This window comes from Zea mays, chromosome 9 (assembly GCF_902167145.1).
Source record: "Zea mays cultivar B73 chromosome 9, Zm-B73-REFERENCE-NAM-5.0, whole genome shotgun sequence".
Lineage (NCBI taxonomy): Eukaryota > Viridiplantae > Streptophyta > Magnoliopsida > Poales > Poaceae > Zea > Zea mays.
In genome coordinates, this window is record NC_050104.1 from 88,862,940 (window position 1) to 88,935,028 (window position 72,089).

General features: G+C 43.3%; 1 protein-coding gene, 3 long non-coding RNA genes and 1 pseudogene across 5 annotated transcripts; 2 read left to right on the forward strand and 3 right to left on the reverse strand.

The window, feature by feature from the left end:
* Positions 1–17,793: 17,793 nt before the first annotated feature.
* On the forward strand, positions 17,794–20,771 carry LOC103638637 (uncharacterized). The gene is made up of 7 exons (XR_002265250.1): positions 17,794–18,148; positions 18,231–18,347; positions 18,673–18,754; positions 18,867–18,977; positions 19,280–19,405; positions 19,919–20,031; positions 20,683–20,771. It is a non-coding gene; the product is annotated as an uncharacterized lncRNA (long non-coding RNA).
* LOC103638638 (uncharacterized) lies at positions 20,678–26,203 on the reverse strand. 2 transcript variants are annotated; one of them, XR_558948.3, is made up of 5 exons: positions 25,706–26,203; positions 24,882–24,940; positions 23,176–23,342; positions 22,982–23,093; positions 21,922–22,887 (listed from the first exon to the last, which is right to left on the reverse strand). It is a non-coding gene; the product is annotated as an uncharacterized lncRNA (long non-coding RNA). The 2 variants fall into 2 exon arrangements; XR_558943.3 differs by having other exon boundaries at positions 20,678–22,887; positions 23,176–26,197.
* A 22,589-nt stretch (positions 26,204–48,792) lies between these two features.
* On the forward strand, positions 48,793–57,464 carry LOC118473456 (uncharacterized). Its single transcript, XM_035962836.1, has 2 exons — positions 48,793–48,831; positions 56,874–57,464. Exons 1-2 carry the CDS (start codon positions 48,793–48,795, stop codon positions 57,357–57,359), a joined length of 525 nt encoding a protein of 174 aa, XP_035818729.1. The 3' UTR covers positions 57,360–57,464.
* A 4,587-nt stretch (positions 57,465–62,051) lies between these two features.
* Positions 62,052–65,342, reverse strand: LOC109942301 (uncharacterized). The gene is made up of 5 exons (XR_002265025.3): positions 64,381–65,342; positions 63,516–64,257; positions 63,172–63,419; positions 62,859–63,077; positions 62,052–62,755 (listed from the first exon to the last, which is right to left on the reverse strand). It is a non-coding gene; the product is annotated as an uncharacterized lncRNA (long non-coding RNA).
* A 5,469-nt stretch (positions 65,343–70,811) lies between these two features.
* On the reverse strand, positions 70,812–71,447 carry LOC103640059 (uncharacterized; annotated as a pseudogene).
* Positions 71,448–72,089: the final 642 nt, after the last annotated feature.

Genomic DNA, 72,089 nt, shown 5'->3' on the forward strand with positions numbered 1-72,089 from the left:
TCCTCAAGGGTCCCTAGTGTACGGAGGTGATGAAGAACATGATTTCCTATACTGTCTACCTGATAGCAAGAAAATTGATGTCTGCCGAGAGATGATCGATAACATGGGCTATCTAAACCTTGAGCTCGGGTTGTCCTTAATGCCGAATGACCATCTCGCAGACTGCTTGGCTTATACTAGCTTGAAGGTTGTTCTTACTGTGCTAATTAAAGTATTTACTTGTGTTAACACTTGACAAATGTTTTAATTAAAGTACTTACTTGTTTTATTTTTTTGTCATTATTAGGGTCTTATTTTGAGCAAAGCTTTAAAAGCTCAAAAATATTGCGAAGATGAGAGCACAAAAATAGCCTTTGGGAATGTAACACCTCTGGTGTTACGAGAACTAAAACTTTGGCATGACATCGTATGCATTGGCATTTCATTATGTATGATACACCTAGGATGCATCCACTAGGCTAAAATTTCAACACAAACATGTGATGTGATGCTCTGACTTGGTCAAAGAAGCCCTTGACCCTAGGTGGGAGTGTCTCTCCCCAAGGATTAGAAGCATGTGGACTTGTGAGGTGAGCACTAAAGGATGATCTCAACAAGTTAGTAGAAATGTTCAAGAAAGGTTAAACTTAGAGAGCTCAAGTGCCACTTGTCCCCCTAGAACACTCAAAACCCTAATTTGGAACCCTAAAACCCTAAATAGTATCCTATAGGGTGATTTCAAGTTCTATGCACTTTTAGTCAAAAGTGTATGCATGAAAGTGATAGAATAAACAAAGTTAAGCAACTTTCATGTGTGGGGATTTCCATGTTTTGTGGTGAAAATTGGTGTAAATTGAAAAAGATCCAAGAGTACCCATATTCTTAACTCTGAAAACAGTGTTAACAGGACAACTTTAAGCTTCTGTATCTCTTGATCCATGAAGGGTTTGCTATAAGACATTATAGCAAAGTTGTAGAACTACTATACTAGTCCAAGTTTGATTAAGTGACTGAGCCCTAGGACTGTATAGAAATTGGAGTAAAATGCCCTAGAAGTCGGTTTGTCAGTCGGGCCTTACACTCAACACAAACTATCAGTGGTTTCTGATCAACTTTGGAGCCGGATTATGCTTGATCTAGTGAGTAACTTCTCAAGACCCTTATGACAAAGTTGAAGCTGGTTTATAGGAGAATAGCTTTGATGTAGTCGGATTAGTGGCTCGTCACATAGAAATCGAAGAAAAAGACCCCTCAAGTTGCTTTGTCAGGCGCACCGAATGAGCTCTGTAAGGTACAGTAAACTAAAGAAGATCGCAGGTGTAGGGAACCTGGCCGCCAGCGATCTCCGCGCGATGATTCGAGCTGGCCACCGAGATTCATGCTCAGTTCAAGTGGGATATTACCGCGGGGGTGAAAAGATCAGGGGGGATTGGATTGAGTCCGCCCCACCATACCCACTTGCCCGGCGACGTGGTCGTGCGGCCGTCGCCATGGTGGCCATTATTTATCTCGGTTACACCACACCATAGACCATGTTACCACATCACAGTTGGTCGTGAGAGACAGCCAATTACCACCCCGAGACTTTACTCCATTGAGCGCCACGGTAGATGAGTTTCGATGACTCATCTATTCACCACCGTGTGCACTTCCGTCCCAAATTCGCAAAGCACGTGGACGATCGCTATAAATTGAGTGTTTCCCTTGCTTCGTCTCTCTGTACGAACCCAGTCCACCCTCAGCCGACCCTTCTTGTTCACCAGAGCGCAAGTTCACCAAATTTCCCCCAAAACTGGTCACCGTCGCCGCCGTGAGACACCCCGTCGTGGTCAGCCCTTCTCAGGTTATCTCGTGCCCCTCTGAGCCATGTTTTAGCATCCTCTAGTGCGAGTGAAGCTCACCAGCTTAACTGATTGAACGCTACTACAGCTAGACATCGAGAATATTGCGTCACCACCACAGAGCCCTCCCGAGAGCGCCCTCACATCGACTGGACCTCCTGTGCTCCCTTTGGTGAGTCAGTGATACTCGACCTATCTTCAATTTAAACGGTACCGCATTTTGTTGCTCAGAATGAGCTTACCGGAGCTCTAGCACCGCCGTGGTCATGAACAAACATGAATTAGGATCGGAGCAGTCCAATTTGGTGAGGGCATATGCTCGGGTAGTCTTGAGCATGAAGTCCGAGTGCTTGTTACCTCATGAGGGGGTCGCCGGCGACGGGAACCCACGACTCCGACCAGGTGTTCGAACCAAGCGCCGTCAGGGACCTAGAACCGTGAAGGAATAGAAGTAGGAGGACCTATGTGAATTTGTCAGTGATACAAGTAAACAGTGTCGTGGGCTCTGTATTAGATATTTGAATGGCCAGGGACCTTTGCACAAAACCACATGCGCGAGCGCTGACGCGGGCGCATTCCGCCTGTCCTTGGGCCGGTCGGGCTAAATTGAGCTCGTTACTATTCATGTTTTATTCTTTTCTTTTTACAATCAGCTTGGGAAATCTGTAGAAAACTGTAGAAAATTGGTAAATTTATGAGACCAATTTTGTTAGATTCCTAAAATCATTTAGTATTTAATAAAAATAATCCCAAGATTTTTAGTTCAAACCTGGAATTATGTAACATTTAAAGGTGCTTGAATAAAATCCTTTAGAATTTTAGAAATAGTTTACTAATATAAAAAATCATAGAACTTTTTGGGTAGACTTAATATGATGGTCAGAGACCCTGAGTGAAGTTTGAAATGGGTTGGATACTATTTGACTAGAAAACCCAATAACTAGCTTTATAGGAATAATTACTTAATACTAATCCTAAAGGAACACCTGACTAGGAAATCTTAGTGATTAATTCGCACCGTAAAGGAAAGTTGTACTCAAGACGTAACTTACTATATTTCTATCATATGATTGCATATTCATGGCATAGTATAAGCATTCATGTACATGTATTATCATGTATAGAGAATGAAGAATAATCCGTAGTAGAGGAAGAAGTTGTCTCGTAGACTGAGAATCCTCCAGTGGAGAAAACTTTTATTTCGATATCTACGGTGTGGAAACAGAAACTCCTGCAACACAAGGCAAGCCCCTGTGCATTATCCCTTTTTCCTTGATGTTTTAAAATCTTTATCACCTTATATGATGCATTAGGTGATAGGAATTGTGTGATAAACAATTGATGCATTTCCTTCCTTGGAAAATTTGGTTACCATTCCTTATTTACCTGTTTGATTCAAACAAGTTTTCTAATGCTTAGTCTTGCGATAGAAAACAAAAGGTTTTGTTTTGAAAAAGGTGAGGCTTCACACGGGATGGGGATTTTACAAAGAAAAGACTGATGAGGGTGGATCCGTCATGACCGTGATGGGTTCAACATATGAAAAGAAGTACCTCTTCTAGGTACCAAACTTTGGGGTTTTAAGTAATAATGATGAGACCGGGCGAGTGACTTGCATGAGAGGGGAGTCTCGGTGTAGTGTCTCCGTCTGAGTCGGTTAGGGACCGAGCCGATGTAGGCTTGATGATCGAGGACCTTTTAACTGGACACATGCCTCGTCATGGGTATGCTTTGCCTCGGTCGGGCCAATACCAGAAAGGCTACCACGCAATGGGAGTGGAGAGATGGCGAGAGTAGCGTGTACCCTCCGTGGCAAGAGGCTGGATGGGGGAGTATCTATGCTCTCTGTTGGCATGAACCCATTCTAGTCTTGAGAAACCAAGGTGTGAGTTGACATATGCAAGGGTTAAGTGCTACATATGTCATATGGTTGGAGATCCCCAGATGGGTATTAATCGATTCAGATTGCCGTTACTTCTCAGACATGAAGACTTGGTCACTGCTCTACACATAGCAACAAGTGAACTGAAGGGGTGATAAAAGATGGCTAGTATAGGTCAAGTGCTTGATCTAAGAATAGAAGGGAATCTAGATGTAGGTAATGACTTAACATCATAAGTAAAATGAATTTTTAAGGATCCACTCATAGTAAGCTTTTCTGCAAAAAGAGTCTTTGAATCTTGATAAGCTTTACCTTGATTCCCAAAGGCAGCATATCCTTGAGAGTCTTTTTTCTTTGACGGGTAAGACTTGCGAAAGTACACTCCGTACTCAGGGTTTTCAAACCCATGTTGTAGGTGATGAAACTGTTGAGTTCTGCTATTTCTGTTCCAAGGTGGTTCCAAAGCAGGAGGAAGAAAACTAAGACCAACCTGGGGAAGGTGTTTTGCCTTCCTATGATGTAATAATAAGTTTAAGCACTTTGTACCCGTTATGTAATAATCAACTATTTCTATATTCTACTTATGAATGTAAATTATGTTATTGTAATCCTTTCTGCTTACTCCGATGGCGTGTAATGTCTGCGTTATGGGATAAACGCTCTTGGGCGATATGATGGAGATACAGGTAATCGAACCTACCAAGCCATTGAGCGCACCTGCATGACTGTCTAAGGTCCTTAGGACAAGGACATATGTAGGTGGGCCTAATACCTTGGGAGGTTCCGTGACAGCTAGTATCGGAGCGAAGCCCATTTCTTCGGACATTACTTAGTGTTTCAAAGAATTTTAAAATACTTACCTTAGAATATTCTTTCATTCTTCCCTTTATCCTTTCTTATAGCAATTTATGTTTTGAAGTTGGGTAAAAGAGTGCTAAATAATAGGTGTACATAGGAGGTATGGGATCAACAAGTGGTTGATTCCATAATCGTAGGTCATGCATGCATCATATTTAAACAATACTAAATAATCTTCCCCTCTTATAGAGACATGGCACGCACCAAGACTACCCAACGGAAGGCGATTGGACCTTAGGGTGTACTTCGGCACCAGTTGGCTCCTTGACATGAAGGGAGCAGTAACGGGAGCAATGATCCCATAGGGGATCTGGAGGTCAGAGTTGAACGTCTAACGATGGAACTGTGCCATGGAAGCAGGGAGCGTGCGCGTGATAGCCGCCGCATCGCTGAGTTGTAAGCAGAGGTTGACCGTTTGCAGTGAGAGATTGTGGAGCAGGATAGGTCTATTGACTGGGCTGTAAATTCACAATCTATAGCCTGGGATTGCGAGGAGACTGCCTGAGCCCGGTTAGAAGAGCTAAGCTTAGCCCTGGAAAATCTGCAAGCGTATAATAATACTCTGCACGAGGAAGTGCACGTGCTATATGACTAACTACATCCGAACGTGCCACCGGAGGTTGCGGCAATGGGAGCTGGTGCATCAGGAGTAGCTGCGCGGAGGACCTTATGGGGAGTTGGATCTCTTTGGAGCCCCTCCTTCCATGAACCTCACAGATGATCGTTCTCTCGAAGCTAGCTGTGGAGTGGGAGCAGCCAAGGACGCGGATAACTAGATTAATGTAGTAGTATGTGGTTTCCTTATGTAATCTAAATAAGGAAAATTGAGTTGTATAAGCTGAGTATGTATAATTAGAACAAGTTTGGAATAATGTAACAGAGGTTGTGTAATAGTGGAATGTAATAATCAAGTATGTTTTCTTCTTCAGATGCCATCCAGAACTCGTGCTCAGAATGGGGTTGGAACTTCCTGTGGTGGGGAGGAAACTCCGAACCCGCCGCCTGTACCTCCCACGCTGGCAGAGGCTATCGCTGCCTTAATTAATGCCACTGCCGATAACACTCATTTTCTTCGAGAAATGGCTGGGAATCAAATTCATCAACAGGGAGGAAGAGGTCAACACCAAGCCCCCAGAGACACTACGTACATGGAGTTTTCAGAAACTCGTCCACCTATTTTCGATAAGGCAGAAGAAACTTTGGAGGCAGACGAATGGATTCGGGTTATGAAGCAAAAATTTGGACTGATTTGGTGCACAAAGACCCAGAAGCCCCTGTTTGCTACCCAACAACTGAGAGGTCCCGCCAGTACCTGGTGGGCAAACTTTGTAGCTGTTGAACCTGAAGGACATCTTGTCACGTGGGCAGAGTTCAAGCAAGCGTTCAGGGAACATTACATTCCTGATGGTGTTCTACAGATGAAACTGGAAGAGTTTGTTCGCTTAAAGCAAGGAGGAGACTAAGTGATGCAATACCTTACCAAATTCAACCATCTCTCCCAGTATGCTATAGAGCAAGTTGACACAGACCTAAAAAAGAAGAATTGTTTCATTAGAGGTCTGAATGATCGACTACAGCGAAAGATATCCACTTGTCTAGATCTCACTTACAGCAGGGCCGTGCACAAAACACTTTCGGTGGAGGCCAAGAATTCGGGGTAGGGAAAGACAAAAATATTTGGGCATGAAGGGGGTAAAGGATCCTCTCTAGGATCCGAGAAGCGGTCAAGGTTGGTGATCCATCCCTTTAACCCAAATCGCTCTTTTCCTCGTCCACCCGTCTATCCTTTCAAGCAACTAGTTTTCATGTGTCCCACTACTACCCCTACTCAAAACAATCAGCTAAGTTCCCCTGGTACTCGTTTCCTCGTCGTACCCAGTTCATCTAACAGTTGCTTCAACTGTGGGAAGTCTAGACATTTCATCAAGGATTGTCTCTATCCAAAGCAAAATAAATCAAACTTCCAAAAGGCTTCTAGAAGCACATCTCAAGGCAAGGGAAATGTGGCAAGCACTCAGGCAAGCAAAGATCAAAGAAAAAATGGACGGGTCTACTTTACTCAAGTGGCTATCACCCCGAAAGGAGAGCCTGTGATGATGGGTACGTTTTCCGTTGCCAATCATCCTGTCGTCATTTTTTTTATTCTGGTGCATCACATACTTTCATGAGCAAGGCTTTTGTTGAGAAGCATTGCATACCTAGTGTTGAATCAAAGAAGGGTCTTGTTATTCAATCACCTAGGGGTCAAATTTTTACTAAGGAAGTAGTCTTCCACGTACCCATGAATTTAGTCGGATATGATTTCCCCACCAATATGATAGTTATAAAGGGGCAAGACGTAGATGTGATTCTGGGCATGAATTGGTTAGCCCAGAATAAGGCTATTATCAATGTCGATCAGAGGACTATTCAACTAAGTCATGGACAAGAAGAAGTCAGGTTATCTATCCCTATATCTGTTCCAGTCAAAGCATTTGAACAAGCTTTTGAAGTTGTAGTGCAAGAAATACAAGACATTCCACTTTTCCGGATTACCTCCAGAAAGGGATGTAGAGTTTGTGATTGAGTTGAAACCGGGTACGGCTCCTATTTCTAGAAGATCGTATCGTATGCCTCCCGTTGAATTGGCAGAACTAAAGACACAATTACAAGACTTGTTGGGGAAGGGATTTATGAGACCGAGTTCATCGCCATGGGGATGTATAGCTATCTTCATCAAGAAGAAGGATCAAACCCTACGAATGTGTGTGGACTATCGACCCCTTAATGAAGTCACCATTAAAAACAAGTATCTCCTTCCCTAGATCGATCTTTTATTCGATCAACTTAAAGGAGCCCGAGTATTTTCTAAGACTGACCTCAGATCGGGCTATCATCAGATAAGAATTCGACCCAAGGATATACCGAAGACAGCTTTCACAACTCGATATGGATTATTCGAGTATTTGGTTGTCCTTTGGATTTACAAATGCTCCAGCCCATTTCACATATTTAATGAATTCGGTGTTCATGCCCGAATTAGACAAATTTGTGGTGGTCTTTATCGATGATATTCTGATCTATTCCAAGAATAAGGAGGAGCATGCAGAACATTTGCGGATTGTTTGAGATAGTATGGATACGTTGGAATCTTTTGAGATATTCTGATCTATTAGGATACGTTAGAATCTTTTGAGATACTATGGATCATATGGTGTAGGTAGATCAGAATCTCTGTTAGGTTAAAACATAGGGGTTATGCAACTATCGGATGGTTAAGGTAGTTGCATATGGCCGAGTTGGTCTGTCGTTCTTAATTTAGTGCAGAGTGACTAAGTTAAAACATGTTTAATAGTAGAGTCTAATCTATTTCATCAGTATTAACTAACCTATTTAAGTTAATCACATTTGATTAGATCATATTAGGTTAGATGGGCTTTATATTAGATTGGTATGGCCAGTTTAGATTAGATAAGATCTAATTAATTTGGACTAGATTGTGATTGTTGTGCTAGGGTGAGGTAGACAAAGTTGTTAGTATAAGATGAATCTTTAAGAATAAGATAGAATCTTTGAAGATGAGATGGATCTGTTAGGCTATATATATTTTAATGAGGGACAATCTAGGTTGTCTAGTTACCCTATAAAAATAATTATTTTTTTGCCTATAATTATGCAGATGCAATTGTGGACATTACTCCACAACTCATCACACTCAATCAAAGAATTGAATCAAGCAGTTATCATAAGGACAAACACTCAAGCATATAAATATTTACAAAAATAGTTTTGATTTGGCTCCTAGGATTAGGTCTCCTGTTCCTAAAGGTCACTTTAGGTACATGATTTCAAAGTGTGAAATCCACTTTTGTCTTTAGAGTGAAAAGGTAAGAGTAATTAGAGTAAAGCAAAAGTGGATGAAAAAGATTAAGAAAAGATTAGAAAGAATCAGAGTAGCAAAGGTAAGTAGGTAAGGGTCAGGGGCGGGCCCAATTGAATTCAAAGGTATTCAAATGAATACCCATTATTTTTGGCAAAAGAACTTCAATATATATACATGTATATAGTGTATATGTATGGAAAATAAAAAATGAATCAAATAAATAAAGGAATTTTGTTAATTTGGACTAAAATATCTCCTTCATACCTTTCATATCTAACTAATCCAATAGTTTGTCGTGTACCATGAAGCCCAACGAAGCGACAAAGCCCACTTCAGTACCTCACGACAAAAAAAATCCCCAAACTCTATTGTAGTCGCACCATGGCAGAGCCACCAGATGCGCCAGCCACCAAGTCGTGGTTACATCTTGCAGCCCCATGTGCCATGGAGACACCAGCACCTCCGTTGAGACATCGTGGCTCCACGGCGCAGCTAGGTGCCCACACTTGACTGACTAACTATCATTTAGATTTAAAACTTTTAAAATAGTTGTATGAAATTTGAGTTTAGTAGACTAGTTATTGAATCAGTTATGACCATAGTGTTTGTGCTTAATTATAGGTTATATATATAATTAACTATATATGTCGATAGACATGTTTTAATCTTCCAAAAAATCATGTTTGGAAACCTCATTTTTCTAAGGAATTTTTATTTTTCCAAGGAAAATTATTTATTTTGCCTTAAAAAATAGAAATCCCTTGGTGTCCCCATTTTCCTTAAGAAAATGGTGTCCCCACCATTTTCTTTGGGAAAATAAAAATCCCTTACAAAAATAGGGTTTCCAAACTAGCCCTAAAAAATTTCGATTACCCACCCTCTAAATCCTGGGCCCGCCACTGGTAAGGGTTATCCAGTTCTATCTAGGTTTCGTCCTACAGTCAACATTCCTCTGATACCACTTCTATCACACCCGGGTTTTAGGGACCCGAACATGGAACATAATCACCAAGTGTGCTAGGACCAAGTCTCACACATATGATGACTCATGGTACAGAAACGAATGTCACATCTTTACTATATAATAGGAGTTCTGTATAAAATAAATAAATAATTACATCATATGGAGACAACGATCTAGCAACCCAAAGTTGACTAGGAGACGACGGCCTAGACCTCTCACAAACTCATCACAACATCCTCCATGCGCCTCATCCTGCGGTACCTGTTCTTGGCCTCTGGGGGGTGCGAGACAGCAAGAGTGAGCTCACATACGTTCATCGCTCAACAAGTTGTGGGGAATAATGTGCATGAACTCGCCAAAGGTGGGAGCTCATGTGAAGTGTAAGGCTTACTAAAGAGGATGATTGAAGCCGAGCATTGCTTTTAAAGTTGGTCAAAATTTTATTAGCAATTACTAAGTATAATAAGATACCAACCCAAATAAGTAGTAGATCAAAATTGGTAACAACACCCGCGATGCAATGCATATAACAAATTGAATTTAGTTCCATAAATTAATCATGCGAGAGTCCTAAGCTGCTCATGACCGTGAGCACGACTAGTATACCAGTTTTACACTCTACAGAGGTTGTACCCTGTACCCACAAGTCGTGTATCCCATGTCGCCAGGGTTTGCAAGGCCCTTGACACTTCTGAGGTGAATGGCTAGGGATCCACTACGAGGCCTTTACAAAGTTCCACTAGCTTCCGAAAACCCGCTACAGTTTCTAGGAAGAGCAATGTAAGAATCCCTCGTCTGATCACCATCGCAGCAAAATCAACCCGAGAACCTCCCTACACAAATACTCCCCTACTGCCCTTGCCCCTTTCGGGTAAGGTAGTCTTCCACTAGCTTTCCTAATTAGTCAGCCAAGGGCGTCCCATTCCACCCTTGTGGTGGCATGTGTTTCTCAAGTTAAGCTCCATGTTCCAATTAATATAATGATCTTGTCATGAACAATATGTAAAACAACAGTATAATTGGAACATAATCATAATGTAATATTAATCCAAAAACCATATAGAGCAATAGCAAAAACTACCCAAATAGTTCAGGGGTAAACAAGGTGTAAAAATGACCAAACTAGGGTGACCTATTGGGTCCCATAAAAATTAAGCCTATGCTTGCCAAAATGATTATAGAGAACATTATTGGGTAAATAAAAGTGATCAAGGGCACAACTTGCTTGGGACTTGAGATTCCAGGTACCAATTTGGTCTTCAAGTGACTCGTAACCTCGCTGGTATTCATAGCAATACATACAATCAAACAAATAATGGATATGGTAACAATACACCAAAGCATATGAACAAACAGCGTAAGAGTATCCTACGCGCTGCTACGAGATCGTACATTCAAGGACCACAAAAATCGGAGTTATGGTTAAAAGGTATAGTTTTCTTAGAAGTTTTATGTGATTAAATATGAAAACTATGTCCATGTTGATTAATAAATCATGTGAGTAAGATATTCCAAAGAAAACACTAATTCAACTTATCTAGATTATAACTTGATTAGATAACGTATTTTAGTCAAATTATAACTAGGGACTGAAAGCATTACTTTAACTTTAATTAGAAAAGTTAATCCAATGAACACAGGGTAAACAAATTGATTATTCATTTTTAGAACATGTTACATGTTAAAAATAAGGTTACTAACGTGTAGATAGTTTTATTACAAAGCTTACGTAACTTGAACGGATCAAAACAGAGTTAAAACACAAAAGTTATGGGCTAAAACAATATTTTTAGGCGCAATAAATCTAATAGATATTGCATTTAAACTAAGCAGGTATTAAATTAAAATATTTGAGTTGATAATAATCACTTTAACAATTATTTATAATAAGCGTAGGTTACATATATAAATTAGATTAACTAGATTACCTAGCTAATTGATATTAAATAAACAAACAAACAATTAATTATTCAAAACATGTGGTATGATTAAAACAATATTATTACCACGTATGCAAAATTAATATGAACCTAACATAATTTGAACAAATTAAAATATATTATTTCACCTAGAAGATATCGTATCTTTAATAAATTAGTGGGGCTGCACAGAAATAGGTGACATAACATCATCTGATTGGTTGGCTGGATCGAGACCACCGAGAGAGTCGTGATGTTCATAGGTATAAAGATATCTTCGCTGACAAACTCTCATCCCATGTCCCCGCGCTAATCTGAACACTACGACGCGAAACAGGTAGTGGAGCCTACGACTAATAGGATCAAGAGGATAGAGGATGCTTATTAGTGTCCAGGACATGGATAAGCGGACCACGACGTGGCTAGCACGGCTAGAGATGGCAATAGGCCCCGATCCCCGAATCCCCACGGGGAATTCCTCCATTTAGGGGATGGGGATGGTTATCTCCCCGCGGGGATGTAAACGGGAAAAAATCCTCACCCGATAGGTAAACGGGGACGGGATGGGGAAACATTCCCCATTCCCGTTCCCCGCGGGGACCCGTTAAACTTATATATGGTGATGTTTTCATGTAATATATAATGATAAAAATAAATAATTACATTGTTAAGAGATAACTCGTTGTACAAATATGTTTATTTTGATGTACATTTAATGAGTTCTAGCATCTGACAATGTATATAAGTGACAATGTTTTGTATTAATAACAAAGAAAGTATGTCATAATCTACTAACTATTAAGGGGGCAGTGTAGACTGCCCCCGCTCCCGCACGCCCGCCAAACCGCCGCTCCCGCATCGCCTGCGCGCCAGCAACCCCCGCTCCCGTGCAACTGCCTCCCGCACGTGCCGCCGACCTCGCTCCCGCAACTGCCTCCCGAACGCCCCGCCGTCCTCCACTACCTAAACGCCGCATCAGCCGCGAAATCCGTGCTGTCGCACTACGCCGCCAAGTGGCTCCCGGATGTGGCGCCTCCCACGTTGTCGTCCGCATCGGGGCGCTTCCTGCCGTCGGAGAGCCCCACGGTCACGTGGCTGAAGAAGCGGCTGAGTATGTCCGGCAGCGAGGGCACAACGGGCACGGTGGAGGTGGACGCGCCGACTTTTGTGGATCTACTCGTCGTGCTCATCTCGCTCAGATCTGCTCGCCGTGTGAACCACCGCCTCGCCAAGAAGGAGATCGTCGTCGTCCTCTCCTCTGCCTCCACGGCCTCCATCGAGAGCAGTGTTGCCGTCGTTGACCACCTCACCTCCCTTGTCTCTCACCTCCATGACCTCAAGAGCAAGGTAATCCCCTTCCTGCCCTCCAAAATCTCACTCTTGTTTCCTCCTCTTACTTGCAGAATCAAATCGTACATGGCCTAGAGAAGATCTTAGGGATTTGATTTACTATTTTGTATTTCTGATTTTCGCTGAAGAAAATTCGTGTCTTTGTGGTGTTCCCTGAGCGATGAATGCCTCTCACCTCCATGACCTCAAGAGCAAGGTAATCCCCTTCCTGCCCTCCAAAATCTCACTCTTGTTTCCTCCTCTTACTTGCAGAATCAAATCGTACATGGCCTAGAGAAGATCTTAGGGATTTGATTTACCGTTTTGTATTTCTGATTTTCGCTGAATAAAATTCGTGTCTTTGTGGTGTTCCCTGAGCGATGAATGCCTTCTAGATGGAGGATGGCGCATGGGCAGAGGAACTGCCGGTGCAACGGTGTGCATTACCAAATGCAGCAGATACTGCATTTATTTCACTAAATGGTAACTCCACACTACAGACATGCCAAGCATTTAAGAAATAAAACATCATTTCTCATAATAAAAATATCCTAAATAGGTGTAGTTGTCAAACCTTCAGTAGCACCTGTTGTTTAGTATGCTTGCTTGCCTCGAGTCTAATTAGATAGCTTGCTAGGTGATCTATTTTGAATTGCATCCTTTGCATGGCATTCCTTTCTGTTGGTCTACTGCACCACGAGTGTGCTGTTGACAATGACCCATTGTAAAAAGAACTTGTGGAATTATGCACTTGCTTTTGGACTTAGCAGACTCGATTGTTGCACCGTTATTTTGGAGAGGTTAGATTTTTCATTCATCAAGCTGCAGATTTTGAGAGGCTTTGAAATGTCAATTCTTATTCACCAACATTTGTAATGGTTTGATCTGTAGTTTGTTTGTCGTTTAAGTTCCACTTCTTTCACTGCAAGAAGATCGCCTGTTGCTTTTTTGGAGTAGCACTAAGACTGAAATTTTCACCCTCAGTTGACTTGTTCATTAGTTGTACCGTGCTACTGTCTGCAGTTCACCCATGTACTTCTATGAATATTGTTTGATTTTGTTTAGAGTATATTACTTATGATCCCATTATTGTATTGCAGTGACCTGAAAATTAAATGAGTGAGGGGGATGCTACTCAGCTTGCCCTTGAGAAAGGATCACCGCAAGTGTCTAATGATGATGGTTCGAGTAGTCTTGCAACTGTGCACAAGTTGAAAGTTGACACAGAAGATGCTGGAAGCAAAATTGAATCACCCACTCCAAAGAAGCTTGAATCTAGAAGCAAATGGGTTGTTGTGAGTTCGTTGGCAAGGAATTTACTTGAAGAGAGGTACAAAGATAGATTTGCAAATCAGTTCCTGGAAGATGAGGGTGACATAGATGATGAAGACTATAATGACAGTATTTCGCCAGGCATGAACTGATCTCAGAGATCAAGAAGCATTGAACTTCTGGAGAAGTGATCCATTTTTATTTTCATCTCAATATCTCATGTATTTGTGTGCTTCCTACAGATCATTCACCTTGTCTTTCCTGTTCACAATGTCAGGCACAAGGATTTACTGAATCTTTTTAATAGAATGGAGAGTTCTATAAGGTTGCTACGCCTACGGAAGAGGATGGCTACATTTAATAATATTGCCACCCAAGTGGAAATACTCGCAAAAAGGTAATAACTACGAGAGAAATATTTGTGTTTGACAAAAGTTTCTGTGTGGAATATTTTTTATCTGTTTGTTACAGTTGGGTGATAATATTTCTGCATTGCAGGAAGTTATCGTACTGTCATTTGGCCCAAATGAAGTATTTGTTTCGAGAAGCAATCCCGATTAAGAGGGTACTTCTACATGACGAGAAAAGCCTATGCATGTATGCTGATATGGAAATCATACTTGTAATGGATGTTGTGGAATACACAAGTCCTGATCACTCTCCATCCATGGCAATCTGCGATGCTTTTTACTCGAAGCTTTTGACATTTTTGGATGCTCATCATAAGGTACTAAATTTAATTGGTCTTTATTGGGTAGTTGTTCATTAGTAGTTCTTCACTATTTATTCACTCAGTATTCTCATCCTATTTCTATAAGGTTTGTGCATGTGACTTTTTCCCTTGTTTCAGGTCCCAACCAAAGAGCAAGTTGATGCACTATCAAAGGAATTGTTTGCGCTTTCAACTGTCACAGGTATTTTGAGCACACTGCTGGCTACTTGTGTTATTGTTTTGACCAATAAAATCTATAATTTATCTGAACAAATTGATGCAATTGTCTCCCTGTTCTAAAATTCAAAGGTAGTCACAGATCTTAGAGAGCTCTATATGTTTCTGTTAGTATGATTGTGTTAAGTTTATATGTTCTATCTTGCCACTTTGCTCTCTAGCAGCTGATAATTAATATGGTTGCAGTTGCAGCTCATGTTTATAGACAATAGATGCTATCCCAGTAGATGCACATCCTATGACACAGTTTATCACATTTTCAACCCACATTTTCAATCCGCTCTCTATCTTATGAACTGGTACTGCCTTCTTCAATATCGACCACCGGCCGATCCACCTCTTCAATAATCGTCCTTCATCGCCCTTGAGTTGTGAGTTATGACATACTATTTATATTCGGAACTGATCTATTACAAGTATACATGGATATTATAGGGTGTGCATCTGTATACCCATGTTCTTTACAAGGTCCGTCCCTAGGTGATATGAGTAGTAAGTCTAAACTTGCTTCTTACCAAGAGTTAGGCTGTATGTGTGTATGTATTTTTTTAGTACAATAGTATTCAAAATTTATAAGGACCCTTTCTTTTTGATTGTTTTGAACAATGGGCGTATGAACCCAGTGTTATCTGCCACCTATCTTTATTATGCTTATAGGGTGGGAGATAACATCCCATATGACATTGCACCTAATCCTCAGCTATTTGATAGTTGTTTGTGTTTTTAAGGCTGCATGGGTGTATGACAGTTTTGGCGGTATCCATTGTTTGAACGATGGGAGTATAGAGGACTTCTCTGCATAAATAGGTAGGTTTTCCACTAATTTAGTAATTTTGTCTGCCACATATAAATTGCAGGATAGCAGTTGACGTGCCTTTGCAGCTCATATTCACTCCTATATGTTTGTTGTCTGGGTTCCTTAGGTGTTTCTAGGTAGGGATGCAAGTTGGCTAGCCCTCAAACCCGCATCACCATCCTAATTGTTCTGTCTTGAATGTCGTTAGATGGGGCTACTAGGATGGGATTTTGGTGCTCGGTGCTGCTGGAGCTAAGCTTATTGTCCAAATCCAGAATTATAGGAAGATGAAACTTTGTTGTCAATTTCAAATTTATTTTTTCTATGGATGTGTCTGTCTGGAATTACCTAATTTTGCAACCTGCAATTGATAGGTATCGACAATAAGACGGAGCGTCGGGACCAGCGAAGCCCCGCGACGACGTAGCAACCAGAGCCCTCCCGCGTGACGATTCCCAAAGTTAGGTGGTAGCTCATGGCATCCGCGTACCCCTTCTCGCCGTTGCCCAAGGGAGGCGTCAGCCTCAGCTTCCTGATCCAGCAGCACCAGCAGCAGCAGAGCGAGACCCAAAGGTGCCATTTTTACCCAGCGGCTGCCTCGCCACCAAATTAAAGGTAGCATTTTATCTCCGGTCTCACCATTCCCATTTTATTCTCCGCGTGTTGCTGCCTGCTCCAGGGCGACGGCGGCGGGCATGCTGCTCGGCGGCGAGGACATGCACAGGTTCCCGGTGCGCTTAGCTTCAGTTGCCACCTAAAAAAACGCTTCTTTTTCGGTTTTATCGTTTTGTCTGGTTGCAGGAAGCTGCAGCACGCGCACCATGGCGGAGCCGAGTTCGCCGGGTTCATTGCTTTTTGAGAAGTTGTGGGAGAACTTTTTACAGGTGTGGTTCTTAATATACCCATCATCTAATATTGGAGTTAATAAACATGAAGTTTGTATTATGTCTGTTGTACCATCACCATTTTGTAACAGTTTATTTAGTTTGCTTGAAATTCTTTGCACAGGGTCATGATGGCCGATATTATATCTATATCCATGGATCTCTCTCACACCCCCTTACCTGTACATTCTAGCTCTCTTTTTGTTGGGCATAAAATTCACAGTGAAAAGGTACTCCCTCGCACCCCCTTACAAGTGCTTTAGTTTGTTTTATCTGTAAACATGTAATCATGCCTTGACAATTCTTGTGATTGTTGAAAATGGAGCATTTCCTGCTCTTTTGGCCTGCAAATCTTGTAAGCTGGTAACCCCGTCCGTAGTTTTTGTGTGAGTTTAAACATTGTTTGTACTCTTATACGCTTTCTATAAAGCAGCAGGGTTTAACACTAATAGATCGACCATTTTGTCACCGGAAACTTTAATAGAGCCTATCTGTCTAAGGCTGCCATTGTGTATATCATGGACAAGACTAAGCAGGAGGACATGATGATCTATATATTCAATTCCATGTGATTCAACAGTGTCTATTTAAAGTAGAGCAAATAATGCTGAGTTGCTAATTATATAACAGAAATCAACCAGACAGTTTGCTGATCTTGAATCAGGACAGTTTTCAAGGGCAATTTGGATTCTTCATAGGTTTTATGATGCCCATCTTAGTGACCAAAATTGTCAGCCTGACATGTATAGAGTACTTTATTTTAAATCTCTACTAACTATTAAGAGAGCACTGTAGATTGCCCCCGCCTCCCTACCCCACCCGCCCGCCAGACGCGACAGCCACGATCCGCCCGCCCGCCGCTAACACCGCGATCCTCGCCCGCCGCAATCCCCGCCGCTAACGCCGCGATCCTCGCCCACCCTCCGCAATCCCCGCCCGCCATGTGAGGCATGCTGGAAGTCCATCAACCACCGGATCCTCTCCAGCCGCCTCGCCCCCGCGGTCCTCCCCGATGAGCACGCGCTCGCGGAGTCCATCAAGCGCCGCCTCGCCGCCTCGGGCTGCCCCGATGATGCGCTCTCATCCGCTAACCTCCACTCCAAGCTCTCCGTTCGTGCCTGCCGAGCATCGTTGTGGCCGCTCCTCTACCTGCTCGACTCGCTCTCCTCGTAGTACCACGCCGCCGCGGCTTCGTGCCTCCCAACTCTTCCCATCGCCGCCCCACCGCGGAATGCCACCTCGGGGAGAGCGAGTCGAGCAGGACAACTCTTCCCATCGTCGTCTGCCCGCTCACCGCTGACCGCCCGCTCTGGCGCTCGGCCTTGGCCCCGTTTCTGCCCTCGCCCCTCAGCCGCCTCGGCGCCTGTCCGAGACCGACGTCCTCGCTCCATCCAGTCAGTTGACCAGCTCGACTGCTCTAGCTCGTGCTCTCTGTCCCCGATTTGATTTCTTCCTTTCAGCCCAACCCAGCCCAAAGCCGTCAGATCGTGACACTCCGTCCAACCCTCGGCGCCACTGATCCCCTTCTCCGCCCTCTCTCCTCCTCGTCGTCGTTGAAGATGATTCCCCAGAGCCAGAGTAGCTCCCTGCAGCGCCTTCAACACGTGGAGAAGGTAACCTTCCTGCCGCGCCCCGATCTCAATGGTTGTCAGTTCGGTTCCTTACGCTGGCTGGATGTTTGTCATGCGTGTGCAGCGGATAGTGCGGGTGCTGGAGCTTGCGGGAGCTGTGATGGAGGAGCTGGGATACTCTCAGGGCCCTCGCACCGATACAGTCGGCGTGCACTGCCGCGAGTTCATGATGGCTATGAAGGTACTAGCCCACTACTTGCCCTCATATCGTTAGGCTGTGAGTTCCTGTTATTATCCGTTATGCGCTGCAATCCTCTCTAAGTCTCTATTCTCATGCTAGAGAGACTATTGGAAAATCAACAGTCGTTTTGAAGTGTTGTTTGCAAAATTTTGCTCTAGCCAATGTTACTTTGTTTCCATCAAATTGACTATGTAAATATATGCATCTTCTCATAAGTTTGTTTTTATTTAACACAGAATACGTGCCACAGATTGTTCATGGTAACTCACTGCTTAATTATGTTTCCATCAAATTTGAATTTCACTAGAGTTAACATGTTCTGCAGATGTGTTGATGAACTTGAGAGCCAACTCTCCAAACATGGAAGCCTTAAAAAACTCTACTTTTATCATCAGCATCTTACCACGGTAAGTTTACATTTTGTTTATATTGATGTATGATTCGCATGGTCCTTTAAATATTTTCTAAGTAACTAGACTTTTATGCTGATAATAAGTCCTTTTTTGCTGGGACCTACAGGTCTTCAGAAATACAACGTTTGGCCCAGAAGGTCGTCCACAGCATTGTTGTGCTTGGCTTGGAGCCGCTTGCAGTTTTCCAGAATGTGCTTCTGCAATTATTCCTGAAGAGGTGTATATTTGAACTCACTATATGATTTAGTTTGGCAACATGACTAGCTTTGAGGGTTAGTTTTTGCTTGGCAAGATGGACATTTGCTATGCTTGATCTATTGAGCAAGAAGCCAACCAACTATGCCCTGGGATTTGAAGGCTTTGAACTGCCATTGACATAATAATCCTATATGCTCCAACTCTTACTATGACATAACAATATGTCCCCAATCTGTTACTAAGATTCCTCTTCTACAGGGCTGCATTTCTCTTCTGTGTTTGGCATATTTATTATTGAATCTTTCTTTGTTTGAAATGTAGGTTAACAAAATTGGCAGAGATTCTATCTCTTATGTGGAGTCCCTTATCAAGTCTATCTTGGGTGGGTTGGAAGGTTTGATAAATATTCTAGATTCAGAAGGTGGATTTGGCTCATTAGAGATGCAGGTAGATAATTTCTTTGTTTATCTTTACGATTTTTGGCTTATAGCTTTAAGTCTCACTTCTAAAATCTTGCCAGCTTTCCCTAGAGCAAGTAGCTCTTCGCTTAAATAACACAAGAGCAAAGGGTGTTTCAAGCTTGTTAACTCCAGGATATGAGAGCTATCCTGATAATAGTTCATCAATTAAGATGTCAGTCAAGTTGTTACTTGTTACTTCACACCACTGTTTAAATATTGCCATCATTCTATTGACTTGAGTATAATTATTTATGCCTCAAAAACAGGCTGGAATCCTCTCTAAGTCTCTATTCTCATGCTAGAGAGACTATTGGAAAATCGACAGTCGTTTTGAAGTGTTGTTTGCAAAATTTTGCTCTAGCCAATGTTACTTTGTTTCCATCAAATTGACTATGTAAATATATGCATCTTCTCATAAATTTGTTTTTCTTTAACACAGAATACGTGCCACAGATTGTTCATGGTAACTCACTGCTTAATTATGTTTTGATTGGAGTAGGAAATTCAAACGATACTGCGTGAGGAAATCAAAAGTGCTTGCAAATACCGTCCATTTGAAAAGTGTGATTACAGCACAAGGATTGCTAATGAGATATGTTGCAAGAAGCTAGAGTATGTACTCGAGAAGTTGGATACAATGCAACAATTGCTTTTCCCCCCTGCTGTTCCGTTATTTTCTCAGTTCCCTTATTTGGAACTTGATATGATCAACATGGATCTGCTACTACTGTATGTTTCAATGGATCACAAAGCACATGATTGGTTTCCTGCTTCAGCATAGTTTAACTCGTATCAGTGAACCAGGCCCAAATAGCCAGCATATGTACATGTAATAGCAGTTTGATTGGTTGCTTGTTTTCATTCAGCCATGATACAGAGTGACATGTCAACGCTGACCTGTTTAAGTTCTGTCAAACTACTCAGCAATCTGCATATTGTGTTATTGAGGACCATTCTTGTGTGAATCTTTCTTGAAGAGTTCCTTTTTCCTTGCAAGCAATTGCCTTGGCCATACATGAACTGACTTTTTCAATATTGAACTCTAGCTTGTTTTGAGATTTTTACTATCATGACAGTGCTACTCTTCTTATAGTTTTGCTCCTTTAGTGGCACAAATAGATTGCCTGCCTCTTCAATTTCCACACCAGCCGTAGCAAGAATTGAAATGCATATAACAAATTTTCTTAGACTGTGACATTTCAGCTATGCATCTATCATCGTCTTTGTTGATGTGTATTAATTATATTTTTATCTTACTTTCAGATGAAAAACCATAATCCATTACATTCTCAGATTGCTGAAGTGAAAATAGACATCTCAGCATCAGCTTCTGTTGCAGCAGGGAACAAATTGTGCAAGGGTGCTGCCTGTTATTTCTCTGATTCCAGTAACTCCTCGAAAGATGCCAAGGAGAGATCCACGTCCATGAGGAAGCTTATAATCGCAGTTATCCTTTGCATCATATTCATGACGGTGGAAGTGGTCGGGGGCATCAAAGCAAACAATCTTGCCATCTTAACTGATGCGGCACACCTTTCTGATGTGGCAGCATTTGCCATTATCGTTATTCTCTCTCTGGGCTGCTGGATGGGAAGCAACACCACAACAATCATATGGGTTCTTCTAGATTGAGATTATTGGTGCCTTGGTCTCCATTCAGCTCATATGGCTACTTGCTGGCATACTGTTATATGAGGCTATTGTAAGGCTCATTAATGAGAGTGGCGATGATTCCTGGGATTGCACGAGGGGGAGGACGGGCAGAACCACGGTGCACTTGTGAACGCCTACAATAGGGTGTTATAGAGTAGTAATAGATTTGTGAGTCGTCGCAACGCACAGACACCTAACTATCATATATATAGGTCTGCATGATATTGATGGTTGCAATGTAGTGGTGAAACAAGTAGATTAAAATAACAAAATTTATATGTATAGCCAGGATCACCAATGGATTACAAAATCTTCTCATAACAATGTAACACATTTATATATAAGTTATCATGATATTATATGTTCCCGTTGCAACGCACGGGCACACACCTAGTTATAATTTAAGCGGGGACGGGGATCCCCGATGAGGATTTATCCCTGCGGGGAACGGGGATGGGGAAGAAATGCCCCCCGCAAGAATTCGTGGGGATCCCCGCGGGGAATTTTTTTGTCGCGGGGACAGGTATGGGAAGCCAAAACCTGACGGGGATTTCCCGGTTGCCATCCCTAAGCATGGCGGTGATTTTCAAATACCTCGTTGTACTCTCTCCATCTCTCTGGCTTAATCACGACTAGTGTCTAACGCGTGCCTCACGCGCGTTGTTTCTATATGATCAAACAGATTTATATATATGCAAAGGAGAATCGTTACACATGAAGGTACATATATAATATAACATTATAATCATTCGTTTTGGCGCAAACAAACCAAAGATAAAAATCAACAATTCCTTTAGAATATTTCTAAGCTTTGAGAAAGACGAAGGAAAGACACACAATTTCAGGAATATTACATAAAGGGCAATAATGTTATTTTAGGACATTAAAATACACATCTACTTTATTGCAAAAAGTATTTTTTTTCTTTGGAGTGAATATGGCGACGAAGCATCAGGGAGGTTCAGGTGGATGAAGATTTAGAAACTTTCTTGCCCCTTGAAAGCATAAGGTAGTTTGTTTGGTGCCTGGTGCACTATTGGCTTGAGTTCGGTATTAACCCGTGGTGCACACCTTGTTCAGTTTATGATTTAATCTAGACCTCTTTATTGCTATATTAATATAGCGATGATTGTGTGATGTAGTTTTCAACACTGGACAACATCTAGCAGCTAAATGTAGGAATTTGAGAGCCTAAAATAATTTAACGTTACAATGCAAAAGGTAGAAGGTAAGCAATAGTATCAGAAAGACATGTGGAACTGATGGAGAATCCGAACATGAAATTGTCAGATCTAGTAGCACGAAGCAATGGACTGGGTAGCCCCTTCTCAATTCATAAGGTCATATATGAGAAATCATAATAACCTATTAACTATTTATTTGTTGTGTTATTGATGTGTTGAAAGTAGATGGATAATGTTCGGTCAAACAGCAATGTTAAATCTTGTGTGCATTTCTATGTACAGAACTGGCCAAGAAGTGCCATCTGCCGGGATGTGTACTCTTTAGGAGTTTGCAATCTATAAAAGACAACCAATACCTGCAAGGTTGTCCCTTTGAAAGCTAAAATACATGACAACTACATTTAAACTACATGGACCAATTTGTGAAGATACTTACATATCACATTGGCGATCAAGCACATCAAGTTGTTCTTGCAACTTCTCTTTTGAGCAGACTAAGATCAAGTTGTCCTAGTCAAGTTTGGATACAACAGGGACTTGTGAAGCAGCGTACAAACTTGACACTCTACAGGTATGAATCCAACTGAAGACAATGCATCATGGTAGTAGGCACTTGCTTCAGCAGGACACCCTGCAGGCATCAATCGAACTGAAGAAAATGCAGCATGGTAGTGGGCACTTGCTTCAACAGAATAATAAAATGCATGACAAAAATGGGAGCATACCTCATTAGGGTTTTCTTTCCTGTCCAAAACTAAAGGTCTGGTGCAGGCTCCTTGAGGATGGATCGATCAACTCTGATTTCAGCAGTATGTCCCCATCCGTATGCATATCTGCCTAAAAATGTCCAAAAATTCAAAAGCAGTTTACATAACCTACCACAAGAATAGGAGAATCTGAGACAGTCATGGTACATAACCTGCAGGCGTAATGATTTTGTTCGAAATGTGAATACTTGAGGCCTATAGCAAAGAAGCCCAATTCTCCAACAACAATATCTCCTGCTCTAGTCATTCCAACCATTTGCAGGTTAAAAGGATAGTCCCATCAATAAATCCATTGCCACTTGAACGCCATAAGACTTGCCTGTTCTCCACATGAACATTATGTTGCAGTTAAACCGGTCAAGAAGAAGGGGGAGACATCTCGCATGACATGCCACACTCATCGATGGAAAACATCACGAAGAGGCACTTGGAGACGCCGACACCGCCGTGCGCAGAGGGGGCGACGAATGACGCTAGGAGAGTGGCATGCGGGGCCACTTGAGCGCCGCGAGGGACAAGAATCATAGCCGGATCCGAAGGGGACAGAGCATCATATCCCGAGGATGTGGCGGAGGCGACGGAGTGAGTGGAGGAGCCTGCAACCAGCGACGAGGCAGGGGCCATTGGCGAGCAGCAGGCGAGATGGTGGTGGTGGTGGCAGGCCGAGGCAGAGCACGAGAGCGAGTGAGTGTGCGAGGATGCTGCGGCGATGGCAGCGGCGAGGGACGCGAGGAGCACAAGGATGCATTGTAACGCATCATCGGGGATCTGAGCGCGTGAAAAGGCGAGGATGAAGGGTCTGAAGGTTTGTTTCGTGGAGCTTGTGGAAGTCTCTAGACTGATGGTCAACACTTGGTTTTTTGGCTGCTGCGCTTTGCCGTTGATGTAGTATCCAACAGATGATAAATTAGAAGCTGACGTGGATAGTCTTTGAAGCGCCGTTTCCTACCGCGATTGTAATATAGAAATTCTTATAATATTCATGGATAGGGTGGAGTCATGACTCCTTATGCTTATATTCCTCGAATTCTTCCTTTTCTATCAGCATAAAAAATAGATCAACAAAATTTTCATGTGGTACATTTTGAGAACATTGAATTTGAAAAGTTTAATAATGAAAATGAAATAGTTGTAACTCTAAAGATAATACATAACCAAAACGATTGTAATGTAAGAACGTTAAAGCATTAGAACTATATAATTGCTTATGTCATGGCTAGGTATGTACCATATATATATACAAAGAAACAAATATATAATGAGATAAATATAAATCTACATATAAGACCGAGGTACATACTTGTTTTGAAGCCTTTTTTGTCGGCGTTAGCAGCATATTTAGCATAACACTAACTTGCTGTTTGGTTGTGTTTTGGGAGCGGCAACATAAATGGAATCAAATGACGGCGCTAGTTGTTACGAGATGCAATGAAAAGCGTCAATTGTTTGGTTTGCTCAAGCGGAGAGGAGGGACATGGTCGTAATGGGATAGTGCCGCAAGACTGGCGGGATCGCCAATCTGAAGCGTCGTAACTGATGCTGCATGAATCGATTACATCACGGCCAAAACAAATAGCAACAAACGTAACCGGATCACGCTGTAAATCATTAACAGACCAAAACAATCCAACCAAACACCTCCTAAGATTTCCATGGTAAAGAGAGGTGAGGGATAGTATTAGTTCTCAGGTGAATGCAATCAACTAAATATCACCAGCATATCAACATTAATAATAAAACAATAAAATTTTCATGTGACAAAGAGGCTGGTAAACTTTATTTTTTTCATTTGATTCCAGCAAAGAAAATAGTAATATAAGCAGCAAACCTTTTCTCAAAAAAGGAGTGGGAAATTCACCTTTTTATATAAATTAGTTATTCTTCAAAGCGTCACATGGTCCTAAAGTTGTTCTTCAACTACAACACAAGCATTCTGAAAAGGTTAGTACCAATCAGATTTAATGTTGTAAAAATGTGTGATAGAAAAAGTAAAGAACGTTAAGTACAATACATTGGTAAGAAATCAAAGGCACATATTAACCAACTATTAGAAACATATACATGTGTGTGCATGCATGATCGTTAAAATTTTCTGCTAACATAAACCTATTTATTTTAGGTTGGAGCTTAATTAGGTCGACCAAGGCAATGTTCTTCAAGTCTAGTATCACCTTACATGGTAGGGGCACCAAAAATAGCTTCCTATATTGTTGTGTATATGCTTTCGAAGACTTCTTTTGATAACTAAATCCTAACCTTCCTGTGAACAATCAACACCTAAATTGCCTCTTTTTTATGCGTCACAAGACCACATTCAGCTAGGGCATAACATCGAACAGCTACAACGCATGAACCAATTTACTGCTACCACTTGGCAGCATCCTATTCTAGACGTTGCCCTGGTCAGAGAAAGGGGGAGGACCATCAGCGCAAAGCACGAGCAGTTAACACAGTCGCGTACACTATACCAGCTTACGTCTCTGCATCTCATCATGAACACTAGACTAGAGAATTGCAGCGATTCACCGGATGAGCCATCCTCGGCGTCAAGGAGTGAAGAACGAAGAGAATACAAAAAAACACAGAACCCTAGCATCAAGGGCTATGCAAAATCCAACGCCGAATGGTGGGGAGGGGGCCGAAATGCAGCGGTAGACATCGCCGAAGGGAAGGAGAACATACCTCTTTTTGTGTTTTCACTTTGTCTCCGTCGCCTCACCTCCTCAACGCGACCTCATCTCCATCGCAGCGTCGCCTCACCTCATCCAGGCGACGAAAACAGAACTCGTAAACTCCAGCGACAACAACGTTTTTTTTTCTTTTGAAAGATTTGTGTCTCGCACTCTCGCGATGCTTCTAGGAGGAATGCGTGGGAGCGGTGCTTCGCAGGCCAAAGAAAATCATCGCGATGAAGAGGCTGTGAGAGCGAGGAGGAAGAACTGTAGCGCGAAGGTGAAAAGAGTCACTGAGAGAGAAGGCGTCGGCGAGAAGAATCGAGAGGCGTAGAGAACAAGAGAGAGAGAGTGGAGCGAGTGATTCCAGAAACATAAAACGAGGCTGCGGGCGGTGTTGTTGGACGCGCTCATCCGTTGGATGCAAATCAGACGCGTAGTGTTATTTTGGGCGACGTGGACACCGTGATTGTGTTCGTTTTGAACCTTCTTTCATATATAGTAAAGTAATAGTAATGGCTCGGGCTCTCAGCGTGCGTAGGACTTCTAGGCTGTGGCTTGGAGATTTGAGGGGTCACGGTGGCGTATTTATACCCAAGCAGGATCAACTCAAGTTGCAACAACTTCGATGACGCTTAGGAACGCTGGAGTTTAGAGCGCTACAAAGCCGGCGGAGTCTGCGAGGTTCGTTGCGGTTTGTTACAAACGAAAGAAGCATATGGTTCGTGGGCCCGCATGTCAGAGTGAGTTTCGGCGAGAAAGCATGCACGGATGGTTGACCACTTAAACGCAAATGTGCATGAAGATCATGCATGCAAAGTCTGGCGAGGAGGATAAAGAAAGATTAAAAAACACATATAGAAAGTGCATGTCGGTTTGCTAGGGAAAATGGATCCATCCGAAAGTTTTTTCTATTTTCTCTTTTCTCTTGTCTATTTTAAATCTCCACTTATTTAGGGGAGAGTAGAATATAATCTTTACTAGGAATCATTTTACTTAAAAATATTTTTTTTAAAAAAAAGTGCTATAGTTTACAAAGGGAATAATGAATAAATAAAATAAAAAATAATCTTTCTTCTAATTATTAATTTCAACTTACTCTTTAGTTTCAAAATTTAAATCTAAGTTTTGAACTACACAACTTTTAATACTACTATTCATTTGATTTAGAGGAATATACTCTATAAAGAATTAAAAATCACTTATTAGAAGACATTTTATCTCAAATCTTTTGGAAAATTCTTTAAATCATCAAAATGTGATTTTTGAGTGTTACAATTATCTGCTGGGAAATGTATGTCATATGTATACTAATCATAAGAGTTTAAACTACATTTTCACGCAGTCAGAGTTAAATATGAGATAGAGAAGAAGGCTCGAGCTGATCAAGGACTATGACCTAGAAATTCACTATCATCCAGGAAAGGCTAATGTGGTGGCTGATGCTCTAAGTCGTAAAACCTTTTGTCATTGCCTCACTGTGGGATTGCCTGATCTTACCTTATGTCAGAAAATGGAAAGACTAAATATAGGAATAGTGCAACAAGGAGCCTTGATGCACTTGAAGCTTGAGTCGGTTATTCAACAAAGGATTATTGATGCTCAAAGGTTTGATAAGGGTATGAAGCATATCCACGAGAAAATGGAAGTCGGCAAAGCTACTTGTTTTAAGAAGGATGACCAAGGAGTGTTATGGTTTAACGACCGCATAGTGGTGCCTAAGGATGCTGAACTCCGTCAACAAATCTTGGATGAAGCTCATCTTTGTCGGTATTCTATTCATCCTATAAGTACTAAGATGTACGAAGATTTGAAACAACATTATTGGTGGACTAAGATGAAAATAGAAATCGCTCGCTATGTGGCAAAATGTGAAACTTGTAAACGAGTCAAGGAGGTGCATATGAACACTGCTGGACCTCTGCAATCATTGCCTATCGCAACATGGAAATGGAAAGACATAAGTATGGATTTTGTTGTTGGATTACCCAAGACATCTAAGGGATATGACTCTATTTGGGTTATAGTGGACCGGCTCACAAAAACTGCTCATTTTCTCCCCGTTAAGGTGAAGTATCCAGTGATTACGTATGCAGAACTCTATATTGCGTGTATCCTGAGTTTGCACGGGGTGCCAAAAACGATAGTGTCAGACCAAGGACCGCAATTTGTATCCAAGTTTTGGGAAGAGTTGCACAAATCTTTGGACACTAAATTGCTCCATAGTTCGGCCTATCATCCTCAGACGAGCAGACAAACGGAAAGAGTAAATCAAATACTAGAAGTTATGCTACGAGCCTGCGTCTTGGAGTTTCCACAAAAGTGGGATGATTGTCTACCGTTGGTAGAATTTTCTTATAATAATAGTTACCAAGAGAGTTAAAATGGCACCATTTGAAGCTCTGTACGGACGGCGATGTGGAACATCCTTGAATTGGTCAGAACCCGGGAAATGGTGGTTTTTCAGCACTGATTTAGTTAAAGAAACGAAAGAAAAGGTCCACCGCATAAGACATAACTTGAGAGAAGCTCAAGCACGACAGAAGAATTATGTGGATAAACGACGTCGACCATTAATTTTTAAAATCGGAGATCATGTGTACTTGAAAGTTTCACCGATGAAGGGTGTTAGTCGATTTGGGGTTAAAGGAAAGTTAGCACCCCGATACATTGGCCTGTTCCTTATTCTAGAACGATGTGGGCAGGTTGCGTACATAATTCGGCTACCAGAATCACTGTCTGTTGTACATAATGTGTTCCACGTATCCCAATTGAAGAAGTGTCTTCGAATCCCTGATCAAACTATGGATGTGTCTAATGTTAATTTGGAACCAGACTTACCTATTCAGAATATCTCATCTGAGTTTTGGATCAGAAATACCGAGTTACTCAAAAAAGGACTCTCAAGTTCTACAAAGTACAGTGGAACCAACACACATAAGAAGAAGCTACATGGGAGTCTAAAGATTTCTTAGAAAAACATTTTCCTAAGTTCTTAGCTTCTTGTAACCTTTAAAGTTTATGCACTTTATTGTAAAGTTAGAACAAACCCACACATCCACCCCGTGCTCTGTAAGAGAAAATAGGTAATAAGGTTGTGACACATTTCCTTTTCCATTACTTACCCTAGAGCCTTAAATCTCAGGACGGGATTCTTTTATGGGGGAAGGATGTAACAGCTCTGGTGTTACGAGAACTAAAACTTTGGCATGACATCATATGCATTGGCATTTCATTATATATGATACACCTAGGATGCATCCACTAGGCTAAAATTTCAACACAAACATGTGATGTGATGCTCTGACTTGGTCAAAGAAGCCCTTGACCCTAGGTGGGAGTGTCTCTCCCCAAGGATTAGAAGCATGTGGACTTGTGAGATGAGCACTAAAGGATGATCTCAACAAGTTAGTAGAAATGTTCAAGAAAGGTTAAAATTAGAGAGCTCAAGTGCCACTTGTCCCCTAGAACACACAAAACCCTAATTTGGAACCCTAAAACCCTAAATAGTGTCATATAGGGTGATTTCAAGTTCTATGCACTTTTAGTCAAAAGTGTATACATCAAAGTGACAGAATAACCAAAGTTAAGCAACTTTCATGTTTGGGGATTTCCATGTTTTGTGGTGAAAATTGGGGTAAATTGCAAAATATCCAAAAGTACCCATATTCTTAACTCTGAAAATAGTGTTAACAGGCTAACATTAAGCTTCTGTATCTCTTGATCCATGAAGGGTTTGCTATAAATCATTATAGAAAACTTGTAGAGCTACTATAGTAGTCCAAGTTTGATTAAGTGACTGAGCCCTAGGACTATACAGAAATTGGAGTAAAATGCCCTAGAAGTCGGGTTGTCAGTCGAGCCTTACACTGAACACATACTGTCAGTGGTTTCTGATGAACTTTGGAGCCGAATTATGCTTGACCTAGTGAGTAACTACTCAAGGCCCTTATGAAAAAGTTGAAGCTGGTTTATAGGAGAATAACTTTGATGTAGTCGGATTAGTGGCTCATCACATAGAAATCAAAGAAAAAGGCCCCTCAAGATGCTCTGTCAGTCGCACCGAATGAGCTCTGCATGGTACAGTAAACTGAAGAAGATCGTGGGTCTAGGGAACCTGGCCGCCGGTGATCTCCGCGCGATGATTCGAGCTGGCTGCCGAGATTCGTGCTCGGTTCGGGTGGGATATTACCGCGGGGATGAAAAGATCAGAGGGGGATTGGATTGAATGTAAATTATGTTATTGTATTCCTTTCCGCTTACTTTGATAGTATGTAATGTCTACGTTATGGGATAAGCGCTCTTGGGCAATATGATGAAGATACAGGTAATCGGACCTACCGAGCCATTGAGCGCACCTGCATGACTATTTGAGGTCCTTAGGACAAAGACATCTGTAGGTGGGCCTAATACATTGGGAGGTTCCATGACAGGGAACTTGCGTTCGGAGGTTATAACTCTTTAGAATGAGGCGCTTGAAAAAGATAAAATCCTACTTTCTTTGGTCGAAAGGTTAAAGGCAAGCGAAGCTAGCTTGGCCAAATTTGAGAAAGAAAAAGAAGCAGATGCAAAACGTATAGCTGATCTAGAATATGTTTTATTTGTTCAAGTTGGATTGCACAGATCTGAAGTAGCAGGATTATAAAAGAAAATTGATGAAGTTACTGAGAATTTCAACGTGGAGGAGTTGAAACGCGAGATATCCGACACTGAATGGCTAAGGGTTCAAAAGAATGTTGAAGAGCTTCATCAAGAGAAGGAGGAGTGCTATACCATTGCTATGCAATGCTCAAACAAGTTGAAAAATGATTTTATTAATATTGGTGCATTTTCGGCTGAGCAAATTTCATTCGTGGTGATCCCGAAGGTGTTATCAAACGGATTGAGAGCAAAGTCGAAGCATTTAACGATGTTCTAACTAGTAGGGGGGATTTTTGTGCATGCGTAGGGGCTCATGGGGCTGTATCACTGCTTGAAAAGCTAGTTGTGATCATGTTAAGGCTGTAATTCAGCCAAACTACTTAGTTTCAGCGACTGACATCAAAGGGCCTTCAGTCGAAGCTACTGCCCTTACTGGGAAATTCTATTATGAAGTATGGATGAATGGCGACCGAGAAATAGCAGATGAAGCCATCCGACGAAATGAAGAAGATACTCATCTTGCCTCAGAAGAAGCAAGAAAAGTCGAAGAGGCCGCTGAACACAAAAGACGTATAGGTACATTTGTCATATTTTAGCTTAATAAGCATATTGGCTTCGTAAATATTTTAGCTTCGTATCTGACAAAAGCTTATATTTTGGTGTAGCTTCGTATTTGACATGGATCCAGCCCTGAAGGGTACTCTCGATGAAATCAGAATAGAAAATGCAGCAATTGATGAAGCTGTAAATAGACTTCTAAATGAAGTTGTTGAGAGAGTACTAAAGGAAGATGATTAGACTATGTATAAAACATTTACAAAATTTTGTATGCTGTTCTTTATGTAAAAGGCAATTGCAAACTATGTATCTCATGATGTAATATATTTATTTGTGTAGCATGAAACTGTCCCACGTACTGTTTTTGAGCTAAAGGCGAAAAAACACCTTCCCTTCTTTTCATGCTTCATAAAGAAAATCCCCTTTTCGCCAAAGCAACATTATTAAACTCGAAGGTCTTGCATAAGGAATACCATTGCCGAGGTGACATTATTAGTCCCGAAGGCCTTGCTATAATTCTTGTATGAGGAACTCTTTACCGTTTAATAGCAACGGGTAAAGTTGTAGCATCCTTTCATTATTCTTTGTCAAAGATACGCTTAGCTTTGTAGGTTAACCATTGTGGACGAAGGAGGAATTTCCCTTCTTTTCCACTATTTTGAATGATGCAAGATGATGAATGATGCAGTGTTATGATGCAGGATGATGCGATGATATGATGCAATAAATGTTAATAAAAAACACTTTGTAATGCTAAGACTCTGCATCCCCTTAGGAACAACTTTGGAGTCTCTTCACCTTTTACTTAGGTGGCATTTAAGCTCTGCATCCCCTTAGGAATGACATTGGAGCTTCTTCACCTTTTACTTAGGTGGTATTTTAGCTCTGCATCCTCGTAGGAACGACTTTGGAGCTAAGCTCTGCATCCCCTTAGGAACGACTTTGAGCTTCTTCACCTTTTAATTAGGTGGTATTTTAGCTCTACATCCCCGTAGGAATGACGCTGAAGCTTTTTCATTCTTACTGTTACACTCGATGGTGTAACCGCAGATTTATTACAACGTGTCGAAGGTTGTACCTTCTCAAATTGTCTCTAAGGCAAAAACATGAAAACGAGAGAAATAAAAATTACAATAGGTGTGTATGAAAGGTTTTAACCCAGCCCCTGTGTGGCTTCAGTAAATGTGCCTTGATTCTGGAACAGTGTTATTAATTGTTCGAGCTTCAAACTATTCCCTTGCATCGTGTTGTTGCTGAAATTGGTGATGCCCTTCGGGTTACTGGTTGTGAATCAAAGTTGGGGCTATGACTGGTGGTTGTGGCAAGGCCCATGTAGCTGGAGAGTGGCTTGCTGAAGCTACTAAAACTGTAGGATGTGAAAATGGTTGTTGATTGCCCACATACTGTGGAATGTATGGGGAGTAACACGAAGCAGTATGCAGGACTTATTTCGATTGATTTTGCCGTGCTTAGGCCTTAGCTATCTCCTTTTGTTTCTGTATTGTAACTTGGCATGTCCTAGTTGTATGCCCCTTATCCTCTCCACAGAATGTATCACCCTGTCCAATCCCTGGATCGGCGGTACTTACTCCTGACAGCTCGCTAGGATCATATATTGTCCCCATAGACCAACACGAATCTTTTGTGCGCACTTGTCCTCACTCATACGCACTCGAGAAAACTTTTCGATCGGTCACCCATCCCAAATTGCTCCAAGCCAAGCAACCTTAACTTGGAGGTTCTTTTGAGATAGTGAGAGCACCTAGAGGGGGGGTGAATAGGTGATCCTGTAAAACTTGAATCTTAAGCCACAAAAACTTGGTTAAGTCTTAGCACAATAATCGCCAAGTGGCTAGAGAGGAGTCTCAACAAAACACAATAACCACAAGAGATCAATCACAGAGATGGCACAGTGGTTTATCCCGTGGTTCGGCCAAGACCAACGCTTGCCTACTCCACGTTGTGGCGTCTCAACGGACGAGGGTTGCAATCAACCCCTCTCAAGCGGTCCAAAGACCCACTTGAATACCATGGTGTTTTTCTTTGCTTTTCTTAATCCCGTTTGCGAGGAATCTCCACAACTTGGAGTCTCTCGCCCTTACACTTGAAGTTCACAGAGAAGCACGGAGTAAGGGAGGGATTAGCAACTCACACAAGACACAAAGATCACAGCAAATACGCACACACAAGACCCAGACTTAAGCTCAAAAGACTAGCACACTAGAACGGAGCTCAAATCACTAGAATGTCGAACAAGTGCGCAAGAATGGAGTGTGAGTGATCAAGAGTGCTCAAGGAATGCTTGGTATTCTCCTTCATGCGCCTAGGGGTCCTTTTATAGCCCCAAGGCAGCTAGGAGCCGTTGAGAGCAATCCGGGAAGGCAATTCTTGCCTTCTGTCGCCTGGCGCACCGGACAGTCCGGTGCACCACCGGACACTGTCCGGTGCACCACCGGACACTGTCCGGTGCGGATCTCCTTCCTTATTTGGCGAAGCCGACCGTTGGCGCCTGGGAGCCGTTGGCGCACCAGACACTGTCTGGTGCACACCGGACAGTCCGGTGCCCCCTTCCGACCGTTGGCTCGGCCACGTGTCTCGCGTGGATCGCGCGGCCGACCGTTGGCCCGGCCGACCGTTGGCTCACCGGACAGTCCGGTGCACACCGGACAGTCCGAAGAATTATAGCCGTACGCCGTTTATTTCTTCCCGAGAGCGGCCAGTTCGCCTGAGCCAGCCTGGCACACCGGACACTGTCCGGTGCACCACCGGACAGTCCGGTGCTCCCAGACTGAGCAGAGTCTTGGCTGCTCGAGCCAAGACATTTCCAATTGTTCTTTTCCTGTTTTCAGCACTTAGACACAATACATTGGTCCCTAAAACAATGTACTAAGTCTGAGAAACATACCTTTTGACATGATTTGCACTTTGTCCACCACATTGCATAGATCAACACAAAAGCACTTGCGTTGGCACTCAATCACCAAAATATTTAGAAATGGCCCAAGGGCACATTTCCCTTTCAATCTCCCCCTTTTTGGTGATTAATGCCAACACAACATAAAGCAAGTAGATCAAGTGCAAAATTAAATCAAATAAGAACTCAAATTTGTTTTGAATCAAATTTGGCATATATGGATCATTCTTTGCCACCACTTGGTTTGTCTTTGCAAATCAAACTCAAATTTCATCTCTAAGTCAAACACACTTGTTAATACATAAAGAGTCATTCCAAGAGAAATTGATTCAAGATTTCAAAAACTCCCCCTTTTTCCATAATCAACGCTTCTCCCCACAAGAAGCCCACTTTTGACAAAAGAAGCAAATAAGAGTATTTTGGCAAACAAAAACTCTAACTCTACTTTTTCAAAATTCTCAAGTGGTAGCTGATCCATTTATTGCTTTAGCCTTATTTCCTCCCCCTTTGGCATCAAGCACCAAAATGGGATCAATTTTGGCCCTTTAACCCCATTGCCTCACCAAAATCTTCAACTAAGAGTAAAAGGCAATAAGATCATAAAGATGAACTTGGAATAAGTTACCCTCTCATCAGAGTGCAGTGGAAGTCTTGCATGGTCCAAGTCCACCTTTTCCCTTTCAATCCTCCTTCGAGACTAAATCAAGCAAACTCAAGCACATGGTTAGTCTCAAAGGGTTAAGTTGTAACACATCTCCCCCTAAATATGTGCATCACTTTGCAACGGACTTGTGAGGTCCGGGGAGTGCTTGTACAACTTGAGCACCATAAATAAGTAACAAAATGCATAAGGAACATGATCAAAGGCATAAACACAAGTATGTTATAGATCAATCCATGTTCCGCGAATCTAAGACATTTAGATCACTACGCAACTTGCAAAAGGTCTGCTCATCTAAAGGCTTGGTAAAGATATCGGCTAGCTGATTCTCGGAGCTAACATGAAACACTTCGATATCTCCCTTTTGCTGGTGGTCTCTCAAAAAGTGATGCCGGATGTCAATGTGCTTTGTGCGGCTGTGTACAACAGGATTATCCGCCATGCGGATAGCACTCTCATTATCACATAGGAGTGGGACTTTGCTCAAATTGTAGCCAAAGTCCTTGAGGGTTTGCCTCATCCAAAGTAGTTGCGCGCAACACTGTCCTGCGGCAACGTACTCGGCCTCAGCGGTGGATAGGGCAACGGAGGTTTGTTTCTTAGAACTCCATGACACCAGGGACCTTCCTAATAATTGGCACGTCCCCGATGTACTTTTCCTATCGACCTTACATCCAGCATAGTCAGAATCTGAATATCCAATCAAGTCAAAGGTAGACCCCTTTGGATACCAGATCCCGAAACAAGGCGTAGCGACTAAATATCTAAGAATTCGCTTCACGGCCACTAAGTGAGACTCCCTTGGATCAGATTGAAATCTAGCACACATGCATACACTAAGCATGATATCCGGTCTACTAGCACATAAATAAAGTAAAGACCCTATCATAGGCCGGTATGCTTTTTGATCAACGGACTTACCTCCTTTGTTGAGGTCGGTGTGTCCGTCGGTTCCCATCGGAGTCTTTGCGGGCTTGGCGTCCTTCATCCCAAACCGCTTGATCAAGTCTTGCGTGTACTTGGTTTGAGAGATGAAGGTTCCATCCTTGAGTTGCCTCACTTGGAACCCAAGGAAGTAGCTTAACTCGCCCATCATCGACATCTCGAATTTCTGAGTCATCACCCTGCTAAACTCTTCACAAGACTTTTGGTTAGTAGAACCAAATATTATGTCATCGACATAAATTTGGCACACAAAAAGATCACCATCACAAGTCTTAGTAAAAAGAGTTGGATCGGCTTTCCCAACCTTGAAAGCATTAGCAATTAAAAAATCTCTAAGGCATTCATACCATGCTCTTGGGGCTTGCTTAAGTCCATAGAGCGCCTTAGAAAGCTTACACACGTGGTCGGGGTACCGTTCATCCTCGAAGCCAGGGGGTTGCTCCACGTACACCTCCTCCTTAATTGGCCCGTTGAGGAAAGCGCTCTTCACATCCATTTGGAACAACCTGAAAGAATGGTGAGCGGCATATGCTAACAATATACGAATGGACTCTAGCCTAGCCACAGGAGCAAAAGTCTCCTCAAAGTCCAAACCTGCGACTTGGGCATAACCTTTTGCCACAAGTCGAGCCTTGTTCCTTGTCACCACTCCGTGCTCGTCTTGTTTGTTGCGGAACACCCACTTGGTTCCCAAAACATTTTGCTTGGGACGAGGCACCAGTGTCCAAACTTCATTTCTTTTGAAGTTGTTGAGCTCCTCCTGCATGGCCAACACCCAGTCTGGATCTAGCAAGGCCTCTTCTACCCTGAAAGGCTCAATAGAGGAGACAAAGGAGTAATGCTCACAAAAATTAACTAATCGAGATCGAGTAGTTACTCCCTTGCTAATGTCACCCAAAATTTGGTCGACGGGATGATCCCTTTGAATCATTGCTCGAACTTGGGTTGGAGGTGCCGGTTGTGCTTCTTCCTCCATTACATGATCATCTTGTGCTCCCCCTTGATCACATGCCTCCTATTCATCATCTTGAGTTGGGAGTTGCACCATTGTTGAGGAAGAAGGTTGATCTTGCTCTTCTTGTTCCTGTGGCCGCACATCCCCAATTGCCATGGTGCGTATTGCGGTCGTTGGAACTTCTTCTTCATCTACATCATCAAAATCAACAACTTGCTCTCTTGGAGAGCCATTAGTCTCATCAAATACAACGTCGCTAGAGACTTCAACCAAACCCGATGATTTGTTGGAGACCCTATACGCCTTTGTATTTGAGTCATAACCTAATAAAAACCCTTCTACGGCTTTGGGAGCAAATTTGGAAGTCCTACCCTTCTTCACTAGAATGTAGCATTTACTCCCAAAAACTCGAAAATACGAGACATTGGGTTTGTTACCGGTTAGTAGCTCATATGACGTCTTCTTGAGGAGGCGATGAAGGTAGACCCTGTTGATGGCGTGGCAGGCCGTGTTCACGGCTTACGACCAAAAGCGCTCGGGGGTCTTGAATTCTCCAAGCATCGTCCTCACCATGTCAATGAGTGTCCTGTTCTTCCTCTCTACCACATCATTTTGCTATGGTGTGTAGGGAGCGGAGAACTCGTGCTTGATCCCTTCCTCCTCAAGGTACTCCTCCACTTGAAGGTTTTTGAACTCGGACCCATTGTCGCTCCTAATCTTCTTCACCTTTAGCTCAAACTCGTTTTGGGCTCTCCTTAGAAAGCGCTTGAGGGTCCCTTGGGTTTCAGACTTATCCTGCAAAAAGAACACCCAAGTGAAGCGGGAAAAGTCATCAACAATAACTAAACCATACTTACTTCCTCCTATGCTTAGATAGGCGACGGGTCCGAAGAGGTCCATATGTAGCAGCTCCAGGGGTCTTGATGTGGTCATCACATTCTTGCTGTGATGCGCTCCTCCCACTTGTTTACCTGCTTGACAAGCTGCACAAGGTCTATCTTTTTTGAATTGCACGTTAGTTAAACCTATCACGTGTTCTCCCTTTAGAAGCTTGTGAAGGTTCTTCATCCCCACATGTGCTAAGCGGCGATGCCACAGCCAGCCCATGCTAGTCTTAGCAATTAAGCATGCATCTAGACCGGCCTCCTCTTTTGCAAAATCAACTAAGTAAAGTTTGCCGTCTAATACACCCTTAAAAGCTAGTGAACCATCACTTCTTCTAAAGACAGACACATCTATATTTGTGAATAGACAATTATATCCCATATTGCATAATTGACTAACAGATAACAAATTATATCCAAGCGACTCAACTAAAAACACATTAGAAATAGTGCTCATTTGAAATTGCAATCTTGCCTAAGCCTTTCACCTTGCCTTGGTTCCCATCACCAAATATGATTGAATCTTGGGAATCCTTGTTTTTGACGTAGGAGGTGAACATCTTCTTCTCCCCCGTCATATGGTTTGTGCATCCGCTGTCGATAATCCAGCTTCAACCCCCGGATGCATAAACCTGCAAGACAAATTTAGGCTTGGGACTTAGGTACCCAACTCTTGTTGGGTCCTACAAGGTTAGTCACAATTGTCTTAGGGACCCAAATGCAAGTTTTATCATCCTTGCATTTTGCCCCTAATTTCCTAGCAACTATCTTCCTATCCTTTCTACAAATAGCAAAGGAAGCATTTAAAGCATGATATATTGTAGAAGGACCATCCATAACTTTCCTAGAAACATGAACAATATTCTTTCTAGGCACATGATGAACATATCTCCTAGACATATCTCAATCATGCATATGAGAAGAACTAGAAGCAAACATAGCATGTGAATCATAAGCATGTGAATCATAACTTCTATAGTCATTTCTAGCATGTCTCCTATTATGATACATAAAAGCATGGTTCTTTTTAGTACTACTTGCCATAGGAGCCTTCCCTTTCTCCTTGGCGGGGATGGGAACCTTATGGCTTGTTAAGTTCTTGGCTTCCCTCTTGAAGCCAAGTCCATCCTTAATTGAGGGGTGTCTACCAATCGTGTAGGCATCCCTCGCAAATTTTAGCTTATCAAATTCGCTCTTGCTAGTCTTAAGTTGAGCATTAAGACTAGCCAGTTCATCATTAAGTTTGGAAATTGAAACTAGGTGTTCACTACAAGCATCAATGTCAAAATCTTTACACCTATTACAAGATGCAACAATTTCTACACAAGATGTTGATTTACTAGCTACTTCTAACTTAGCATTCAAATCATCATTAATGCTCCTTAAGTTAGAAATTGTCTCATGGCAAGAAGATAATTCACAAGAAAGCATTTCATTTCTTTTAACTTCTAGAGCATGAGATTTTTGTGCTTCTACAAATTTGTCATGTTCTTCATACAACAAATCCTCTTGCTTTTCTAAAAGCCTATTCTTATCATTCAAGGCATCAATCAATTCATTAATTTTATCTACCTTGGTTCTATCTAGGCCCTTAAATAAACATGAATAATCTATTTCATCCTCATCACTAGATTCGTCCTCACTTGAAGAAGCATAAGTAGAGTTTCGAGTACATACCATCTTCTCCCTTGCCATAAGGCATGTGTGACGCTCGTTGGGGAAGAGGGATGACTTGTTGAAGGCGGTGGCGGCGAGTCCTTCATTGTCAGAGTCGGAAGAGGAGCAATCCGAATCCCACTCCTTGCCTAGATGAGCCTCGCCTTTTGCCTTCTTATAGTTCTTCTTCTTCTCCCTCTTGTTCCCTTGATCCTGATCACTATCATTGTCGGGACAGTTAGCAATAAAATGACCAAGCTTACCACATTTGAAGCATGAGCGCTTCCCCTTTGTCTTGGTCTTGCTTGGCTGCCCCTTGCGACCTTTTAGCGCCGTCTTGAATCTCTTGATGATGAGAGCCATCTCTTCATCATTAAGTCCGGCCGCCTCAATTTGTGCCACCTTGCTAGGTAGCGTCTCCTTGCTTCTTGTTGCCTTGAGAGCAAGAGGTTGAGGCTCATTGATTGGACCATTCAATGCGTCGTCCACGTATCTTGCTTCCTTGATCATCATTCGCCTGCTCATGAACTTTCCAAGTATCTCCTCGGGCGTCATCTTGGTGTACCTAGGATTCTCACGAATATTGTTTACAAGATGAGGATCAAGGACAGTAAAAGACCTTAGCATTAGGCGGACGACGTCGTGGTCCGTCCATCGCGTGCTTCCATAGCTTCTTATCTTGTTGACAAGGGTCTTGAGCCGGTTGTACGTTTGGGTTGGCTCTTCTCCCCTTATCATAGCGAATCTCCCGAGTTCGCCCTCCACCAACTCCATCTTGGTGAGCATTGTGACGTCATTCCCCTCATGAGAGATCTTGAGGGTGTCCCAAATTTGCTTGGCGTTATCCAAGCCGCTCACTTTGTGGTATTCATCCCTGCACAATGAAGCTAGAAGAACAGTAGTAGCTTGTGCATTTTTATGAATTTGCTCATTAATGAACATGGGACTATCCGTACTATCAAAGTGCATTCCACTCTCTACAATCACCCATATACTAGGATGGAGAGAGAACAAGTGACTACGCATTTTGTGACTCCAAAATCCGTAGTCCTCTCCATCAAAATGAGGAGGTTTACCAAGTGGAATAGATAATAAATGAGCATTTGTACTTTGAGGAATACGAGAGTAATCAAAAGAAAAGTTCGAATTGACCATTTTCTTTTTCTCGTAGTCGTCGTCGTCCTTTTGGGAAGAGGAAGATTCGTCGCTGTCGTAGTAGACGATCTCCTTGATGCGCCTTGTCTTCTTCTTCTTCCCGTCTTTGCGCTTGTGGCCCGAGCCCGAGTCGGTAGGCTTGTCATCCTTCGGCTCGTTGAAGATAGACTCCTTCTCGTTGTTGTTGACCACCATCCCCTTTCCCTTAGGATCCATGTGATACCCGGTTTGCAAAGAAGAGAAGTTGGGGGTTGTTCTTTTTGTTTTTTTCCCTCATCCAGTTGTTGTTTTGGGGATTTGGAATTTTGTGAACAACATTCGCAACTAGGGCAGTAGAATTTATTTGGTTTGACGTTTGCGTTGCGGTCGGGAGCTGTCGCGTGGGTTAGTTGGGCCGCAATTGGTGTTTCGGCCCATTAGCCCTCCCAAACCCTAGCCGCCACCCTCCTAACTACCCCCCATGTGCAGCCGCCCCCCACTCCTCCTTTCCCCTTGGCCGCCGCCCCCCCTGCCCACCTCCTCCTCCCTCCATTGTTGCAGCCACCAAAACCCTAGCCGCCCCCCCAATCCCCTCCTCCCTAGGTGCTACTCCGTGTCGCTCGGATCATCGTCTTTTGGTGCGAATCTCCAATCGTTTTGGTGGAAGGAAGAAGGGAGGAAGGAAAAGGGGCGAACCCAAGGTGATTTTTCTTTTGTGTTCATCCCTTGTTCATTTGCGCTGCGATTCAATTGATTAGATGTTGCGTTTGCGATTAGATAGAGGGGGGCTGTCCAGAATTTTGCGTGGTGGATGAACAGCGGTAGTTCCAGCAGTTTTTAGGTTTTTTTTCGTGAAGATTTAATGGGGATCAATTTGGGAATCTTGTAGAACTTTGTTTTATCTTTCCAACGAGTATTTATGCGCTCAATTTGGAGTTATAAATTAAAAGTTATCATCGTTTGAATCCGGGTATGTGGCTGTCCAGAAAACAGATTTTTCAGAGTGATGAACAGCAGTAGTGTTAGCAGTTTCTGGGGATTTTTCGGGAGCAATTAGTGTTAATCAGTATGAGAATCTTGTAGAACTTTGTTTTATCTTTCCAACGAGTATTTATGCGCTCAATTTGGAGTTATAAATTAAAAGTTATCATCGTTTGAATCCGGGTATGTGGCTGTCCAGAAAACAGATTTTTCAGAGTGATGAACAGCAGTAGTGTTAGCAGTTTCTGGGGATTTTTCGGGAGCAATTAGTGTTAATCGGTATGAGAATCTTGTAGAACTTTGTTTTATCTTTCCAACGAGTATTTATGCGCTCAATTTGGAGTTATAAATTAAAAGTTATCATCGTTTGAATCCGGGTATGTGGCTGTCCAGAAAACAGATTTTTCAGAGTGATGAACAGCAGCAGGGTTAGTAGTTTCTGGGGATGTTTCGGGAGTAATTAGTGTTAATCAGTATGAGAATCATGTAGGGATTTTTCTTATCTTTCCAACAAGTACTTATGCGCTCAAATCGGAATTATATTTTAAATGTTATCGCTGTTTGAATCCGCGTATGTCGCTGCTCAAATCAGAAAAAAACAGATTGCAGGGTTTATTTTGAGGACCGTTTAGAGGTAAGTAGATGTTAGAATTCAATCATGAGTTGTATACAAAACTTGTGGGGAATTTTATGTAGTTGTCTCTGAAGTTTTTGTTTATCATCACTGCTGTCCTAAATTTTAAGTTATGGAATTGTTAAGCAGCGCCGCTGCAGTTTGGTTAGTGAGGGGAGAATTGTTACCGCGGCGGGGTTTGAGATTGCGCGTAGGTGCGGTGTTGTCTTTGAGTTTTTTTTCATGAGAATTTGGTGCACTAAGTTGGGTGTCAAAAACAGGTGGTGGACTTCCGGATCGTTCTTAGGGATTTTGCCCGAACTTCGGTAAAGGCAAGTAAAACAGTGATGGTTATTTCGTCTTTTGATTGAAGAGTCTTATACTTGATTATGGTTGTGCTATTTGTGTTCGTATCCATATTCCTAATTGGGTACCATCGTTGGAAATTATTCATGCTTTATTGATTATACATGTGGAGGGTGTGGTTTGATCATGTTACCCATGTGGTTATTGATGTGAAATGGGTGGAAGTATATGTCTAGCACATTTTATTTGGGAAGAACTCATGTTGTTGACATCCATAATGCATTCATCATCCATTGCATTGAAGTTTCGTCGCGATCTTATGGTCCGACCGTACCGGTACAATGAGCATCATATGTTTCCCGAGAAGGGGTATGATGCAGCTTCATATCCTTAGAGGTATGAAGGCAGAAGTCATGTTGCATCTGTAGCCATGTGCATTCATGGGTGAAGTGTGGAACCTATTTTGGTGATGTGGATAAGGTGGATCTTTACTTTGTAATTCATCTTGGCATTGAGTAATTGATTACTTGCTTACTTGCTGCAAATCAATATTTAAGGAAGAAGTTGGGAACCATGTGGTTGCTTATGCACGGTTGGCTTGCATTGTCCAACTGTTGTTTGTTTTTTTTACTTGCTGAGATGTGTCATCTCACTCTTGCATTGTCTGATGCAGGCACCTGATCTTTGCTTTGGGAAGGAAGGGATGTAGCAGCACGGCCACCACACTTTTAAATAAAGGAATAACTGATTAATAATGATGTTAAACAGGAAGAGTCAAGTCTAGGGAATTATTACATTCTAATCTTTCATGGTAGTTGAACTGTTTAGTTTGGTGGGCTGAGATGTCTATCTTTTGTCTGGTCATGAATGTTCTTTTCTACCGTTGCATTTTGATTATACTATGTCAATTATCTTTCTTTTATATCCTGTATAAACTATATGCTTCCCTTGTTATGCTACTTTCAAGGGAGGTGCTGCCGGATTTTGCAATACTTTCTTTCTCTATGTGTTGCATAAGTTTTGTAGAAAGGTTTTTTTGGTATCATCCATTGTGTGGGATCAGTGGGGTGTTACAGTTGCTATCAGAGGTATAGGCTGTAGGTCCTAGCAAGTGGAGTAGTAATAAATTGACACACTGCACATGTAGGATGGGTTTTTCGGTCTTGCTATTGATATAATTATGTTATTCTCTGTGCTAGTTTTGACATTATCTCATATACTTATTATTCTCATCCCTGTGGCTATAGCTATGCCGCCTCGTAGAGCTCGGGGTAGTCCGCAAGCTCCTAGTGGGGACTCGATGAGTCCGGCGGCAATGTTAGCCGCGATGCAGGCCATGCAGCAGGAGTTGGCCCTTCTGAGGCAAGCCATTCCTGTCGCCCCTGCAGGTGCTGCTCAGGGTGCTGGAGGTGGAGAAGTGCCCGGGGGCGCTGTCCCTGCGGGTGCTGTTCCTGGTGGCGGGGCCGGGGTGCCTCTTCCAGTCAGTGGTCTTTCTCTGATGCAGTGGTTGGGCATGAAGTTGGATTCTTTTGATGGCAGTGGTACTCCGGTCGAGGCGGCAGATTGGCTGACTTATGTGGAGGATAAGATGAATGTCTTCGAGATTGCTTATGAAGATCGGGTTCGCTTTGGCACTCAGCTGCTGAAGAGTGAGGCGCAGATTTGGTGGAGAGGCGTGCAGGCAGCGCACTCCTCCTCACCAGGAGTCCTATCATGGGATGTTTTCATCAGGCAGTTCGAAAGGAGATTCTACCCGGTCACCTTTCTGGAGAAAATGAAGATTGACTTGCAGTCCTACAAGCAGGAGAAGAAGTCTGTCACAGAGTATGAGGTGGGCTTCAACAAAATGGTCCGCTTTGTCCCTCATGTGGCTTATAATGAGATGGAGAAGGCGAGCCAATTCCGTCAGGGTCTGAAGCCTTCTATCAGGCATGCTCTGGGGGCCTTTCCGTTGGTGGACTTCCGTACCACAGTGGAGCAGGCGCTGGGTGTGGAGATGCAACACCAGTACACCATGGAGTCGCAGAAGTCTTCGGGTGTTGATCAACCTCGTAGCCAGGACACGAGGAGGGGCAACACTGGAGGTCCAGCTCACAAGAGGGGCAAGTCTCAGCATCAGCGCCACCATCCTTACCGTGGCAAATCTTCTGACTCAGGTACTTCAGGAGAAAGTACTCAGAGGTTTCGGGCCGTTCCTAAGCCCGGGTTGGGGCTGGTGTGTTTCCGCTGTGGTGATGCGCATCGCCGTGCAGAGTGTCAGTGGAGTGGCAGGTGTTCTATCTGCAGTCAGGACCACAAGGATGTGGTGTGTAGGAGGAATCCCAATGGGAAGCTCAGATGGGAGCCGATAGCTTCCTCCTCTTCTCAGGGCACTATCAATATGATGTCAAGTGCTGAGCAGCAGTTTTCAGTTCCTCTTCCTCCACAACAGCTTTATGTGCCCGGGACTTCTCAGTTCGTGCCGATGCAAGGTTTTCCGCAGTATCAGGTTGTGCCTACTCCTGCGCCGTCTACCCCTGTGTTGTCTCAGTTTGGAGCTCCGCGCCAGCCTCCTCCGGTGGCTCAGTGGGGTTCTTCTGTTAATTTCACTCCGGGAGCTTCCTCTTCTGCGGGTATTTCTGGAGCTTATGTGCTACCCGCTACGGATGGCAGGGAGCAAGGAGACGTGGTGACAGGTACGATTTCAGTTGATTCATTTGCAGCCCATGCTCTTTTTGACTCTGGCGCTAGCTATTCGTTTGTTTCGGAGGATTTTGTGTCGCGGGCTGGTCTTTCGGTGCAGAGGTTGGGTCACCCAATTTTGGTCAGTTCTGCTAATGGCTCCATTAGTAGCTGTTCAGTTTGTCAGGGGTGTTCCGTCATTCTTGCTGATGAGGTTTTTTCGGCTAATCTGGTGGTGATTTCCTTGGGGGCATTCGATGTTATCTTGGGTATGGATTGGTTATCCCAGTATCGCGCGGTTATATCCTGCTTCTGGAAGACAGTGTTATTGCAGGCGCCGTCGGGTAAGGAGGTGGTATTCTTGGGAAGTTCTCCGAAGTTCACATTATCCTTGTTGGCGCAATTGCTTCCTGATCGCTGGTCAAGGAAGTCGGGGATCTTCTTCTCTATGGTGGTGGAGGGCGAGGCTGTCTTGCGGGTGCAGGACATCCGGGTGGTGTGTGACTTTGCTGACGTGTTTCCAGCAGAGCTTCCAGGCATTCCTCCGGAGCGCGATGCAGCTTTTGAGATTAAGCTGATCCCGGGTACGCAGCCTATTCATAAGGCCCCGTATCGAATGGCTCCAAAGGAGCAGATTGAATTAAAGCGACAATTGGATGATCTGCTAGCTAAGGGCTTCATTAGGCCTAGCAGGTCTCCATGGGCCTCCCCAGTATTGTTTGTTGAGAAGAAGGATAGAAGCAAGCGGCTGTGTGTGGATTATCGCGCTTTGAATCAAGTGACCATCAAGAATAAATATCCGCTTCCCCGAATTGAGGTCCTCTTTGAGCAGTTGAGGGGTGCCCAGGTGTTCTCCAAAATTGATTTGAACTCTGGTTATCATCAATTGAGGATTCGTGAGGAGGATATTGAGAAGACTGCCTTCTGCACCAGGTATGGGCATTATGAGTTCATAGTCATGTCCTTTGGCTTAACTAATGCCCCTGCTGCGTTTATGGAAGCAATGAATAGGATGCTGCATGAATTCTTGGACGATTTTGTGGTCGTATTCCTGGATGATATTTTGATTTATTCAAAGACCGAGGCCGAGCATGATCAGCATCTCCGTCTCGTTCTGGGTGCCCTAAGGAAGAATCAATTCTATGGCAAGTTGAAGAAGTGTGCCTTTTGGCTATCTGAAGTGGCTTTCCTGGGGCACGTGATTAATCAGCAGGGTATTGCGGTTGACCCCAAGAATGTTGCGGCTGTAGTGGAGTGGAAGAGACCTTCTAGTGTCTCTGAAATCCGAAGTTTCTTGGGGCTTGCTGGGTATTATCGGCGTTTCGTACCAAATTTTTCCAGCATTGCTAAGCCTTTGACTAGGCTCTTGGGGAAGGGTGTTCCCTTCGTCTGGTCCGGCGATTGTGAGATCAGTTATCAGTCATTGAAGAGCAAGTTGGTGGACGCCCCTATCCTAGCTTTGCCTGAGAGCGGTAAGCGTTTCACAGTTTATACGGATGCTTCGTGTTGGGGACTCGTTCTCAAATGCTATGAATTAAGAACAAGGCAACATAAAATGTTAAATGAAACTGTCCTTCGTCCAAGACCTATTATCCTCAAAGGAATAATGCTTCTTGGACGAAGGTTAATGAGAGTATTGTTACGAGGTTGAACCTTCGTAATAAACTTTCAATAAGCATTATAAAGTAATGTAAAATAAAAGGTATAAAATGGATGAATGAATCACTGATGTATCATTTTATATTCATTAATATGTAGAATCATTAAATACAATGATACCTATGCCTTGACAAAGGTTGTATTCCGAAAGATGCGATTGCAAATGCCAGAATGCGTGAACAGTAACGGAATACTGTTCACTATTTATAGGCACAGGACGCAGCCTGTGAGGAATTACAAGCATGCCCCTTATAAGAACTTACAACATTGACTCAGACCTTTATGGACTAAAAGGTCATTCTATCTTTAAGTCGGTTTGCAATGCCGAAGCTTTACGAAGAGGAACCTTCGGCTATCTTATACAAACAGCTTCATCCGAGGATCGCTTCTCTATATAAGACCTTCGGCGCCGAAGCGTAGACCCAACAGTAGCCCCTTTCGCGGTGCTAGATCGTTTTTCGTAACGAGCTTGATCCGTGAAAAAAGTTTCTTAAACTTCGGAGCGCCGAAGGTCTCAAAAACACCTTCCCTGAGCTCGTTGTCGAGAAACGATTCAATTTCCCTGTGCGTAGCGGCCCCACCTTGCAGAGTTACTGTTCGGTCTCTGCGGTCCACCGTACAGCGAGTGTGAGCGGGTGTCCGCCTGGTGTAAAACTTCTGGCGCTTCGCCTTCTTACCTGCGGCACTATATAAACAGACGAGTAGGTGTGAAGTTACCACAGCATTTACTGCTATTTGCACTGTTTTGCTGCCAAAATTTTTAACCACCGCCGAAGCTTGTCTGTCGGAATCAAACGAAGCTCCATCTTGAAACCTGCTTCGGAGGAGAAAAGTATTAAAGTTTCACAAGTTCATAGTTAAATGGCCAGAGTCCGCTCCACCGCCAGGGTTGAACGTGAGGGGGACGAAACGGAAGCTTCGGAGACGCTTCCCATCTCCGAAGCCATGCAACGATCGGGTTTAGTGACTTCAGAAAAGATCCCTCATGATGATGCAAAACAAGCAGAACAAGCAATCGCTGAAGCAGAGGAAGAAGATGTTGAGGAAACTGATTCCGAAGATGATTACCGCATTGCCATGCCAAGCAAGCCGAGCCACTTGGACTTCGGGAAATCTACTGTTTCGAAGGCTGATTTGTCCAAGATGGTAAAAGCGGGCTTTTTTACTGAAAATCAAAAGAAGTTGTTGCGCTTCGGTGGAGAAGAGACTACCCCGAAGCCAGAGAAGGATGAGGTTGTCATTTTTAAAAGTTTTCTAAAGGCTGGATTAAGGTTCCCCCTACATGGGATTATTGGAGAAGTACTGAAGAGGTTCGGTATCTATTTTCATCAGCAGACCCCTAACGCTATCGTTAGGCTTATTGTTTACATCTGGGCACTCCGAAGCCAAGCAGTGGAACCATTTGCAGACAGCTTCTGCCGGGTTCACGAGCTACATTATCAAACAAAGGCTAGAAAAGATGGATTACACGATAATTTTGGTTGCTATAACTTTGCCTATCGGAAAACTACAAAGTTCCCTGTAATTAGCTACCGAAGCAAGTGGGCAGCGGGCTGGAAATCGGAGTGGTTCTATGTCAAGGTTGATGAGGACAAAGAAAAGCTTGTACAAAGCCCGCTGGAATTAATCTTCGGAGAAACCCGACCTCGCTGCAATATGACACCCGAAGGTCCAACACAACAAGCAATGAGTGAATTCAGAATCATTGCAGATCATGTCAGCACAAGGGACCTGGTTCAAGAGTTTTTAGCATTCAAAGTTTTTCCCAGTTTGAGAGAATGGGAAATGCCGAAGCTACAGGGGGAAAAGAAAGAAGGTGAACTCGTACGTTTACCTTACTATTTCAAGTTTAAAAAGTACTTTAAAGCACCTTGCCAAGAGTGGCTAGATACGATTGAAGCAATGTGTAATGAAATACTTGGTAATTATTCCAAAAAAGAAGATCAATTGATGACCGCAGCCTTCGGCACTCGCCCAAAACGAAGGCTGAATCGAGTGTTGGACGCCTTGGGCTTCGAATACCCAGACTACGAAGATCTGAACAAAGGTGCCGGGGGCCAAAAAAGGAAAAGGGCAACTGAATCCTTAGATGAAGGTGAAAAAGAGCCAATAAAGAAGAAAATTCAAAAGAAAAGGAAAGCTTCTTCTCCGAAGCGACAAATATCCGAAGCAGAAGAAACCCCCGCATCGCCTTCTGCTGCTGTTGTTGAGGAAATTCTGAAGGTAATGACTGAATCCTTACCTGCGAAGCTAAGTCCGCTGGGTCCTCAACTGACAAAGTTTTTTCAGAAGGACAAGGAGCCCGAGAAATCAAGGAAAACAATCAAGGCAAGGAAACAAAGAATCATTACCGTGACAGAGGTAATTGACAAAACGCCGCCAAGAGCTTCGGCCCAAAAAACACGAGCAGCTGCAGAGGGAGCAGATATTGAAATTGCACCTTCGGAGGCCGCAGCCGCCGAAGTTACCTCAGCTGAAGATTTGAATTTAGAGAGCACAATTGAACATATTGACCAAATGCTGCTAGACATGGCTGCAGAAGAAGCTGCTACTGCTGCCGGAGAGACTGTGACCGTAGCGTCAAAGAAAGGAAAAGAAATTGCTGACGAAGCTTCAGAAAACGAAGCCTTCGCGTTCCAAAACTTAGTTGGAGAACATCTAACAAAAGCTGAAATAGAAGAGCTTAAAGAGTATGCCCAATCCTGTGGATACAAACCTGGGGCACTCCTCTTCGGAGGCGTTGATGACGAGAAATTAGAGTGTATTCGGGACCAAACAGGGGCCAAAGTCATCAGTACTCTGTCCAAGAGTATTGGATTCCCGAAGCTAGAAGCAAATATCATCCGCTACCGACGACAACATGTCGTTGGTAGTTTGTTTTACTCCAACTTCAAGGTAAATGACTTGTCCCTTAGCTTTTATTGCTTCTAATAAAAACATGTCTGACGAAGGTTGTGTTTGTGTAGAGTATGCTACTGAGCAAAGCCTTGCAAATGCAGCAAGATCTTGAAGATAAAAAGCATGAAGTTATAATTGGAAATTTGGAAAACAAAATAAAGGAGCAATCAGATGCTTTCGAGAAAAAGAACTTCGAACTCCAGGCAGCCGAAGGTTTACTGGCGGAAGCTGAAGCAAAAATATCAGAACTGAACACGAAGCTTCTCCGCCAGTCTGAGCAGTTCGAACAAGAAAAACAAGATCTCAATGCAAAACTTGAAGCCGAAGCTCAGCAAAATTCGGATTTGAGAAAACTACTGACAAATCTTCAAGAAAAATGTCTAGAATTTAGCAACAAGTGCATTCAACGACTAAGAAAGATTTTTCATTCAGTTGGAGCTAGGAGCGAAAAATTTACCCCCTCAGCTGAAGATCTACCAAAAACCTTTGAACATATTGAGGGGGAGATTGACGAGCTCGACGAAGTCATAGCTGGGCATGGTGACTTCTGTGCCTGGGTGGCTTCTCGAGGGACTGCTGCAGCCTTCATGAAGGCTGGCTGTGATCATGGGAAAATTGTCAATAGGCCAAATTTTACTTTGTCACCATCAATCCTGGATGACATCCCTGATCTCGCCCGAAGCATCTCGAATCGGTTTGTAAAAATGATATGGACAAAAGGTGGTCGAGAGAAAGCTGGAGACGAAGCTCGTAGCCACCTTGATCCAGTAAGAAATCATACCTTGTGCTTACCTTTTCCTGTAAACTTGATTCTGACTTCCAACGACCTTATTCATGTAGGATGACGAAGCCGAAGCTGATGATCAAAAATAACACCGAAGCCGAAGCTCCTTGGAGATTTAGATAATAGACTGCAGACAGTACTTGAAAAACTTTTGAGATAACTTTTGTAAATGTAAACAAAAACTTGTTTTTAATGTATGCTGTTCATACCTTGTAATATATCCTTAACCTTTCACTGATGTATGAGAAATGCTTTGATGTGGACGAAATTTTCCTTTTTTGAGCCGAAGGCGAAAAAACACCTTCCCTTCTTTTCGTACGCAACGAAGCATAGAAAACAACATTTTCCTTTTCTCCGAAGCTCTTCTTCATAGAAATTTTTCCCTTTCTTTTTTCTCTTCTTGCCGAAGCAACCATTTTATGCGATGAAGATGATTATCCTACATATGCCTAGATGAATGATTATGAATGCAAATGCTATGATGTAATGTGATGTGCAAATGAATGACCAAACACGTGTCCGAAGCCATATTTATAGCCATTATTTTCTTAAAAACAATCACACCTCAGCTCTGCATTCCCTTAGGAACGACTTTGGAGCTTCTTTGCCTTTACTTTTGGCGGAATCAGCGTTGACTTTTCGCTGTAAGCTCTGCATTCCCTTAGGAACGTCTTTGGAGCTTCTTCGCCTTTACTTTTGGCGGAATCAGCGTTGACTTTTCGCTGTAAGCTCTGCATTCCCTTAGGAACGTCTTTGGAGCTTCTTTCTTTTTTTTTCTTTTTTGGCACTCGATGGTGCATTCTCAGCTTTTACATTTACATTTCTTGGGGGATTTTGCTCTTATAGAACTAAAAAAGAAAATTACATGTGATGGCCCCATTAAAAACCTTTCTCCCCCTTTAGAAAGGAAAAGGGTGCCATGAAAAAGGAAAAAACAAAAATTACATCAAGTTACACATAATACCGCCGAAGCTCATCCGCATTCCAAGATCTAGGAATGTCGTTGCCGTCCATATCCTTCAATCTGTATGAACCGGGTCTTGACGAAGATGCTACTAAGAAAGGTCCATCCCATTTCAACTGCAACTTGCCCACTGTTTCTGGGTTGGCCACCCTCCGAAGCACCAAGTGCCCTGGCCCAATATTTTTTAGCCGAACCTTTCTATCCCGCCATTTAACTGTTTCAGCTTGATATTTATTGATATTCTCCACGGCTTGCAGTCTGATCCCTTCTAAAGCATCTTTTTCTATAGAATAAGCAGCTTCGGAATCTGATTCTGCCGAAGCTACTATCCTTATTGATCCGGTTTTAGCTTCCTCTGGAGTTATTGCTTCGTCACCGAATAACAACTTGAATGGAGTGAAGCCTGTAGACCTTGATGTTGTCGTGTTGTGGCTCCACACCACTTTGATTAACTGATCTGGCCATTTTCCTCTGGGTTGATTGAAGATTAACTTCATTATTCCTGTCATTATAATGCCGTTGGCTCTTTCAACGAGTCCATTTGACTCCGGGTGCCTAACTGATGCAAAATGGATCTTCGTACCAATTTGGTCACAGAAATCCCTGAAAGCTTCGGAGTCAAACTGTGTTCCATTGTCCACAGTGATAGCCTTTGGCACCCCGAAACGACAAACAATATTTTGCCAGAAAAACTTTTGGACAGTAGCCGAAGTTATTGTGGCTAAAGGCTTCGCCTCGATCCATTTAGAAAAATATTCCACAGCTACTACAACATACCTCAGGTTCCCTTGGGCCGGTGGTAACGGACCTAACAAGTCAAGGCCCCACCTTTGCAATGGCCAAGTGGGTTGTATGAGCTGTGTTAAGGACGAAGGTTGTTTTTGATCTCTTGCACATTTCTGACAACCTTCGCACTTTTGAACCAATTCTGCTGCATCCGAAGCTGCCTTCGGCCAGTAAAACCCTTGACGGAAAACTTTTCCAAGTAACGGCCTAGATCCGATGTGAGATCCACACAGGCCTGCATGTATTTCTTTCATTAACTCTATACCTTCGGTTCTGGATAAACATTTGAGCAGCGGAGCACAAACTCCATGTTTGTACAACTCCCCTTCTATCATGACATATGGACGAGCTCTTGCCTCTATCCTCTTGTTATAAGCTTCGTCATCTGAAAGAAATTTACCCTGAAGGTAAGAGATGATCTCGGTTCTCCAATCTTCGCTAAAAACAGGAGATATATTAAGAACTGCTCTTTCAAGAAGTTCAACCGAAGGTGCTTTTATTGTTTCGAAGAACACATCCGAAGGTAAAGGCAGCCCCTGTGCTGCTGACTTAGCTAGCAGATCAGCATGCTCATTTTGTCCTCGAGGGATATTCTTGACAGAAAACCCTTCGAAGGAAGCTTCGACTCTTCGAACCATATCCAGATATTTTTCAAGCTTCGGATCCTTAGCCTTACAACTTTTGTCAATATGACCCGAAACAACCTGGGAATCAGTTTTAAGTACGGCCCTTCTGATTCCCATTGCTTTTAACTTCCGAAGACCTAGAACCAATGCTTCGTACTCAGCAATGTTATTTGTGCAATTAAAATCAAGCTTTGCCGCATAACAAATTTTGACTTTGGAAGGTGAAACCAACACAGCAGCCGCTCCTGCTCCGAAGGTTCCCCAAGATCCATCACAAAACACTGTCCAGGCTTCGTTGTCTTTATTCGTTTCCTCCTCCTGAGTCCCTGGCGTCCAATCAGCAATGAAGTCTGCCAGCGCCTGTGACTGAATCGAAGATCTATGAACATATTCAATACAAAATTCATTGAGCTCTGCAGCCCATTTTCCGATCCTTCCAGTAGCTTCTCGATTCCTCATAATATCCTTCAGAGGTTGTGATGAAGGAACAATTATGTTGTAAGCTTGGAAATAGTGTCGAAGCTTCCTGGAGGCCATCAAGACAGCATACAATACCTTCTCCAGCTCTGTATAATTTTTCTTTGACAAACTAAGAACCTCGGATACAAAATATATTGGGGCCTGCTTCTTGACTTGACCATCAAGCTTCTCCTGGACCAGCGCTGCACTTACCGCTGAGTGCGAAGCTGCCACATATAATAACAAAGGAGCCCCTGGCATTGGTGGAGTCAATGTTGTTAGATCTATCAAATACTGTTTCAGTTCTTCGAAAGCCTTCTGCTGGATTGGTCCCCATTGAAAGACTTCGGCCGACTTCAGCACTTCGAAGAATGGTAAATTTCTCTCTGCTGATCTGGATATGAATCTATTGAGAGATGCCAACCTTCCTGTCAATCTTTGAGCCCCCTTCTTTGTAGTTGGTGGCTCCATCCGAAGTATAGCTTCAATTTTACTTGGATTGGCTTCAATTCCCTTTGTTGAAACCAAGCATCCAAGAAATTTCCCCTTCTTCACTCCGAAGACACATTTTTCTGGATTTAACTTTAAGCCAGCTTGCCTGAAACTGCCGAAGGTCTCTTGCAGATCAGCAATATGATTCTCCTGCTTCGTGCTTTTGACAATGATGTCATCAACATAAGTTAACACATTTCTGCCTATTTGAGATTGAAGAACCTTCGCAGTCATTCGACTGAAACTTCCTCCAGCGTTTTTGAGCCCCTCAGGCATCCGAAGATAGCAATATGTGCCACTTGGAGTGATGAAGCTAGTCTTCGGCTCATCTTCCTTCTTCATCCAAATTTGGTGATAGCCTGAATAACAGTCTAACAGACTCATGAGCTCTGACGAAGCTGCTGCATCAACTAAAGAATCTATCCTTGGTAGTGGGAATTCATCCTTCGGACAAGCCTTGTTAAGATCTGTAAAATCGATGCACATTCGCCACTTGCCATTGGCCTTTTTTACCATAACAGTGTTAGCCAGCCATTCTGGGTACTTCACTTCTCTAATAACTCCTGCACTGAGGAGTCTTTTGACTTCGTTGCGAGCACCTTCGGCCTTATCATCTGACATTTTCCGAAGCCTTTGCTTTCTGGGTCTGAAGGATGGATCGACATTGAGCGAGTGCTCAATAACATCCCTATTAACTCCGCATAGATCATTGGCTGACCATGCAAAAACATCTTTGTTATTGAACAAAAACTTTATCAAGGTTTTTTCCTGCTCTTCGGATAGTTGAGAGCCTAACAGCACCTTCTGCTCTGCTATGTCCCCACATAAGAGCATGGGCTTCGGCTGATCTGCTGAAGCTGCTTTCTCCCTTCTGAATTTGTACTGTTCACAAGCTTCGGCTCCATCTATATTATGGATTGCTTTTGAGTCAGTCCAGTTACCTTCGGCCCTTCTTGCGGCTTCCTGACTTCCATGGATAGCAATGGGTCCCTGATCCGAAGGTATCTTCATGCAAAGATAAGCAGGATGAAGGATTGCTTCGAAGGCATTAAGAGTACCACGACCAATAATTGCATTGTAAGGATATTCCATGTCAACAATGTCAAACACAACTTGCTCAGTTCTAGTGTTGTTGATGAATCCGAAGGTCACTGACATGGTGATCTTGCCCAGTGCTACAATCTGTCTTCCTCCGAAGCCACAGAGAGGATGTGTAGCATCATGAATCTTATCTTCTGGCTCTTGCATTTGTCTGAAGGCTTTAGCAAATATTATGTCAGCTGCACTGCCTGTGTCAACCAAGACATTGTGGACCAGAAATCCTTTGATAACACAAGAGATAACCATGGCATCGTTGTGTGGGTAATCTTTGAGCTGAAGGTCCTCTTGGGAGAAGGTAATAGGAATGTGAGACCATCTCGACTTGATGAAGGGTCCTTGCACCCCAACATGCTGTACCCTTCTCTGTGCTTCTTTTTTCTGCTTCTTGTTAGCTGGCTCTGAGGACGAGCCACCTGTGATCGGGAGCACCAGCTTCGAGTCCGAAGCAGCTCCAGCTTGGTCGTTGAACGAAGCCATCAGCTCAAAAAGTGGAAGTGAGTTCACCGGAGGTGGGCGCCAATGTTGGGGACTCGTTCTCAAATGCTATGAATTAAGAACAAGGCAACATAAAATGTTAAATGAAACTGTCCTTCGTCCAAGACCTATTATCCTCAAAGGAATAATGCTTCTTGGACGAAGGTTAATGAGAGTATTGTTACGAGGTTGAACCTTCGTAATAAACTTTCAATAAGCATTATAAAGTAATGTAAAATAAAAGGTATAAAATGGATGAATGAATCACTGATGTATCATTTTATATTCATTAATATGTAGAATCATTAAATACAATGATACCTATGCCTTGACAAAGGTTGTATTCCGAAAGATGCGATTGCAAATGCCAGAATGCGTGAACAGTAACGGAATACTGTTCACTATTTATAGGCACAGGACGCAGCCTGTGAGGAATTACAAGCATGCCCCTTATAAGAACTTACAACATTGACTCAGACCTTTATGGACTAAAAGGTCATTCTATCTTTAAGTCGGTTTGCAATGCCGAAGCTTTACGAAGAGGAACCTTCGGCTATCTTATACAAACAGCTTCATCCGAGGATCGCTTCTCTATATAAGACCTTCGGCGCCGAAGCGTAGACCCAACACTTCGCGTATTGGTCTTGGCTGTGTGCTGATGCAGGAAGGCAGGGTGATTGCTTATGGCTCAAGGCAGTTGAGGAAGCATGAGGGGAATTATCCAACTCATGATCTGGAATTGGCTGCGGTGGTTTTTGCTCTAAAGTCGTGGAGGCATTACCTTTATGGCGAGGCTTGTGACATTTTCACTGATCACAAAAGTCTCAAGTATATTTTTACTCAGAAGGAGCTAAATTTGAGGCAGCGTCGGTGGCTAGAATTGATTAAAGATTATGATTTGTCCATTCATTATCACCCGGGGAAGGCTAATGTGGTGGCGGATGCCCTTAGCAGGTCCGGGGTTCCAAAGGTGGCCTTGTCGTTGATCGCTGATCTGGACCGTTTGGGGATCGCTTTGTGTTATGTCGGCACTGCTAGCGAGGAGACTCAGATGCTTATTCAATCCTCTCTTATGGAGAGAGTGCGTGCGGCTCAGCAGCAGGATCGTCTTTTGCAGGAAGCCCGAAGGAGGGTTGGTGATGGTAAACCGCGGGAGTTCACCATTGATGAGAATGATTTGGTTCGTTTCAGGGGCCGTCTTTGTGTGCCTGAGAAATCAGAGGTGAAGCTGGATATCCTGCGAGAAGCTCATAAAACGCCTTACACCGTCCATCCTGGTGAAACCAAAATGTACCGAGATTTGAAGCAAAACTTCTGGTGGAAGCGGATGAAGGTTGCCATTTCTAAGTATGTGGCCGCCTGTGAAGTATGTCAGCGCGTGAAGGCCGAACATAAGCGGCCTGCAGGTTTGCTGAAGCCATTGGAAATTCCAGAGTGGAAATGGGAGCATATCACCATGGATTTTGTGGTGGGTCAACCTCGTTCCCCTCGTGGCAGGGATGCTATTTGGGTGGTAGTGGATCGCTTGACTAAGTCTGCGCATTTTATTCCCATGAAGACCACGAATTCAGCTTCAGATTTGGTTCCCTTGTATATGAAGGAAGTAGTCAGGCTTCACGGGGTACCTAAGTCTATTGTTTCTGATCGAGACTCCAAATTTGTATCCAAATTCTGGGAGAGTCTCCATAGTGCATTGGGCACCAAGCTTTCGCTTAGTGTCGCTTTTCACCCTCAGACGGATGGTCAGTCAGAGCGAACAATCCAAACCTTGGAGGATATGTTGCGTGCTTGTGTTCTGTCATGGAAGGGTAGCTGGGAGGATCATCTTGCTCTGGCAGAGTTTGCGTATAACAACAGCTACCAAGCTAGCATCAAGATGGCACCATTTGAGGCTTTGTATGGCAGGCGGTGTATCTCTCCTCTGTGCTGGGAGACTTTGGGAGAGAGATCCCTGGTTGGTCCTGATTGGGTTCAGCAAACTTCTGAAAAGGTTCGGGAAATTCGTCAGAATATTTTGGCAGCTCAGAGTCGTCAGAAGAGTTATGCTGATGTGAGGAGGCGGGATCTGGAATTTGCTGTGGGTGACCAAGTCCTTCTCAGGGTATCACCCACTAAGGGAGTTGTTCGGTTCGGTGTCTCTGGGAAGCTCAGCCCAAGATACATTGGACCGTTCACTATCTTGGCCCGAGTGGGCAGCCTGGCTTATCGCTTGCTGCTGCCGGATTCCATGGCAGGGGTACACCCGGTTTTTCATGTCTCTATGTTGAGGAAGTTCTTGCGGGAACCGGACCATCAGATTGAGGTGGAACCAATTGCGGTGCAGCAGGATCTGACTCTGGAGTGCCGTCCGGTGCGTATATTGGAATTCTCAGAGCGTGTGTTGAGGAAGAGATCAATTAAGTATGTCAAGGTCTTATGGTCTAATCAGTCAGAGCGCGAGGCTACGTGGGAACTTGAGGAGTTGATGCGGCAGAAGTACCCGGAACTTTTCGTTGCGGGTAAGTGTTGTTGATTCGCTAATCTTTTCTTGTGTCATTCCGTTAGAAGCGTCAGAATTCGAGGTCGAATTCTTTTTAAGAGGGGTAGAATGTGATACCCGGTTTGCAAAGAAGAGAAGTTGGGGGTTGTTCTTTTTGTTTTTTTTCCCTCATCCAGTTGTTGTTTTGGGGATTTGGAATTTTGTGAACAACATTCGCAACTAGGGCAGTAGAATTTATTTGGTTTGACGTTTGCGTTGCGGTCGGGAGCTGTCGCGTGGGTTAGTTGGGCCGCAATTGGTGTTTCGACCCATTAGCCCTCCCAAACCCTAGCCGCCACCCTCCTAACTACCCCCCCATGTGCAGCCGCCCCCCACTCCTCCTTTCCCCTTGGCCGCCGCCCCCCCTGCCCACCTCCTCCTCCCTCCATTGTTGCAGCCACCAAAACCCTAGCCGCCCCCCCCAATCCCCTCCTCCCTAGGTGCTACTCCGTGTCGCTCGGATCATCGTCTTTTGGTGCGAATCTCCAATCGTTTTGGTGGAAGGAAGAAGGGAGGAAGGAAAAGGGGAGAACCCAAGGTGATTTTTCTTTTGTGTTCATCCCTTGTTCATTTGCGCTGCGATTCAATTGATTAGATGTTGCGTTTGCGATTAGATAGAGGGGGGCTGTCCAGAATTTTGCGTGGTGGATGAACAGCGGTAGTTCCAGCAGTTTTTAGGTTTTTTTTCGTGAAGATTTAATGGGGATCAATTTGGGAATCTTGTAGAACTTTGTTTTATCTTTCCAACGAGTATTTATGCGCTCAATTTGGAGTTATAAATTAAAAGTTATCATCGTTTGAATCCGGGTATGTGGCTGTCCAGAAAACAGATTTTTCAGAGTGATGAACAGCAGTAGTGTTAGCAGTTTCTGGGGATTTTTCGGGAGCAATTAGTGTTAATCAGTATGAGAATCTTGTAGAACTTTGTTTTATCTTTCCAACGAGTATTTATGCGCTCAATTTGGAGTTATAAATTAAAAGTTATCATCGTTTGAATCCGGGTATGTGGCTGTCCAGAAAACAGATTTTTCAGAGTGATGAACAGCAGTAGTGTTAGCAGTTTCTGGGGATTTTTCGGGAGCAATTAGTGTTAATCAGTATGAGAATCTTGTAGAACTTTGTTTTATCTTTCCAACGAGTATTTATGCGCTCAATTTGGAGTTATAAATTAAAAGTTATCATCGTTTGAATCCGGGTATGTGGCTGTCCAGAAAACAGATTTTTCAGAGTGATGAACAGCAGCAGGGTTAGTAGTTTCTGGGGATGTTTCGGGAGTAATTAGTGTTAATCAGTATGAGAATCATGTAGGGCTTTTTCTTATCTTTCCAACAAGTACTTATGCGCTCAAATCGGAATTATATTTTAAAAGTTATCGCTGTTTGAATCCGCGTATGTCGCTGCTCAAATCAGAAAAAAACAGATTGCAGGGTTTATTTTGAGGACCGTTTAGAGGTAAGTAGATGTTAGAATTCAATCATGAGTTGTATACAAAACTTGTGGGGAATTTTATGTAGTTGTCTCTGAAGTTTTTGTTTATCATCACTGCTGTCCTAAATTTTAAGTTATGGAATTGTTAAGCAGCGCCGCTGCAGTTTGGTTAGTGAGGGGAGAATTGTTACCGCGGCGGGGTTTGAGATTGCGCGTAGGTGCGGTGTTGTCTTTGAGTTTTTTTTCATGAGAATTTGGTGCACTAAGTTGGGTGTCAAAAACAGGTGGTGGACTTCCGGATCGTTCTTAGGGATTTTGCCCGAACTTCGGTAAAGGCAAGTAAAACAGTGATGGTTATTTCGTCTTTTGATTGAAGAGTCTTATACTTGATTATGGTTGTGCTATTTGTGTTCGTATCCATATTCCTAATTGGGTACCATCGTTGGAAATTATTCATGCTTTATTGATTATACATGTGGAGGGTGTGGTTTGATCATGTTACCCATGTGGTTATTGATGTGAAATGGGTGGAAGTATATGTCTAGCACATTTTATTTGGGAAGAACTCATGTTGTTGACATGCATAATGCATTCATCATCCATTGCATTGAAGTTTCGTCGCGATCTTATGGTCCGACCGTACCGGTACAATGAGCATCATATGTTTCCCGAGAAGGGGTATGATGCAGCTTCATATCCTTAGAGGTATGAAGGCAGAAGTCATGTTGCATCTGTAGCCATGTGCATTCATGGGTGAAGTGTGGAACCTATTTTGGTGATGTGGATAAGGTGGATCTTTACTTTGTAATTCATCTTGGCATTGAGTAATTGATTACTTGCTTACTTGCTGCAAATCAATATTTAAGGAAGAAGTTGGGAACCATGTGGTTGCTTATGCACGGTTGGCTTGCATTGTCCAACTGTTGTTTGTTTTTTTACTTGCTGAGATGTGTCATCTCACTCTTGCATTGTCTGATGCAGGCACCTGATCTTTGCTTTGGGAAGGAAGGGATGTAGCAGCACGGCCACCACACTTTTAAATAAAGGAATAACTGATTAATAATGATGTTAAACAGGAAGAGTCAAGTCTAGGGAATTATTACATTCTAATCTTTCATGGTAGTTGAACTGTTTAGTTTGGTGGGCTGAGATGTCTATCTTTTGTCTGGTCATGAATGTTCTTTTCTACCGTTGCATTTTGATTATACTATGTCAATTATCTTTCTTTTATATCCTGTATAAACTATATGCTTCCCTTGTTATGCTACTTTCAAGGGAGGTGCTGCCGGATTTTGCAATACTTTCTTTCTCTATGTGTTGCATAAGTTTTGTAGAAAGGTTTTTTTGGTATCATCCATTGTGTGGGATCAGTGGGGTGTTACAATCCATCTCTTCGGGCGATTAGTCCCTTATTGAAGAGAACGACTCTGATACCAATTGAGAGCACCTAGAGGGGGGGTGAATAGGTGATCCTATAAAACTTGAATCTTAAGCCACAAAAACTTGGTTAAGTGTTAGCACAATAATCGCCAAGTGGCTAGAGAGGAGTCTCAACAAAACACAATAACCACAAGAGATCAATCACAGAGATGGCATAGTGGTTTATCCCGTGGTTCGGCCAAGACCAACACTTGCCTACTCCACGTTGTGGCGTCCCAACGGACGAGGGTTGCAATCAACCCCTCTCAAGCGGTCTAAAGACCCACTTGAATACCATGGTGTTTTGCTTTGCTTTTCTTAATCCCGTTTGCGAGGAATCTCCACAACTTGGAGTCTCTCGCCCTTACACTTGAAGTTCACAGAGAAGCACGGAGTAAGGGAGGGATTAGCAACTCACACAAGACACAAAGATCACAGCAAATACGCACACACAAGACCCAGACTTAAGCTCAAAAGACTAGCACACTAGAACGGAGCTCAAATCACTAGAATGTCGAACAAGTGCGCAAGAATGGAGTGTGAGTGATCAAGAGTGCTCAAGGAATGCTTGGTATTCTCCTTCATGCGCCTAGGGGTACCTTTTATAGCCCTAAGGCAGCTAGGAGCCGTTGAGAGCAATCCGGGAAGGCAATTCTTGCCTTCTGTCGCCTGGCGCACCAGACAGTCCGGTGCACCACCGGACACTGTCCGGTGTGGATCTCCTTCCTTATTTGGCGAAGCCGACCGTTGGCGCCTGGGAACCGTTGGCGCACCGGACACTGTCTGGTGCACACCGGACAGTCCGGTGCCCCCTCCCGACCGTTGGCTCGGCCACGTGTCTCGCGCGGATCGCGCGGCCGACCGTTGGCCCGGCCGACCGTTGGCTCACCGGACAGTGCGGTGCACACCGGACAGTCCGGAGAATTATAGTCGTACGCCGTTTATTTCTTCCCGAGAGCGGCCAGTTCGCCTGAGCCAGCCTGGCGCACCGGACACTGTCTGGTGCACCACCAGACAGTCCGGTGCTCCCAGACTGAGCAAAGTCTTGGCTGCTCGAGCCAAGACATTTCCAATTGTTCTTTTCCTGTTTTCAGCACTTAGACACAATACATTAGTCCCTAAAACAATGTACTAAGTCTGAGAAACATACCTTTTGACATGATTTGCACTTTGTCCACCACATTGCATAGATCAACACAAAAGCACTTGCGTTGGCACTCAATCACCAAAATATTTAGAAATGGCCCAAGGGCACATTTCCCTTTCAGATAGGCTTCCAAAAAAGAAGAACCTTGTTGGTATGGATACTCTATTAATTCTTTTAAGCCTTGGGCCAGGATATCACCATCTCAGGGGCCAGGATATCACAATCCACCCCCTTAGAAGACAGACGACCTCGTCGGTCAACCCCGATCCAGGAATCTCCCTCTTAGCCACGTCTATGTGTCTAGTGTTGTCATATGCCATGCCATGTGACCACTCTAGGCCCACATGCGCCATGCACCATGGTGAATCCCCTAGCCCACACACACCCGTGAAACCTTAAGGGTCGACTCTCATACCACTTGTAACATCCCGTCCAATCCATGGACCGACTGTACTTACTCCTGGAAACTCTCTAGGATCATATATCGTCTCCATAGACCAACACAAGTCTTTTATGCGCACTTTGTCCTCACTCATCCGCACCCGAGAAAACTTCTTGGTCGATCAGCCATCCCAAATTGCTCCAAGCCAAGCACGCTTAACTTGGAGGTTCTTTCAAGATAGGCTTCCGAAATAGAAGATGCACCTTGTTGATATGGATACTCTATTTATTCTATTAAGCCTTGGGCCAGGATCACCATCCTAGGGGCCAGAATATCACAATCCACCCCTTTAAAAGACCGACATCCTCGTCGATCAACCCCAATCTAGGAACCTCCCATCTTAGCCACGTCTTTGTGTCTAGTGTCATCATATGCCATGCCATGTGACCACTCCTGGCCCACATGTGCCATGCTCCATATACCCGAACTCCTGAGCCCACACACACCTATGAAACCTCGAGGGTCGGCTGTGATACCACTTGTAACACCCCGTCAAATTCCTGTACCAACGGTACTTACTCCTGGCAGCTCTCTAGAATCATATATTGTCCCCACAGACCAACACGGGTTTCCTATTGGCATATCAAAGCTTTCCTATTGCACTTATTCATTTCATGACATATCACACCTTTCCTATTGGCATAAACCTCACATCTGATGAAATGAATAGTCAATAACACTCCAAAATGTAAGTCCTTCAAACCAAAGAGATATTGCACTTATTCATTTCATGACTTATTAGCTCATCTCAGAAGTAATTGGAGCACATGGTAACTTTACATTTCAGTAGCACATGGTAATTATTATGCTACATATTTCCCATCTTTGAAGCTAGTTTTAGAAAATACATAGTATACATACCAGGCTGTAACGATGGTCTATATAGGACCTAGCTCCAGTCCTTTGGTGAAGCTGCACGTTGCCTCGGTTTGCTTTGTTCTTAGCAGATTTTTCCTATAGCACAAATGCAATACATATTTTTCATTCACATGCACAGTTTGCATTACATATTATTTTGCATTGCATAGTAACAAAAGCAGAAAATGTAGTTATTGACCTGATTCTTTGGGTCACACCAATACTCTACCAGCCCAGTCCAATCCTCTTTCTTCATTTTAGGTGGAGGTTGCATGGCCAACAACTGTTCTTTTGTCAGTGACTCATCGAAGTACTTCCTTTTCAGGTTATACCTCGTCTGCCTCACTCCCCTCTTTATGATATTTATGCATGCATCTTTGCTTGGTCCCTCATTCTTAACATTGACATCCAACCTTGACTAAAACCACACAAACAATTTATTAGAAATAGTTATATCACATGGGAGTAGATTAATGCTAAAAATTATATGAGGAGTTAAATAGTTGTCTCACAGCGACTTTGTCAAGCACTTTTCCTACTTCTGCCTGCCCCACGGCATTGTCATAAAGCTTCCAAGATTTGTAGATAGGTAGGTTGTCTCTAAGGGCAACACCAGTTTCTGATGCCAGCTTCGCTGCTTGAAGTGGGACCTCCGGTCTTTTCTTCCCTTCAGCCACGTGGATAGCCAACCGGTTTCCCCTATTAAGCATCTTCTCTGAGCCATGACCCATGGTTTTCTTGTGGACATTCTTTTTGGGCGCTACATTGGCAAATAATAATAAAATTGTGTTATTATACAAGTAACAAATGTAGATATTAAATGAACAAACCAATGCTTGGAACATTTATTGTTTACCTGGAACTAAGTCACCAACTGGTTCTCCTTCATTCGGATTACCCTCTCAAGTAGCAGCATCAAATTGCTCAGCTGACTCATTGATGGCATTGCTTTGCCTAGAGCTGTGCCCACCTGGTGAGTTGTCTGTAGGAACTATTTTGTTAACACTAGTTGTGGGAGTAGGTTGCTAAGATACGATAGCAGTGGCTGCAGGAGTACTATGGTGAGGGTTTGCACTAGGAGAAGACATGGCTGCACTAGCCCTAGTGAATCTAGGAGGACTATGGTGAGGGTTTGCACCAGGAGAAGACATGGCTGCACTAGCCCTAGTGAATCTAGGAGGACTATGCATGGTGTGTCCACCAGGCGTAGACATGGTTCCTTTAGTCCTTGTGTATCTAGTAGGTCTAGGCATTGTGTTTGGAACTCGTGAAGACATTGCTTGAGTGGACCTGGTCATTTTTGGAGGAAAAGACATTGGGTTTGTAGTTTCAGTGGTCTCAGTAGTGGTTGTACTGGCCTGGACCTGTTGTTGGGTACTACTGGAAATGACATTTCTTTTAGGGGTGGCTTTCGAAGTGGTCTTAGGAGGCAAGAGATGTCTTGGCTTAGGTGGCGGGTGTCCTCCAGGCGAAGGCATGGCTGCACTTTGCCTTGTCAATCTGACTGGTGTGCGTGGTGGCTGGTGGTTGGCAGCTGGCATTGTTCCTGCGTTTTGCTTCTTTTGGTGAGGGCGAGTTCCTAGAACCATCTGTGTCGCCTATCAAGAGGAAAAATGTAGGTGAGTATATGAAAGAAGTATATGTTTTATTAGGTACAATGGAGTATATGTATGAAATAGGCAGGCCATGACCATGTAAATTTGGTTAGCAATGCATCTCACCTCAGTATTGACCTCATTATTGTGGTCATCATCATAGTCATCATCAGTGTCAGATTGGTTTTCAATGTCAGAGCATGGATCGTAATCATTGTCAGAATCTATAGCCTTTCCTCTTCCCTCTTTCTTTTTTTGGTGAAATAACATCTCTAATAGTCTGTGCTAAGACATGAATGCCCAAAGAATTAAAAAACTTGTTGAACATGCTTTATAGTCTCGTCCCTTGCCACCTCATACTTGGTTTTTTCCATTTCTTCTATTACTTATTACAGAGAAACGTAGAAAGAGCAGAAACTAAATCCAATTTCTGTACATGAGTTGAAGGAACAACTAACGCATCAGTATTTTGGTTAATGGTAGAAAGAAGACAAAACTACAAACACGCTAGAAAGAACACATATATAAATGCTAGAACGAGATGCACTACCAGTAAACCACATGGTACAATACCAGATTCCTGATGCCAGTAGAAGAGGTCGGGGCTGCGGGCCTGCGTCTATCGGCGAGGTAGCCTTGGTGGTGGTCGGTGAGGCAGCCTTCGTCGCGGCCTGCACGGATCTGCGGAGCTAAGCAGGACTCCCTATGCGGAGGCGTATCCGTGGAGGTTTGGGATGCCGGCTCGTTGATGTCCGGCCCGTGGATCTTCGGCTCCAGTGGCTGGATTGTTCTCCGGCAGCGGGGTGTGCCAGCGTGGTGGGTGCGAGTGGCGGAGCTAGGTCGAGGAGAGTGAGCAGGAGGACATGGCTGGTGTACGGGATGGACGAATCCGTTCACCAGCGGTGGTGCGGCGGTGTGGTGGGCGCGAGTGGTGGAGCTAGGTTGAGGGGAGGGAGGAAGAGGCCAAGGCCGGTGTACGGGATGGACGGATCCATTCACCAGCGGCGGTGCGGCGGCGTGGTGGGCGTGAGTGGCGGCGCTAGGTTGAGGGGAGGGAGAGGACTGGACTTGTCTGCGGTGGTGAGCAGCCGAGAGGATAAGGTAGGAGGGGAATTTTGGTCATCTTGGGCGGGAGTCGTGTTGAGGCCGAAGTGTCCTATTTTCGTCTGGCTCGGTGGGCAAGATGTGTCGGTGGGAGAAACTAGAGCTGGCCATCTTGGGTCCTGACAGGAGGGGTCGTATGTAAGTGATAGAATTAGTACTATTTGGAATTGAAACATATTTTTGGGGTACTACATGATTTCAAATGAAAAAACACTAAGAATAGAAGTTGTTACACTCATCAAGATATACCATTTTGGTTTTGCTCATTTTCTCAATTGACTTTGTTTCGAGAGTTTGATTTTTGAATTTAAAAATATTCGAACTTCAGGCACAAATTTGGGGTACTTAGTAAGTTCAAATGAAAAAATCAAAAACATAGAAGTTGTTGCACTTACTAATATCTACATTTTTTATTTAGGTCATTTTTTGATCCGATGAAGTGATGGTAACTTTGTTCTCAAATCTTACTCATCTCACTAATAGTATATGAAACTATGAGTGAGATGAGTAAGATTTGAGAACAAAGTTACCATCACTTCATCAGATGAAAAACTGATCTATATAAAGAATGTAGATCTTGATTATTTGTACAAACTTTGTATTCATGACTTTTTTGGTTGAACCCATTTGAGGTTCCAAATGTGCTTCAAAGTTGCAATTTTTTAAAAATTCCACTTTGACTTGTTCAATTTTTTTACAATGGAATACAACGCATATAAATGCAATACATGGATATATCAGGATTTTAGAAAAAAAATCATCACATTTGGAGAAAGTATGTGGGAGAAAAACTAGTTACAATATTTTGACATGAATTAATAAAAGGAAAATGTTGATTGAAAGACATCGGCCACCCAGCTACTGCCTCACCGGGTACCCGCCCCTGCAGAAGCAACAACGCCGGCCCTGCAGAAGCGACGACGCCGGCCCCACAGCTACTGCCTCACCGGGTACCCGTCGCGCTCCCTTGTCGCCGACCACAGCTTTGTCCGTAGCCGCCCTCCCCCTCCTCCACCTGTCGTGCTCCCTCGGTTTGCTTTGTCCGTAGCCGCCCTCCCCCTCCTCCACCTGCAGCCTCGCCATGCACGCCACCTCCGGCAATCTGCTCCCTCGACAAGCACCCCAGCTGTAGCCTAGCCAGCAAGATTAGCTGCTAGCAGGATTTGCTCCCTCGACAACTACCGGTGGTCAGAGCTGAAGCCTCGGCGTGGCCATTGTTTTAGGTAAGCAAGCTGTCAAAAGTGTTTTGTCGATTTCTATCCATCTCGATTTCTAAAATTTTGTCACGTATGTTTCTCCAGGATGAGATGGACAGAAGCTGGGTATACAACAGTGTGCCATTTAGTGAACCATATATGCTTGGTGTTGAACAATTCATGGGACATGTCAAAATTAGATTTAGTGCACATGAGAAAATCAAGTGTCCATGTAGAAAATGCCTGAACCATATAGAAAAAAGTCAAGATGAGGTACAGGAGGATATCGAAATCAATGGTATTTCTAGGTGCTATACAAGGTGGGTTTACCATGGAGAGGGAGATATTAATGTTCAAGAAGATGATGATGGCACACTCGCTATTGGTTATGAATATATGTCATGGGACCAAAATGACCAGGCTCCACTTGATGATGAAGGACAAGCTAAAGATGTCATTTTAGATGATAGTGAACGGGGAGTTCAAGGTTTGATTCAAGATCTGTACACCGCAGCAAGCCATGGTGTCGGTGGCAACTTATATCAGCAAATCATGGAAGAGGCAAAGCGTGAACTTTATCCAGGTTGCACCGAGGAGTCTAGGCTAAGTTTCATTATTAAACTACTGCATATAAAAGTGTACAATTGGATACCAAATTCTAGGATCGATGCAATCCTTGAGTTGCTTTCGTCATCTTTGAAGAATGTGACTGGCCTCCCTAAGTCCTATAATGAACTGAAATCTCTACTTCGGAAGCTTGGTTTTGGTTATGAATCTATTCATGTGTGCAAGTATGACTGTGCTCTATTTTGGAAAGATCATGAAGATGATGACCATTGCCCAATTTGTGGGTACACAAGATGGAAAGTGAACAAGGAGGGCAGAAAGAAAGTGCCTCACAAGGTCCTCCGTTACTTTCCAGTAATTCCACGCCTCCAAAGGCTCTTTATCTCAAAGCAGCGGACACATTATGCAAGATGGCACAAGGAAAAGAGGGTACCGGTTGAGAATGAAATGAGACATCCTGCTGATGGAGAAGCTTGGAAAGAATTTGATGATAGTTTCAAGTCTTTTGCAGATGATCCCCGCAGTTTGAGGTTAGCCATTGCAACTGATGGATTTAACCCATTTGGTCAGATGACCAATTCATATAGCATATGGCCAGTGATAGTGGTTCCATACAATTTTCCACCTTGGATGTGTATAGACCAACCCAATTACATGCTTTCTTTACTAATTCCAGGCAAAAAATCACCGGGCAAAGATTTCCATGTGTTCATGCAACCTTTGATAGCATACATGATGACTCTTTGGAATGGTGTCTCTACTTATGATGCATATGAAGGCAAAGACTTCAGCCTGCATGCAGCGATTCTATGGGGAATCAATGACTATCCTGCATTAGGTATCATGTCAGGCAGAACCACTAAGGGTTACTTCGCATGTGTGCACTGTGATGAGAATCCATGCTCTGAATGTCTGACAAACAAAATTGGATTCATAGGACATAGACGGTTCCTCCCAAGCGACCATGCTTGGAGGAAAAATAGATCTTTCAATGGCCACCATGAAAATAGAGAACCACCAAGGAAATTTAGTGCAGATGAGGTTATGGCAATATTGGATGAAGTTTGCTATGTTCCTAGCAAGAATCCAGATAAGCCGAGATCAAGAAAACGACGCCGTGATGGAGAACCAGTATGGCATCTGAAGGTTAGCTTGTATGATTTGCCATATTTGTCAAAATTGAAGCTACAATACAACCTTGATGTTATGCATATAGAGAAAAACATATGTGAAAATATTTTGTCAACTCTACTCAATATTCCAAACAAGACAAAGGACACAATTGCTGCTAGAGTAGATTTGGAAGAAAGAGGTATAAGAAAAGAGCTTCATTTGCTAGATGACAGTGGTAATGCATCCTCAAAGCCGAAAGCTTGTTACGTTCTAACACCAGAAGCAAAGAAGAAGTTCTTGCAATTTGTGAGCAATGTTAAGTTTCCAGATGGATATGCCTCCAATATATCAAGATGTGTTAATATGGAGGGAGGAGGATCAATGCATGGGCTAAAAACACATGACTATCATATACTACTGCAACGTATTTTACCAGCTGGCCTTCGTGGTTTGGTGAGAAAAGATGTATATGAAGTATTTGTTGAATTGGGTAGGTTTTTTAGACAACTTTGCTCAAAAACTCTAAAGGTTGATGCACTACAATAGATGAAGGAAGATATTGTGCTTATCCTTTGCAAGATAGAGAAAATTTATCCTCCTGCATTCTTCGATGTTATGGTTCACCTAGCATTACACTTACCTGATGAGGCACTCCTTAGAGGACCGGTGTAGTATGGATGGATGTATCCCATTGAGAGAAGATTGGGCACCTTTAAGCGTTTCATCTGCAATAAAGCAAGACCTGAAGGATCTATTGCAGAGGCATACACTGCCTATGAGTGTATGCCCCAATGCTCAACATACTTCAGTGACATCATTAATAGGTTCACTAGGCCAGAAAGAAACTTGGATGGAGACATCTCACCCAATGGTTACTCTATTTTTGGTCATGGTATTGACCTCTTGGGTGCTTCAAAACTTCATTATGAAGATAAAGACTATGACTCTATGGTTTGGTTTTACTACATAACTGTGAAGAGGTTGATGAATACAAAGAATAAGTAATTGCTCTAATGCAATTGCAGCCAACTTTATCCAATACTTGTGTCACAAAAACCTAATTATCTTCATCCTTTACAGCATGTACAGGGCACAATTAGAACAACAAGAGGTCAATGATGTTGAAAAAATGATGTCAACACAATTCGCTGCATGGTTCGAGAATCATGTGTGTGCAACTTCTACAACATGACTAAATAATTTATGATACACTACATTTTGAAACTCATTAATTCTATATGTTTTCATCCTGCAGATTACTAGATTGAAATATGAAGGCACAACACATGTTGATGAAGACTTGTACTCACTAGCATGTCGGCCGGATCGGAGAGTACGTTCATACACAACCTGTATAATCAATGGGGTACGGTTCCACACTCTAGCTCGTGACGAACATAGGAATACACAAAACTCCACCATCAAAAGTGCAGGTACTCACGGTGATGACACAATTGACTTCTATGGGACAATCACAGACATTATTGAGTTGAGTTACAGTAAGAACAACAAAGGGCGTAGAACTGTTATCTTATTACGGTGTGAATGGTACAATCTAGAGGGAAGGACATACCAAATGAAAGATGATGGTTATTTGAAGAGCATAAACAACCAAGGTCGATGGTATAAAAATGATCCTTTCATTATAGCCATAGATGCTTCACAAGTATTTTTCTTGGAAGATACAAAGTTAGGTGCATGTTGGCAAGTGGTACAAGAATTTGGCCACCGACATATATTTGCTGTTGAAGAGACTGACACAAATGAACCGATCCATGAACAAGTACAGATGAGATGTCAAGAGGCATACCAAGAGGAGCATACTTCATTGAGAGATGGTGTAGTGGGAGACATTCATCCTGATTTGGATTTGTTGCACATGGATAATGAACCAGGCAGCCCTATTAGTAGAAACCTCGTTGAAAACATCCGTCGACAGAAACATACAACTCAAGGTGATAACACACACGGCGATGAAGAAGATGAAGATGACACCTACCTTCAGTACCATAGTCCAGAAGAAGGCAATACTTCAGGAGAAGACGGTGATGATGACTAACCTTTGCATTTGTAGATACTTGTGAACCATGAACTTTTTCTATTAGTGATTCTATTGTGTATTTCAATTATGCTACTACATTTGTATCTGAATTCTAAATTTGTAAGACCTTATATGCAATGACTCTGTTTTCAGTGCATACTAGATGTATGATGCAAGTTACAGTGCCCAGAATTGATTCACATGATGTTGTATATACATATAGTCCAAAATTTCATCGTCATGGAATGCCCAGCTTCTGTCATGGAATGTATAGAATCTGTCACAAAATGTATAGGCTGGAAGAAACATGCAAGCCCCAAAAATTTCATCGCACACAAGTAAACCATCATAAGCAATAGATATCTTTATTTCCAACATACATCACAAAGACACAGATTACACAAGAGATGTCCAAGAGCACGAAGGCCCATATTTCCTACGAAGTACACATACATCCACCACAACAGGTTCAATACAACTTGTTCTTCAATAGTACTACAACTTCAACACAAAAGCCAGTACATCATCAACTTTGCCTACTTCAACACAAAAGCTACAACCAAGAAGATGGCAAACACCAGGAGTACTATTACATTCACACATCCACACACAAGACAAATCAAGATTCCCATGCCATCTCTGTTCTTGCTAACCATTTCCGTCACCTTGTTCAGATTTTGCTCTAAGCTGACAATTTTTTCCCACGAGCTCAGGAACCTTGGTTGTCGAACCTGCTGCAATGGTGGAGGATGCTGACGGTAGATATCCATTATCTTGAAGGAACACCAAATATTCTTCCTCGAACCAAAACCTATCACATGTCCCCTGCATCCAAATTTCAGCAAAGTCAACCACTGCAAACAAGAATGAAATTTGGGCAATGCAAATTATTCAACCACTTCACTGACATTTCTACGGTTCTTCCTAGGACACTTGAAAAATCTCTTTCCAACGTTATTGGAGTACGTGGTATTAGCAGCAAACACCCTCACATCCTTGCAATCTGGGCACATTATCAACGGCAACCCGGTCACATCATCGATCGGCGCCTCCAGATCGACGCCAATGGGCACAGTTCCTGCAGCAACAACAACAAGTGGCCTGGGTTCTACGACATCCCTAGCTGTGCTTCGCCGCCGAGAGCGCGCAGTTGATGACCAGGCCTGTGACATGACCCCTTATTGATGCACATGAGAATGATTAGCAACTGTGATTCCAATTGAAAGATGAACAGGGAGGGGATGAGGGCGCCGCTGCCAACCAAATCCAAGGGGACAAGGAGGGGATTGATGGCACCAGTGCCCACCATGAGCAAGTGGGGAGTAGGAGCACGCCACCTACCAACCTGATTTAGTCGCGGCGGTCACTGGAGATCCGTGCTCCTCCGGGTGGCCTGGCAGCGGAGCTCGCGTTGCCTCCGCCTAGGCTACCGCGCCGTCACTTGGGGAGACGGGGAGCCAGCTATGCCCGGAGCCTGCTCAACGCCGGTCGTGCACAGCCCAGACGCCACCAGCCTCACGACGCTCGCCCACCGCTCGCTGTCCTCCGCACTGCCAGAGGCCGCCCTACGCTCGCTTCCGTCTTCGGTGGTGTGGGGGAGATGGGAAAGTGAATGCGGTCAACAGAAAGGGGTACAGTCCTTTTTTGGAAAAAAACATAAAGTGACGCCGCCAAATCATCACATAAAGGCACATCTAAGCGTCATAAAAGTAAAATCGTCTACTGACTCCTGACGCCTGACAACATATGACGAATCTTCGTACCCTTATGTGACAACAAAAACACTATAGTCGTAAAATCTTCATGGCCTCATG

Coding starts and splice junctions, on each gene's coding strand:
- LOC118473456 (XM_035962836.1), top strand. CDS start 48,793: ATGGCTGCAGAAGAAGCTGCTACTGCTGCCGGAGAGACT. Junction 48,832..56,873: donor CTACTGCTGCCGGAGAGACT/GTGACCGTAGCG, acceptor TTGGCAGCTCAG/AGTCGTCAGAAGAGTTATGC.